The sequence below is a fragment of the Cyanistes caeruleus genome, chromosome Z, assembly GCF_971803275.1.
Source record: "Cyanistes caeruleus chromosome Z, bCyaCae1.hap1.1, whole genome shotgun sequence".
NCBI lineage: Eukaryota > Metazoa > Chordata > Aves > Passeriformes > Paridae > Cyanistes > Cyanistes caeruleus.
In genome coordinates, this window is record NC_141732.1 from 75,426,853 (window position 1) to 75,498,941 (window position 72,089).

The 72,089-nt window shown below is 37.3% G+C and overlaps 1 protein-coding gene and 2 long non-coding RNA genes across 4 annotated transcripts; 2 read left to right on the forward strand and 1 right to left on the reverse strand.

Moving 5' to 3' along the window:
- Positions 1-26,696: 26,696 nt before the first annotated feature.
- LOC111941125 (uncharacterized) lies at positions 26,697-36,726 on the reverse strand. Its single transcript, XR_002869860.2, has 3 exons — positions 36,493-36,726; positions 31,958-32,439; positions 26,697-28,320 (listed from the first exon to the last, which is right to left on the reverse strand). It is a non-coding gene; the product is annotated as an uncharacterized LOC111941125 (long non-coding RNA).
- Positions 36,727-36,740: 14 nt separating this feature from the next.
- LOC147648600 (uncharacterized) lies at positions 36,741-54,998 on the forward strand. 2 transcript variants are annotated; one of them, XM_086868281.1, is made up of 4 exons: positions 36,773-36,920; positions 37,078-37,174; positions 37,343-38,285; positions 38,788-41,317. In XM_086868281.1, exons 2-4 carry the CDS (start codon positions 37,159-37,161, stop codon positions 38,882-38,884), a joined length of 1,056 nt encoding a protein of 351 aa, XP_086724407.1. In that variant the 5' UTR covers positions 36,773-36,920; positions 37,078-37,158; the 3' UTR covers positions 38,885-41,317. The 2 variants fall into 2 exon arrangements, 1 of the variants encoding a protein (XP_086724407.1); XR_015280628.1 differs by lacking the exons at positions 37,078-37,174; positions 37,343-38,285; positions 38,788-41,317 and adding an exon at positions 52,048-54,998 and having other exon boundaries at positions 36,741-36,920.
- A 1,918-nt stretch (positions 54,999-56,916) lies between these two features.
- Positions 56,917-61,767, forward strand: LOC147648601 (uncharacterized). The gene is made up of 3 exons (XR_015280738.1): positions 56,917-57,177; positions 58,139-58,254; positions 59,004-61,767. It is a non-coding gene; the product is annotated as an uncharacterized LOC147648601 (long non-coding RNA).
- Positions 61,768-72,089: the final 10,322 nt, after the last annotated feature.

Here is a 72,089-nt window from a genome sequence, read left to right on the forward strand (position 1 = left end):
AACCCAAGGATTCTGATCAGCACATCTCCCTTGATCTGCTGCTCTCCTGTGAGCCTTTCTTGAGGCACAAAATAGCTAAGCATTTAAGAGCTGGTGGATGTCTTTTCAGTCCTTTTAGGTGTCGTGAAAGTTCCCAATCACTCTAATTCAAACCCTCAAATTAATGTCTGTCAAATTTAACTACCTTTTCATTCTTAGAATCTTTGTTCTACTGTTGCATAGCCCTGAAGCTCCTTAGAGCATACAGATTTCTAACTTATAAACACTTGGGTTTCTCTGGCACCTGAAGTGGTAATTCTGGGTGTCTGTATGCAGTCAAGCGTTAACAATATTTTAATTGCCATTCATCAGGATATTCCTTCATTACTCAGGTGTTCCAGAATGTCTTTCCTACCCTAGGATGGCATACTCCTAGAGCCATCCAAAACTTCGTCTAACTAAAATTAAGCCTTTACTTAAATGTATTTAACATAATGTGGAGAGGCTAAAGCTGTTCTGTGTCATATATCTAGAGAAAGGGATTATAAGTAAGAAAACTATGACAACATATCTCCCAAACATTAGACCACTCATCTGACAGGGCAAAACCCCTGAGACCTGAACTAAAAAAGTATTTGAATTTTACATGAAGCAGTCATGAGAAAAAACTGTTAGTGACTGAAATGTGGGCTGGAATCCATGACCCTCCTTCCCAAATGAGTGCAATAACTACCAGGAGTCTCATGCCTTATATTTTGACTCTAATGAACTATTAAAACATGCAGACAAAACTATAATTCTCCACAGTGCCCATTCTCTTCATCTTAATCTTGAGAGATAAATTCCAGTGTTCTTGCCTATCTCCCAATCTGTGTAAGTAAAGCAGCAGATGGACTGATTTCAGCTCTCCCTAGTCACTGAAAGAAGATGTTCAAACACTTTACAACATGACTGTCAGCATCTATGAGGCACTGAGAGAAGAAAAGTTTTACTGATAGAGAAAAGGGGAAGATAATCCCAGGTCTGGTTACCAGGTGATGGCAATCAGACTTTTATTTCATCTAAAAATGGACATTGATTTTTTTCCAGAATATTTCAGCTCCTACTCTGAAGAAGACTAAGCCAAAATATGTTGATTTTTTAATTCAACACATGATTATGAACTGGTTTGGCTGACCCATATATTCATGTTCTGGCAAATAAGCCGTTAATTAGAGAAATATGTGACTCTTTTCTTGCCAAATGAACTCAGTACCTGCCTCTACTCTGCTATCCATAGCGGGTGACAGAAACAAAGAAATAAACAAAGAAGTATCAGCTGCTGAATAGAAGGTCCTCTTCAGATGATGCACCTTTTCTGCTACAGTGTTATGCTTCTCCTTCAACCCCACAATCCTGATTTTTTTTCAGTTTCTATTCACCTCATTACCTAATACACCATCTTATCTTTCTATCTATCTCTTCCCTGAGAAGCTAAAAAAGTCAGAGAATATTGCCAGCCAAGAGATTTGTGTTTATAACTAAACAAATGAAGATTCCAAGGAGAGCCTGCTAGGAAACACTACAGCTCTCAGTGGTGCAATGTTTTGCTGCCTCTTCACGTGATGAGAGAAATCACATTTTGAAGAATACTTTCCACACAAGACATTTTTCTTCCTATCCTCTTCATTCGCAGCACCTGCTTCAGGAAATATATATTTTCCACATACTGCTCAAATGAACTAATCTATTTTCACTATGTGTCCTTTTTGGCAAAATATCTACAGTATTTTCTTTCATAAAGACAAATTCTGCTCTTTTGGTATTTTTCCTCTTCCTCTTTTTATTAATAAAAAAATATGATCCCTTATTTCCTCCTTGGAGAGAAAGAGAAAAAAAAAAAAAAGAAAAAATAAAGAAAGAAAAAAGAATGGCAAGAGAAGGAGCTAGGAAAAAATAAATAAAAATAAACCATATTGAAGCCTGATGAAATTAAAAACTTAGGGCTAGAACCCCAACTATCAATGAGGCTTAACTTCATTGAAAATCTGTCTGTGAATATTTAGTTGTTTAGTGTTTCTGCAATGACATTTCTGCAGAGAGCAGCATGAACAAAAAATTGCCATTTTTTTATCATCTGGACTGAAACTGCCAATACTGTGTCAGCTAGGAAAGATGAATTATTCCATTCAGCTTCTACAGAAGGTGCTTAAGCAGAGTTAGGATCATGGAAGACCAAGTTTCCTGAATAAAACTACATTTCTTACCAATGCACAAGGTATTTTGCAACAAGACTTCTACTATAACTTCTCTATCAGCATGTGCACTTATCTATCCATCTTCCTGAGCATTCTTTGGGTTTTTTTTGGTTCTTTTTCTTTTTTTTTTCCTAAGGAAAAATATCCTTCCAGGTGATGAATCTGTTTGCAGTATCCAAGCCAGATTTTAGTCCTTCTAAAAATTTATTTATTTTAAATTTAATCCCTGTCCTTTCCCCAAGTTCTATATGATTTTTTGTTCTCCTTCCTATTGATTGCTGGTGTGAATGAGAGAAGAATGCCTTAGTACTCTAACACTTCTCTGCACTTTATGATTTCAGCACTTCCATAAACTTTGTGATTTTTGTCAGACATATCTAACACAAAATTATGAAGGCCATTAGTGAAGAGGTGTATCTGAGAGGGTTTTCCTTGCTGGGGTGTTTTCAGTTTTGGTGGGGGTTTTTTTCTTAATTTTTTCTTTTGTTTGTTTTGTTGCTTGGTTTGGGTTGGGTTTGTGTTTTGTTGTTTTTTTTATTGTTGTTTATTTTTTTGTTTGTTTTACTTTGTTTTGATTGTGGGTTTTGATTTTGGATTTTTGGGGAGCAGGGTCTAGGGGGTCAGCCTCAGTTTTTGTGAACATTTAGAAATCCCCAAAATTTCAGCCTGAGAACAAAAGACCTCTAAACTTACAACTTACTAAGGTATTTTATTTTGTTTGTCACAGAAATCTGTAAATATTTGACATCTATTTTCAAAATATGATCCCTGATACATTCTGCATCAATATGGAAAAGACACCAAAAGTGAAATTCATAGTGATCTGAAAATATGTATGTAGAGGACAAAAGAGCATAATCTTTTCTTCACTCAAGGAGAAACTGCATGCCATAATTATACTAAGAACATCATCTGACATTAAAATGTCACATGTATTAATAACAAACCCAGAGAGGGAACTTCTATTAAGTGCTGGACTCATGATTTTGTCTTTTAAGGTTTAAATTGATATATACTTGGGATCATCATGCACATTTCTTTACTGTCTTGATTTCTGCTGGTATCAATATTTGATCTTGCCCACTTTTGAGAAGCAAAGACTAGGATTTCATCCTATTAAATTAAATTTAATTTCTGCTACCTTTATCATCATTTAAGTCCTTCATTTTGTTCCAAGTCTCATTTAATTTATTTGTCCTTGGATTAAAAACAGTAAGAAGATACAGATTGAAAATGTTGCTTGATTTTCTTTCTAAATAGGTGTATTCACATAAAATATTTCTGTTAAAAGGGAAGCAGGGCAGAGCAGTGATAGCCTATAAGGTAAAAAAGCCCAAAGGTATAGCTATCCATAAGGAATGGTCAATTATTGCAAGCATTGATGTGTAATTTTGTACATTTCAGTTAATTTTCTTGTGGAAAAAAACACTGGCAATGGTTAATGTCTGAGCTGGATCCTGTTTAATTCACTGCAGACACCTTTTCAGACAGCATCTGTCTTCCCCTGCAGGATGCCAGTAAAGCAGGTAGACAGTCTCACTTCTGAAGTAAAAGCAGCCCTCAGTATTTTTGGCTAATGCTTTCAATAAGACAGATCTTCTGACACTGAAATTTACCCAGATAAAAATGATATTGGAAAAGCTATGACTTTGTCCAGCACTGAAGTTAATACTGGTGCTCATGACTTTTGGTCATTAGGCCTGAGTGCCTTCAAAGAAAAAAATCCAGGAATAGATATGACAAGGGAGTTCCAAAATGCTAATGCTAATTCTCATGTTTGGTGACCAAAATGATACCATGCTTCTCAAAAATCTTTGAGGGATTTGTAGTTTGTCTTGGCTGTGGCTAGGAATGGGTATCATTATTTACAATATTTTTTTATAGAGTATGGATTGGGGTTGTTGTTTTCTCAGTCATAAGGACACAATTTTTTATGTTAATGATTTGTTCCAAGTCTGTGTAGGCTACAGTCAGGATCAATGGATGTTGACAACTTGAGGCACAGCACACATCTGATACCTTCTAAAATTCCAGTTCCATGACATGGCAGTCAAGGAACACTGAAGATGAAGAGATCATCCTCAACTTGTAAAGTTCATCAATGGAAAACTTTCCTCTTTTTCAGCACAGGGCTCAGTGAAAGCAAAATAAAAGCCATGACAAACTTCCTCTTGCTTTCAGAGCTCTTGGTGTGCTTGAGGATATGCCTTCAAATACTATTGATGATATAAATGGGCTTAATATAATTTCCTCACATGAGTCATTAAATAGTCTGGGTGAGAGTAAGGACAGCTGATATAATGAGAAATGTTTATTTTCTTTCAATTAAGAACAATGGGAGTATCTGTCATGGATCACATAAGTCTCTGAAGACAGAATTATCAGACGGACACACTACAGCACAGATAGTGGTAGCAAACTGTAAGGCACAGATAAAACCAAATTCACCTCCATACACTGATCCTTTACTCACCCAGCCTACTTCCAACTCACACTTTCTTTGTTCTAAAATGAGATGTTAGAAATGGGCAAAGACCTCTGAAGTGGTAAGGAGAGGATGTCATGATCACAGCTCTGCTGGGCAATGGGCAGTACCTTGGGTTGTTACACCCATTTCCCAGCCAAAGGCAGAATGGAACATCAGAGTTCATACTGATACAGGGCAGAACAAAGGCTTGGCAATGCAGATGCAGCTCACAGGAAGACCAAGGATGGGACTGTCTTGGATCCAGCTCAACAAAGCAGATGAAGAATTGTGCCTGGTTTGCTTGTGAAAAGGCATGAATGGCTTTAGGAAAAATTGGTTGCCCTTACTGGTTTGAAAAGGAGGAAAACCTAACACAAATCAGTGCTCTAGGAGTAAAGCAGATAATTTCCAGAAACTGTTTTTTTTTTCTTTTTTTTTACGTTTTTTAATAATGTTACTTGTTAAGGTTTGCTCAATAATGGTATAAATACTTTTGCTGCATAAAAAACAAAAAAAATTAAAAATAAAAATAAAAAAGAAAAATAATTTCAGCTAGTTTAATATTTAATGTTGATGAAAACAGAAACAGGATCACAAAAAGCAATGAGGTTTAAAATATCTTTGATTATTGGTGTCCTTTCAGTGAAAATAAATTCTGTGAACTTTCTCAAATAAAAAGATATTCAATATATTTGGCAGAGGATTATAAGCAGTGCATATCCCTCCATTATGGAATGTGAGTCATACCAGACTTGGATGTGACATGATTCAGGTCCTTCTAAATGGGCCAACATCTCCTGCAAAATTTTTGACGGTGATGTGCTGTTGTTCATTTTTTTGGAAAGAAATGAAAAGCTCATTTTAAGCAGGTTTGGGAGGAAAAGGGAACAACACAGATGCAGGGGTATTAATCTGCTGTGGATAACTTATGTATGTCAGGGTCCATATTTTAAGTAAATGTTCATGGCATCATTAAGCTTGGGCATTTACAACATGCATCAAAAATGGAAACTCTGTTCAGTCAGAGAAGGCAAAGGTTTGCAAGGCAGGGTGTAAAATGGCACTTTTCCATTGATTTCCATGGAGATGCAGAAATTTACATCAGCCTGGAGTGTGGCCCACAACTCCTCAACATAAAAAAAAAAAAAAAAAAAAAAATTCAAACTGTGAATATGGAAAAGCAGGAATCTGCCTAACTTCTTCTGACTTTGAGAAGGTTACAGACAAGGTTGACAGTGTCATTGCATACAGCGTGATTTATCTGTAGTTTCAGAAAGCCTTCAATAAAGTTCCACATGACAGGCATCTGTTTAAGTTAAAAGCTACAGGGATCCAGGATAAGACATGGAAGTGAATAAAGAAATAGTTAAAAAACAGGACACAAAGGCTACCTGCATGATGAGCTAAACTGATGCCTGGGCAAAGCCGGTAACAGCAATGGTTCCAGCATAATTGTGTTCTTTTAGTTGCAGGAGATGTTTGAAAATGTTTATTGCAAAAGGGTAAAAAATAATAAAGGAAAAAGAGAAAGAACAAAAGATAAAAAATAAAAGGAAGAAAGGGGAGGAGAAAACTACCCCCAGTCTTGCTATTGTTACACAGATTTTTGCAGCACGTGACCAAGGAGGACAGTAGAAAATAAACACTTGCAATGAAGCAAGAAAGCAGATCTCCAGCAGCTGAGTGGAATGCAGCTGCTTAAATACACCCAAGCTACAATCAGCTCCAAGTTAAGAGCTTGTTATAGTGGAGGGAGGGGGATACAATCAGGCTGGATCAGTAGGGAGAGCAGACTCCCCTTTGATCTTCTTTCAGCTTTCATGCATGTATAAAAAATGCAAATAAAATAGACCCACCATTTTCTGTAAATTAGAGTTTCCCCCCCCCCCACCTCAAATTATCCAGCCATATTTTTTCCATGTGCTTTCAAACAAATTAAAGCAGCTTGGAAAAAAAAAAAAAGGACTTAAATATATTGAATGCATAAAAGTGGGAGTTCTGCATAATCAGTCTCCAAGAGTTCTTAAATCTCTGTATATAAACTGTTTAAAAGTAAATTAAAATTATTCCTTAATGAAATACAAATCTGAAGTCACTTGAATAACTAATCATTTTATGACCCATGCAGTGAATTTTTAATGCCTGCCTCTACCTGATTATTTTAGATATGTCTGCGTTGTAAAGTAAAAGCTACATAAATCATTAATGTGTTGATACAGATCAGTGAGCTGGCTACACTCTATCTGATTCCTCAGAACATACACTGTGTGATTCACCTCACTCCTATTTTATGGAGTCCAGATTTATTCTACATTTGTTCTTGGATAAAACCTAATTTGAAGACTTTGAATGGATTCTTTATAGGATTTACAGGACTGAGATTTCCTACACCCTATAGACAAAGAGTGCACAAAAATCTGCCACAGGTAAAGATACTGCTTGTAAAACAATTAATGTATACTTGCAGAAAAGCCTTTTATCCATGGTACTCAAATTGCTTTGCAACCATTAATTAAGTCTTACAGTGCACAAAACATTTTTGAGGTAAGTAACAATTAGGATTTCTACCTACAGTCTGGTAAACAAGGACAGAGCCATTGACAGCTTGAAATAGGAATAGATTTGGGAATAAAAGTCAAGTGTACTTACTTTCAGTTATCTGCTTTAATGGTAAGAAAACAAAACAAAAGAAAACAAAACAAAGCCCATATCAATAAAAAGTACATTTTAAAAGTACAAGATGAGTCCCTGAAGTTAAGAGGGGAAAAAAAGCGAGATCTGAAAAAATATTTAAAACTCATAGACTCTTGAAATTGACGCAAATTTGTTCTTTGGATTTTTCTAAAAGGAGAAAAATCAAGCTCCGTGGAATAACAATTTACCTTTTTCCTGGATTTGTGACAGGGATTTGCCCTTTCTTCTTGGGCGCCAGGACTCCCTCGCATTCGACAGCGCCCCTTTTCCAGGGGAACTGCTGCTCCTCCCGTTTTGCTCTCCCAGCTGCCATGATCGTCTGCCTTGAACCAGGAAAGCACACCTTCTAAATCATATTTTCTTCTTTTGTTGTCTTTGATCTTTCCTTTCAGCTCTCATAAATGAGTTTTGTTTCTTGGCAAAAGTACTCCATTTGCTGAGTACAGTTAAACAGCCAGAGTTTAAGGGAAAATCTGATATTGGTATTCAGGTGCATTTTTTGCTTTTTAACAGCATGTGCCTCTGGGCTAATATAAGGAGCCCAATATAATGAATGTTTCTGATGGAATAGGGTGCTATCGAACAATCCCATTGATGTGTGGAGGAGAGTTTACGTGTGATCTTACTGCCAGATAAAGTTTTTACAAGACCAAATCCTTTGTCATTGAAATACATTCCAGTTTTACTACAACATAAATGAAAATAAGTCATTTTGCAGCGTGTGAAGATATTCCTTGTGAACGTTAAAAGATGCAGTCATACAGAAAAGGGTCACTCACATGACCCTTTGGCTTTTTCTGTACTGATAATTTAAAAATGGGGAGAGTGTTTGTAGGAGAGAAAATACCACGGATATTTTAGAATGGATGAAAGGATAAAAACTGCAATCAGGTCAAAATATATATTTACTTCTCTTCTGCCTGTGTAAATCCATAATGACTTCACTGGAGTCAACAGTGTTACCTTGGATTTTAGGAGAGTTATTGAAAGTGGAATCTGTTCCATTATATTATCAATATGGAAACCTGCAATTACCTCTCTAAAAGATAACAAAGAGCCTGTCAATCCTCTTTCTTTATCCTTGTTTGATCTGGATTGCTGATGTGCTGGATTTTTTTTTTCAGCATCTGATGTATGTTAATTTACTGAGTATGTTTGTGACTTCTCTTGATAAGGACTCATTTATTTTTTGTTTGATTCCTTGTAAACTGACCAAGGGGGGAAAAAGCCTCTTTAACCCATCTCTCACATGCATTGTACAGTCTGTTAATGGGGTATTGATATAAAAAGCAAGCCATAAAGACTTACAGACAGAAGAAGAGTCTTGAAAGTGTTTGAAGTGTACTGTTGATGGGGGAAACACACATGTACCAGGTAATCTGCTGAACTCCATAAAAGTGTCTACTGATTTAAATAAGAGAAGGAAGACATTATTTTGAAATCCAGAAGGGACAGTTAAATGGTCTGCTTTCACCTCCTGGATAAAATGAACTATAGAATTTTACCCAGTGATCCTTGCAACAGGGAAAGCATGTTCAGCTTGGATTTATAAGTGAGTGCAGTCAAGCTGAGCTGTATGTGGTGCAACCAAGGCCTTTCTCAGCAAGAGCTCTTAACAAGAGCAGTATTAATTGTTCTAGCAGTCAGTGGCTAGTGGAGCTCATTTATTCAGTAAATACCATTAAAACAAAATCTGTGCTTCAGAATTCACATACAAACAGATGAAGGTTATTTTGAGTCTTATCATAAACTGACCGAAAACTAATAATCTGAAAACATATATAGGGCACCAAAATAGCTTTCAAAGCTGTATTTTGTTTCTCTGGAATTTATTATTAATTTGTTTGTTTTGTTTTTGCTATTAGTGTATTATTAATCTTTCTTCTGGCCTAGAACATCTCAAATTCTCACAGTTCACCTCAAGATGTAGGACTCTTTCCCGTTTATTTTACTGTGGGGTGAGGTTTGGGGGTCATCTGTTACACATCTCACATGTAGATTTGCTGATGTGTGTCCAGTCTTTCTTGCTGGGAAAAGCAATGGATAAACCCTGTCTATTTGCTGCTTTTTTTTAAAGTTTTAACCATTCCTAGTCACCTCATTGAAAAGTATCTCTCCAGTAATTATGTAAGGAATCTATGGTGAGTAGGGACCAGATCAAATCCTTCAAAATTGGACAGAATGGATCCAATTCCTAATCTCCCATTAACTAGTTAATATAAATAATTAAAATAATAGTGCTTTTCTGGGTTCCAGCAGGTGCAAAGGTGGTGGGAATTAAGGAACAGAGCTAAAGCAAGCCAGAAAATTATTTTAACTGATTTTATATTTCTGTCACCTGGTCCTCTAGGGACACCATCTACAAAACTAAAATGAATTTCTTTTCGCCCAAAATGAGTAAGATCAGAAGGAGAAGAGTTTCCTTGGAGGCTTGTAACTAACAAAAACCCATCACTCTCTGGTCAAAAATTATATTTTTTAAGAATCATATTTACAGTCCTTATATGTCTTTTCCTAGTTACAATTTGCATATATTTATTTTTTTTAAAGACATTAAAAGACAGGACATTTTTAAGATACTCCCATTAATAACAGCTTCTAAATTATTTCTTCCAGAGCTATTTTGCAACATCTCCAATGAAACTACACTCCAATTTGTCTTATAACAGTACCAGTAATTTTTAAGAGGTATATTTATTAAATCTTTTTCTAGAGAATCTAAGTGTCCCCAGAGAGTTTCTATTCCCCTTCCACATGCATGTGAAGTCCCCCCAGGCATCAAGCACTTCTTCATTCAGAGTGTTTTGTAATGTTTTCTTCCTTAGTGAAGCACTGGCAAACCTGTTAAAAGCAGCATCACACGATGTTCTTTCACACAAGAAGGTGGCACAGAGGATGCTACAAAAACAGAGCTGTGAGTTTAAAGGAAAGCTTATACAAGGCAAGTCTGACAGGAATACATATTTCATGGTACTAACTGAAACTTTGAAGTGCTCGGTGTTGATGTTGCAAATTGGGTAAAATTTTATTCAATTGGGGTAGCATTTAATTCACTCCATGTAAACTGGATTATTTCTGTGAACAAGTCCAGTATGAATTTCTGCTTGAATTCAGGGGCCTTTCAAATACATCTTTATGGCAATTCCAGACATGTCTTGCTCCTAGTAATATAGCCCCTGCTTGGTGTTTTAAGGCCTTGATCCTTAAATGACAGAAGTCAGTGTAGCTCCATTGAAATAATTTTTCTTCAGCTATAGAGCTGACATCCAGTCAATAGCACTCTTGAAAGCTCCTGGTGAATATTGGTAAAGTCTTTTATCAAACTTTTTGGGATAAGTAGCTGTTGGGGAAAATTTCTAAAAGGTAAATTTCAAACCCTAATTCCCCTTGACTTTTACTGAATGTCAATGAGACTTTGAGTCATAAATTCAGAAACAATTAAATGCTGAAATAAAAGAATAGGCAGCTGGAGAAGAAAAAAGGGAAGAAAGAAAGAAAGGAAGGAAAAAAAGGAAAAAAGAAAAAAAACAAAAAAAAAAACCCCAACCACACACAGATAATCACAGCCTATACAGTTGTCCAAATCCAAAATTAAGCTACTCTTGCAGCTTTTTTATACTAGTAGTGTCAAACTGTCATGACAAAATTATCTAAAAAGGCTAAAATTATTTTTTGACGCTCTTTTAACATTTCTGATCAGTTTAAGACTTATGTTATTCCTAAGGCAGAATGTTTAAAAAAAATGAGAATTTATCTCAGCTGAGCAACCTGTTATGGTGCATTCTCAAGCTCCTGTTAATGTGCAAGGTATTGATGACTGTCTCATTAAAGACTTACTCAGGTGATTCAGTCATGGCATCTGGTTGTTCAGAAAAATCCTTCTGCCTTTCAGGTGTAATATATTCAAGCACCGAGATACTCAGGTGTCCTGACCTATTCACAACATTCCAGGTCACAGAATAATTAATCATTAGTTGGAGAAGAGATTTGCCAGTTTATGGACTAGCTGTCTGATATACATGAAAGTCCTCTCCAAAAAAGAATGGCACTGTGGTCATCCACTCATTCCTGCAGCTGCTTTGACAAACATGTTTTCATTTTAACAAAGTTTTCAGTTTAACAAAGACAAGTGGAAGGTACATCTCCAGCTGTACCTGGACTAAAACTTGGATGTATGGACAGAGAAGGGAATGAGAGGCTGGAAAGCAGAGCCAGGGAAAGAGAGCTGGGGATCCTGGTGAATGGCAAGTCAAATGACCCAGCAGTGGCAGCCAGGAGGGACATCCCTGTCCTGGGGACATCAGGCCAGCTGGGCAAGAGAGGGGATTGTCCTGCTCTGCTCTGCTCTTGAGTTCTGGGGGCAGTTTTGGGAGTAACAATACAAGGATATAAAGCTATTAGAGAGTGTCCAGAGGAGGGCAACAAGGATGATGAAGGGCCTTGAGAGGAAGCTGTGTGAGGAGAGGCTGAGGTCACTTGGTCTGTTCAGCCTGGAGGAGACTGAGGGGAAACCTCATCATAGTCTACAATTCCTTGTGAGGGCAAGAGGAGCGGCAGGCACTGATCTCTTCTCTGTGACCAGTGACAAGACCTAAGGCAAGGGGCTGGAGTGGAGCCAGGAGAGGTTTAATTTAGTTTTCAGGAAAAGGTTCTTACCCCAGTGGGTGGCTGGCCACTGGAGCAGGCTGCCCAGAGCAGTGGTCACAGCATGAAGGCTGACAGAGCTCAAGGAGTGTTTGGGCTGTGCCCTCAGGCACAGGGTGGGATTGTAGAGGCTGAGATAGCAGAGCCAAGGTATGGATGTTAACTCTGAAGCAGAGAGCACAGTGCCTGTGGAATATCAGGCCACATAACTTTCTCAGTTGCTCCTGAGAAAGTGGCTTGGGAAATCATAAGGAGGAATTAAAACAATCCTCAGAGACAGAAAACAGCCCTGCAGGTGCTGTTTGTCAGTTTCTTGTTTTCGTGCAAGAGAGGGTCGAGGGGTGGTGAGCCCCACTGACCAATGATGGTGATGTGTTAGTTCACTAACCAATAAGAGTTTTCTCTTCTGTACTTTCACGTATCAGTCTGTAAAAAAGACCTGAGGTAATAAACTGAGAAAAATTCTCCAGTTCGACTCCACAAGAGAGTCTGTGTTGTTCTTCTTGCTGTTCCCATTAGAGCAACACCAAGGTTGTATTTTGAGGATCATGTTGGGTTCCCAATTAACATCTGAAAAGAGGCCAGTGGTGAATCTGGGGCTGATAGTTGCTGCCCCACATTTTGTGAAAGAATCCCCTCTATGCTTTGTTTCCCGGTCCCAGGACAGAGCTACTGATCCAACAGATACAGACAGAGGAAGTTGAGAAGCTGCTGGTGTTCATCAGAATCCAAACAGAATGGCTGTTCTAGGAGATGGGCTAAAGGAAAAAATCATACCAATCTGATCCAGCAAGATATTTAAACTTCTACTGATTGTTTGTAAGAATTAATATATCTGCAATTACCTTTTCATAAATACATTTTTGTGTAATATAACTTCTCAAAACTATTTCAAATCACCTTGGAAAGATTTGTGTGACATTGTCACTGAAATCTACTCTAGCCTCTAGAATTTTCAGGTTTTTTGTAAAACTGAATATTTCCTTTTCCAGATAGTACTTAATATATGGAATACAGCGTAACTCACATTTGTGGCTGTAAGCAGACCTAATTCTTCATTCAAAGCTTTCATTTACCGAATTTCTAAAACAAGGTCAGATTCACTCAAGGTGAGAAAATATTATGCTAAAATCATTAGATATGAATGGCCTCTTAACAATTGTAAGCAACCAGGAGGATGAATTTCAGTCAAACCTGTAAAAATTACAAAGTCTTTATAATTTAGGCCATCTTTCTGAAGAAATTTAAATTATAATTAATTAAAATTAGTAAGGAAAAAACCACCAAAAAAATTTGAATTTTAAAGGAAACACAAATAATAATACTAATACTGAAAACTGATAATACAAAAACTGACGTTTAAGCAGTAATCCTCACCACTGAATGTGTCACACTGAGATAATTAAATATAACATCAGTTACATAACTCAATGAAAACCAAGGTATACAATGGCAACATATCCTTTCCACAGTATTGCACTTAGACAAACAGAAATTATAATCAAAAGTGTTTTGCATTTCTAGTTCTATTTATTTCTTATTATATTACTTTTTTTTAAATTTATGTAAGATATTTATGTGCCCTCACTCTTTTTTCCAAGTCTTTCAAGTAAAACAAAAGCTTTAAAGATTTCATTAAGCTCTAAACCAAGCTTCAGTGGGTGTGAATATCAAATTTTTCTGCATAGTCTCAGAAAGTGAATGTGTTGTATCAAGGAGTAGAAGTGAGAACATTTTTGCTGGTTCATTATTTTGATGGGAAAACTTGAGGAACTTATTTTCACAGTAAGGGTAGTCAGCAGAAACACATTAAAAAGAGATTGCCCTCACTGACCAGTAATAGTAACACAATCCACTTAATGAAACACTAAAAAATTAAAGAGAAAGGAAAAAACAAACAAACAAACAAAAACCGCTTAGAGCCACTTCTTAAGCAAGAATAGCTACCCCAGAAACAGAAAAATTACTTTTGTGAATAAGTGATTTTCAGTGCAAATAAGGAATTCACAGTTTGGACCAGAGACCATTTATCAGAATTATTATCTCTGAATGTTAGATGTGCTTCCTCACAATAAGTTATATATACAATGGCCCAGATGAGCAAAACAGCACAGCTGCATCTGTAGGCCTCTGCTTAAAATTCAACAACAGCAGTAAGTATTAAAATCATGAAAGACATTTGAGACTAACATACAAATACTCTGAGTTCAGCTCATTTCAGTGCTGTGCATGACACTCTTTACATTAATGACATTTTCCCACCTTCTACATACAGAAATGTTCGTCAGCTCTGCTTAGAGGTCTTGTTTCGTATTTTGTGGTATGTTTTGTCTAAAACATGTTTTGGTAAGAAATAGTAGAAGTTAATTTGATTTATATCCTCAAGGGAAATGAATGGACTGTGTATCTTTCTTCCTATCAGAGAGTAGCTGGAGCATGTCCTGCTTTTCCAGTGCAGTGACTTCAGTCTCTACTTACTGACCACGCCAGGAATGACACAGTGGGAACGATTAACTGCTGTGAGGTGGGAGTCATGGATGCTGTCCTGGTCCTTAGCTCTCCAAAATCTCACCCATGTAGAAAAAAAACAACTCCTAACTCCCTGGTCAGAAATCAGAAGTGTTTTCTGCTCCCCACTTGTTGTATACAAGCTACTGCTTAACACATAATCCTGTGTTTGGAAGGTTTATACATTTAACATTTAACACAGCTTCTTCCCAGAAGCTGGTTAATCATCAGAAGGTTTTGGCATGTACAGGAACAAATTAAGGCTGAGAAAAAAATTCCTTTGTTTGGGAAAAAGCAAAAAAATAGATATTGTTGATTCACTTTTAAGATTTCTTAATATACATTTCTTGTTGTTTTTTCAAAGTGTTCCTAGTCATGACTTCCATTAATTTGGAGAGATTGGTGGGATTTATTTTTTTTTCAAAATGTATTTCTTCAAAGTAAAATAAAATTACTGTATGCTATAGCAGAGATATTTTGTGAAAAATATTTCAGGACAAGTGTTTATCATGAATGAAAACATTTGGCAATTTTCAAAGTAGATTTTTCATGTTTCTTATTTGATCATTTTCAAAATCTGCTTAAGAAAGCTTCTAATATACAAAAAAACAAATAAAAACTCTGAAATGGGATATAGGTTTGACTCTTGTTTGAAAATCCGGGGAAAAATGGGTGGCAATTCCCTACCCATATTCCCTATTCCCATTTTAATGGTGTGCATGTGTGTAGCAATGGTCATTTATGGGGTTAAACTGCACAGATTTTTATAGCCTTCTGTTTTATCACAGAAAAAGCACATGTGTGTGAGTTGCAGATTGGAAAGGGTGGGAAATGAGAACATTCATTTCTACTCAGTAAAATATTCAGTCTTTTCAAGAAGCAGCAAGTGAATTTAATTTTACAAAAGTCAGGTCACAGTTTTGTCCACTTTTCTGCTTTTTTCCCCCATCTCACATTTTTCAGACCTTCATCCAACATTGTTCTTGAATGTACTACACAAAGCCACTTTCCAAATCTCTGGGAGACTCTTGTAAGTATTAATTTTAATCTTAATCTTAATCTTAATCCTAGTCTTAATCCTAATCTTAATCTTAATCTTAATCTATCTTAATCTAATGAAAGGTAGAAGCTAGAAGGCCTTCAGAAGTTATGTACTGGATTAGATTCATCAAAAGCACTCAAAAGAAACAATAAGAAAAAAATACTCCAAGGTCTTGCAGATAGAACAAGAAAGTTGAAACAGAAGTTCAAAACAGCAGCAGCAAATCACTGAGGTGACTTTATTTTATACAGGAAAATATTATTTATCTCTTAATTAAAAATAAAAGATTTACAGAACCCTGGTACACCAGAGATATAAATATATATTAAAAAAAATAGGTAATTTTTGGGCTAATGTTAGTAACAAATTAGAAATCCCTTCAATCTTTGAAGTGCTCTAATCCCCAAATTGTTCTAAATGCTCAGTGGTTGCTTTTATTCATCAAAAAAAAAAACCTGTCAGTTTCTGATACATGTGTTTATAGAATTAACTCACAGGAATCTCAGTCAATTCAAAAAATTATCACAATTTGGGACAATAACAAGTCTTTTGGTAGTTGAAAAGGTGAAAATTGAGAAATAAAATAAAAAGAGATTTAGATTCACCTCTAAAAGATGACTTTTAGTTCACACTACTCAGTTGTCTAAATCAAATATGTGGGGTTTGTTTCCCTCGCCTCGCTGCATAGTCAATGGAGAGACATTGGGATGTCTTAATATTGATTTTCTTACTTGTCACCTGAAATGTCATCTTAAAATTGTTTTGCTCTCAGTGTTCACCACCAAGGAGACCTACAGAAAGTGTACTCTTAATTTAAACTTCTGTTAGGTGCCTAATGTTAACTGGAGTGAATCTGGCTTCACTCCTGCAATTCACCCCTAGGAATGAATATTATTACATTACAATAAAAATAACATTACCCATCTGGTCAAGAAGGTGTTGGATGGGAAGATAATTCAAAAAGTTTGCCTTGTCTGTAGGTAAATAACCAGACATCAGGGGGTTTTTTGGTTTTTTTTTGGTTTTTTGGGTTTTGCTTGTTTGTTTGTTTGTTTGTTTTAATTGTAGTAGGTTTTGTTTGTTTGTTTATTAGGGAGGGTTTGGTTTTGTTTTTGTTTTGGCTTGAGGGGTTTTTTTTTTTTGGGAGGGGATTATTCTGCTAGAATCAAAAGAACTAAAATAAAATAAAATAATTCAGATTTCAACTCTGTCCATAGATGCAGTTTTAATATCTTCTTTATCCCCTATATCATTCTCTGAGGTGTCTTATCTTATACAATGATATTACACAAGTTTTTCTACTGTTCCTTTTTTAAAGATAGGTATAGTGAAATATCAGTCATTTGATTATACAGAACTTTCCCTGGCTTCTCTTCCAACTTTTGTCTAATATTAGACAAAACACAGGGCATGTTCAGATAGTGGCACGGCATATTATGGCAGTCTTTTACAGTGAACAAATGTTATTTCTTATTATCCAGCCAATCTTTAGATGACTTGAACTTCATAAATAAGCTTTATAAAAAAAGAAAAAAAAAAAAAAGAGAAAAAAGAAAAATGCTTTGGTGGGGATACAAATTACATGGTCCACTTTAAAATCTAATTCAAAAAAGTTCCCTGTGATTCATCCTTTCCAGCTCCAAGGCAAACAGTGATATTGGTAGCACATTCATAATTCAACATGGTTAAATGCCAAGGGCCGAACAGAGAGCACCCTCCCGGCCAGTACGAGCAGAATGACATTCATGGTTGATTCAGCTCCTCGCAGCAAGCTGTGTAATTGGAAAAGCCAAGGGAAATGACCCCAGTCTCTGTGTCCTGCTGATGTCAAAATGCATTCCTATCACTCTGACAAGTGGCCAGTTTGGAGACTTCCTTAGAATGGGAGTCAGAGCAGGAAGGCGGGAGGCGTCAGGAATAGCTCCAGCACAGGTAGGGTGTGCAGGCAGAGCAGCTGAATCTGTGCCTGGGTGTTGAAGGAGATTGAGGAAAGCAGGCTGAGAAGAGGACATCTGTTTAGAGTAATTTGGTATCTTAATTACACTGCATGATATGCACCAATGTGCTTAATGACACTTGTACTTAATAAATGTGTAGACACTGCTGTAGAGCTGATCAGTGCAATCAATAGAAATGGATAGAATATCTGAAAATGCTGACACTGTATTCAAGCCAAAAAAATATGATCTATAATTTATGTGATCTGGGAGGAAGGGGAAATTATAATCTAGGACATGAGTGAATGGGAAGTTCTGAAGCTCTCTGTCATTTGGATCATTCAGATCCCTTCAAGGGGGAGAAATGTCCTGAGTTAATGTTACCCATGATATATATTTTTCCTCTTAGATCTGTAGCATAAACATGGTTTAACTAAACAATGCCTAGTCAGCACATTAAAAAGAGGTAATATTACATACTTACTAATCATCTTTGATAATACATTGTTATTAGTAATAATTAATATAATAATATTTGTAATAATATGGTATTAATACATGCACACAATCTTGCTTAGCTGGATTTTTCCATCTGTTAAAAGAAAAAAATGAACAGCATTGAACAAATGAAGAAATTGGTTTCTATTCATTTCTTCTGAGCTATGGACTGTCACTTCCACAGTGAACTGTGGAATAAGGGTCAGCTGCATTTATACACCATTTAAACAGTTTGGATATTTTTTAGGGGAGGAGAGGATGGTTAGAAAATTATGGTTTTTAGTGTATTTCTACCACCCAGAACCAGTTCTTTCAGAATTTTGTTTTGCAAAATATCTTCTTATGTTACCCTAAAGGACACAGTTTCTTTTTACTAAACATGACTTGTTTCAGGTACAAAAAAACACTTTTTGAGGGGATATTTTGGTTACTTTGTTATAATTTTGACTTACATTTGAATATAAGGGATGAATGTAAATGAATATACATTTGAGTATGACCTAATGCTTTGTTTACTTATATCAGTTATAATGCTGATTGTAAGCACTAAATGCTTAATATATTTTAAATTACTTTCCATTATCCTTATACTTGTTTAGCTGCAGTATTTTAGTCTTTTTCATTAGTACGGAATACAATTCTGAAAAAAAAAAAAAAGAAAAAATTGTTTCACAATCTTTAAGTAAATTTCTTGTTAGAAATATTATTTCTAAATAGCTAAATTAGTAAAATTTCCCTATTGGGTCACAAAACTGCAAAAAACACATAATTCCTGACAAGTATCCAAGTATCTTTTTTTTTTTTTTCTTTTTTTTTTTCTTCTTCTGTCTCATATTAATATTTATGTGCAAATATGTATACATATACACATTACCACTGAACCTTGCCTCTCAATAATACTTCATCTGAAGTGTTTTTCTGCTCTACTGCTAGAAACACTTTGCCGGTCTCCTTCACCTCTTTCTGTGTCTGAAGTGACATTTGATAGCAATACTTGTTTAGCAATTTGTATACCAATTCTTTTTTTTTGTGTTTGTCCAGCATTAGACAGATCATTTGGTAATGAATTAATGTCACAGTTTTGTGTTTTTATCACAGATATCACACACATATTATTTTTTCTACCCAAGTTATGATGGCCTAAGAACATTGCAAATGAGATGACAGGCATTACCTGTAACATGTTACACTAAGAGATTTACCCTGCTCCAGAAAAGTGACAAAATATAAAGATGATGCTGCTCAAATCTCTGAAAAAAATGATCTGTTTTTCTTCTGCTGTACCAATAGTTCAGAAAGAGGTAAGATTTCTCTTTAGTTTTAGGAAAATTTTATTTTACTATCCAAAGGTGAAGACTTAGATCTGTCCAAGACAGACCATTCCAAAAGAGTTACAGTGAGGCTGGGGAGAGCTCTGAAGAGGTAAAGAAGTGTAATGGTTACTTATTGGTTATTAGCTTTTTGTTCTGGCTCTGATGTTTATGATTAAGATCATACTTTGAATTGACATAACTCAAGTCTAGCAAAGAAATGTATTTACAGCACCAGAACACACCCTATGAATTTTCATGTTTAAAATAAAAGACAGATTTTTGTGATCGTTAATTTTGCCAGGTAGCACATGAATCCTTGAAAACTCTGAGTCAGTAAAAAACAGTGAGGCAGGCCATGAAGTGAAGTGACAGAACTGGGCATCCTGTGAATTTGTTATACTGAAAAAATCTGCACAGTCTCGCTAGAATTTCCCAATCTTCTTTCTTAGTGTGTGCTTGTCCATGTGTCCCTGGACAGACACACACAGTGTGTGTTTTTTATCCAATGAAATATTTCTGATGGGAGCTACAATGGAGTCTAGAGAAATGTAACTTAAACCTAAACTTATGTGACTCACCCATGTATTGAGCATATAATTCCCATGGTTGCCTTTAAAAATCAAACCCTTTACTAGCTGAATATGTAATTCAGTACAAATTATTTGCTCAGCTCTACTCTTAACACTGATGCTTAGCTGGAGTTGAACAGCATTTTTCATCTTCAAAGTGCTCTTCATTCATTAACTAATTCAGTCTTCTAGATCTCACTGGTAAGATTTTTCTGAAAATAAACAGGCTCCAATTCCTTTTGGCTCCAATTCTTCTCATGACTTTCAGTTATATTCCCTCAGACTTACTTAACAACTCTTTGTTGGAAAGGTAGAATCAGAAAGGAATTATAGATGTGATTCCTTAGCCAGAGAGGCTAAGGAAGAAATACAAATGAAAGCACAGTTTGAGTAATTCAAAGAAACCGGCCTGGCAAACCAGAACGCATTCTTTCCCCCAGTAAAACTAAGCTGGGACCCTTCTCCCCAGCCTTGTAAGGAAAGGTCCGAAGTAGCCTGAGATAGTTAAATATATGCAAAAGCAGAGATTTCTATAGGTTGCACACAAATATTACTGTATATATTAGTATACTTATAAAGATTGGTTGGTGAAGGAATAGAATATTCAAATGTCTGGATTATATAAACAATTGTAAAGGAGAGCTCGCTCTCCTCTTTTTCCGGCTCTCTTACTTATGTTACTCTCTTCCTTAGCTATCCTAAGTCCTGAACTCATGTATTCATGTTCTACCCCTTTTTCTATTGTTCCCTCTGAGCCTGCTTTGGGCTTCATCTGTTGGCTCCCAGCAGGGCTCCCTCACCCACACCCTGAAATAAACTACCAACATCTAACTCGACTTTAGAGAGGTCTCTGCCGTGTTCCAGACCGCATGCACCCCGAAGAATCTCTTACACCTCTTCTTTCACATTCACTCACTCATGACTAAATCCATCCCCAAGGTAGCCCCACTGAAGTGACTTGAGGCAAGTTTCACCACAGATTTTTCTGGCCCTGCTGATGACGACATTCTTCAGATAGAGTCCTTGTAGACGTTTATCCTGCTCTCCACCCCCAGCTATCATTTGGCCAAGCTATACATATTTACTGTCTCTCTTTTCATCTTTCCTCATAAATCAGTCCCTCCAGCCTCTCAGTCATGTTGGTTGATTTTGTCTTTATTACCATCAATTTGCTCACAATTATGTAGTGCTTAATAGCTTTTCTGAATATCTTTAAGTCAAGAATGACACACGGCAGGGGAACTGCAGTGGTTGTGAAATAATTGCAAGAGCTGGTGGTGCTCTGGAGAGGGGGAAATTTTGCTGTTGCAAATTATGCTGCTTTTTTTAGTTCTAAATGGCAGGAAACGTAAGGAGAAAATTAATTCTAAATATTTTAATTTAAAGACAGATAGAAATAACCCTTTTTCTCAGAACAAAAGAATTTCATAGAAGCAGAAATATACATTTTTGATTTGCTTACTAAAATCACTTAAACATATTCTATGAAATCACTCAATAACTTTTTGGGAGTGGAAATAGAAAACATTCATTTAGCTTGAACTGTCTTTTATCAGAAACATTAGTTGTACATTTATTCTGTTCTTAATGGAAACACAGATAAATAAATTTATAAATTACATTTTAAATTACACTTGTCTACATTTCTCCAGATTCTCCTTATTTCATACAATACTTATTTGTCATCTCCTCCCACTCAGCTTTTTCCTATTATCTTTGCCTCCATTAATCCAATCAAAATACTTCTAAAACCTGATTGCTTGCCCTTTCTGACTCTTCTTCCAAACTGTTTTAGAAAACCATATTTTACTTTTCTCCCCGGCAGTTTTTTTTTTCTTATCTCCATATTTTTCCTCCCTGGCTTTTCCCTGCCCTATCTCATCCTATCTCATCTCTTCTTCCCGTGACCTCTCCATCACCTGCACCAGTGTCCTCAACTCAGGGGTCCCTCTGCCTTTTCAGGACCACAACTGAGGCAAATTAAGTCCCACCAAATTCAGGTTTCCACAGTGGGACAGTGACGTCCTAGTACCATGATATAACCAGATGAGACACATCCTCTGACTCAGTCTCTGCTCAGGTGATAATGACTTTTACTCAAAAGTAAACTATAATTATTTATTTTTCATGTGGACATCTTAAATTTTTACATCCTGTATGGAAAAGGAAGTGCAAAAAACAGCTGGGGAGGTTGAGAATCTCTTTAAGAGAAACCTAAAAATAGTGAATGAACTATAACTTAATGTTTATATTATGATATTGTTGCTTTAGATACTGTAATGCCAAATCCAGGAAGTAAATTTTAGTTTTATATTTTTCATTATGAGCATAGCTCTCTTTCTGTGTGTATATATATATGTGTGTGTATATAAGGTCCAGTGTGATGTGGGGTACACTGAAATGTAAAAAAAGGTATGAATTTCAGGATTGATTTGCTATAAAAAGAATGTCAGCTGAGTTTAAAAATATGTTTCTCCAAAGAAAACCAAGAAGGCTGGCAGGTCTATCATATTGATAAATATGACGCATGAACAATGTTTCACATACATACTGAAGTATTTCCCTGAAACTGAAGCCATATGCTTAGTCTACAATCTCTCCTCATCTGTAATCTTGAATTGTCTGAAAAGTGCTTTAATTATTTGAGAAGCAGTGTGTTTGCAAAGGCAACTGCTAAGTTATTATGCATGAGAAAATTCAGTCATGACTCAACTTGTTTGGGTTGCTAATAACATTTGAGTTGAAAAACCCACCAGGGTCAATTTGAAAACCTAAGTAGAAACTCATATTAATGTTATTATTAATATTATTAAACAGAAGTTGAAAGGCAAAGTGGAAAGTATTTTGCATACATGTAAAAAAGATGTTCCTCTGCAATGTTTTATATTGACAGATATGTCTATAAAGTTGGTACACAGGGGAACAGTAGTAGGAGGAACTTTAATTGAATCTGAGCTGCTGCAAACTTCTGAAGAATTTGAAGAAAAGTAATTTCAGTCAATTAAATCTGAAGCAATTGAATCGAGTGCAACAAGCAGGATTTAAACCCAGTGACACTGGAGATCTAGAACTTCGCTTAGGACCTTGAATTTACACAGAGTTTTCTTCATTTTGAAGGTGTTCATACATACAAACACCAACACTATTACCAAAATGTTTCAAAGGTTTGACTGATTTAAGGGGTGGTGTTCAAAACAAGACTTACTTCTACATGCCACATACTATTATTAGCTCAGGAAGTTTCTATGTTGCTAAAAGCACATGAAGAAGACATTAAAAAGCAATAATTTCCCTGCTTGGTATACATTTTCCTTGAGCACCAACTGTTTGTCACATCCAGAAATGAGACAATGGGCCAATTTGTTACATGACATTGATCAGGAAGTGACCTCCAAAAGCCATTTTTAGTAACCACAACAGTGGGCTGATCTTTCCTTCAAGTGCAAGTGGTCTTGCTCCACAGGTGTAAGAAATCAGGAAAGGAAGGCAAGAGAAAAGCATGGATGAGTCAACTCCTTCTAACTCTAAAGAGCAAGAAAGAAATGCATAGGTCATGAAAGCAGGAACAGGAATCCTGGGAAGAGTATAAGAATGCTGCCAGCTGCATAAGGATGGAGTCAGGAAGGTCAAGATGCAGCTGGATGTTTTCCAAGCAAGGAAAGACTAGTAAGAAGTGGTTCTACAGGTACATCAGCCAGATTGAGAAAATCAAAGAAAGAGGACGTTACCTAATGAGCAAGTCTTCCAAACTGGTAAAAATGTGTGAGAAGAAGGCTGTGGTACTCAGTAGAGTTTTGTTTTAGTCTTCAGTGACAGTCTCCTTCTCACACCTCTTAACTGGATGAACCACAAAAGAGGGACCGGAGGAGAAAAGTCCCTCCCACTGTAAGAGAAGATCATGTTCATGACCACCTGAGGAACCTGAATGTACATAAGTTAATGGGATACAATGAGATGAATCCTAGAGTCCTGACCGAATTTTCTCATTTGCCAAGCTAATTTTAAGTTGTCAAGCCAACTGCCTGCAATGTCTGAACATCATGGCAGCCAAATGAAACCCAATGTGGCTGGAAAAAAGGAAACACTGTACCCATCTTTAAAGAAAGTAGAGAGGAGGGAACTACCAGCACATCATTCTCACCTTTGTGCCTGGCATGGTTGTGGAACACGCCCTCCTAGAAGCTGAGCTAAGGCACACGGTGAATAGAGAGGTGACGTGAGACAACCAGAATGGCTTCACCAAGACCAAGTCCTGCCTGACCAAGCAAGTGATCTTCTGTGATGGAGTGACTGTAGAAGACAGAAGAGCTAAGGATGTCATCTATCCGGAGCTCTGTAAGGCCTTTGACATTGTCCCCACCAAAATCCTTCTCTCTAAATTAGAGAGGTGTGTTTTGATGAGTGGACTGCTCAGTGGTTTAGGAACTGGTTGGTCAGTGGACTCCACAGGTCAGTAGCTCGACAACCAGAAGGAGACCAGTGACAGTGATGTCCTTCTGGGGCTCATATCGGCACCGATATTTCTAATGGCTGTGACAGGTACAGTGGGATGGAGTGCACCCTCATGAAGCTTGCAGATGACACCAAGCTGAGTGGTGCTGATGTGTCCTGATGTGACCTGGTTTTAACCATAGTTTGGCTGAGGCAAATGGAAAATGAGGGGAGCAAGCCAGTGTATTCACTAATCGGCCATGACTGATAACCACAGAGGGCTTGGAGAGAGGAGAGGCTGGCTCTGGAAGAAACATTTACTACTTTGATTTGTTGGCCAAGCAGACACCAATGAAACTAGTGGCTGCAACTCAGAAATTAAAAGAGAAAGAAAGAAATGGAAAGGAGGGTAGGCCTCCAAGACTGATTACTGCTGCATAAGCATTTTGTCATAAGCAAAAAAGGAAGGCAGACCAGATAGGGGCTTCTAACAGTGACAGAGATAAAGAGGCTAAAGTTTAAAAGCACAGAAGTTTAACTGCCAGTATTTATTTATAGCTTCACACATACAAAGGCACTGCTATTTCAGGGAAACAGCACTATTTTTTATATGTGTCAGTTTTGAATAGTCCAGACACAGTAAAAGTAAAATAAAGTGAACCGCATGTGTTAAGGAACAAATTTAAATAGCAATGGCTCTGAGAATAAAGTGTACATTAAAATAAGGGAAGAGGCTATAGCTCATTTAATTTGCAGAATAAATCTCTGACAAAGATCCCTGTCTCGTGCACAGAGATTATATTAGGAGTTGAGAAAAAGATATAAGCCACAGTCTTATATGTGTGTCAGTGTGTATGTGTGTATAAATACTGCCAATACTGCCACTTATCTATCCACTAACTATCTATCCATCAGCAATGCATGTACATTCATAAACATTAATGTTTATTTTATTCATTAATACACAGAGACTTACCAATTAGCCGTATCAATACTTTATTTGGCAATAAATTCTTTGAGGCAAGGGTTTTCCTCATTTTTATACATTGCATATATATAGCATAGAGAGATAATTGGTTCCATAATGATAAAACTATTGTGCTTCCTTGCCACCTTATTTTTTACTGACATTATCAGAGCTGTTCAATAAATGCCAGCTATTCACTCTCTGATACATCACTTTTACTCATCATGTGCCACATGATTTATAGAGAAAAAAAAAGTGGATCATATTAAAAGTATTTCAAAGTTTACTGGAATTTCAATGGAATGTGTTTTCATTGTCTCTGTGTCTAGATATAGTTTTTGAGCCGGTGAACAAATAATTTTTCAGGATGAACTTAAATGTAGGATGCAATACTTCTACTTATTTATTACTATTTAGTACTTTGTGCTAAACAATGCACTTTCACTCATGATGATGAAAGAAAAGTATCTCAAAGACCCATCCCTATGTTTTTCCTGGTTAACATACATGTTATTTAAAAAATGCTGAATTGTAGACTTCTCTACTGATCATAGAAGCATAAAAAGGAAGCTGCTTTATGACAGATTTTTCACTTGGGCTTCCTTCCTTTGCCATGTCTCTGTCAAGGCAAAGTTTAAGAATTTCACTCTTTATACCTCTCAGTCATGGAAATTGCTTTTTTTTGAGATATCACATAGAAAAAAACCCTCAGTTTTTGTAGTCTGCTGCTGCAGTTGCCCTTAGGAAGATCAAGCCCTAAACTGTTTCTTCCTCAGAGCCAAGACACATCTCTACTGACAAGAGATGGGCCACAGCCTTGCTGGTTGCCCCACAGCAGATATCTAGTGGGGAAGAGAAGGCAGCTGGGCACCATGCCATAAAGGAGGCGCATCCAGCACATTACAGAGCATCAAAATTGCCTCTGAGAGAATTAGTAATTAGCACAGAGGTCTTCTCAAATTAGTGTACTTTAACTCCCAGGACTAACAGTGCAAGTGGGCTACTGGACTTTGGCTTGGCATCATCTAGTTCCCATGAATAGAGAAAGTGAGATATGAGGTTTTTTCCCTATCAGCCATCTTTAGAAGGAGGTTGGAAAATTTAAATATGGAATAAAATTACAATCTGAGCTCTGATTTAAAGACAATATATGCTGCCTTTCCTCTAAGCCAACTGTTTATGAACTCAGAGTTTCCACTGCAAGTAGTAAACTGCCTCAGAACCATCTTGGAGAAGCTTGCCCTATGTTTTCCTCTTCTCCCATATAAGAGCTATTGCTGAAAAATTTAATATAAACCTCTGGTCTTGATATTTATCTTCCTTTTTAATTTATTTTATTTTCCTACTTATTACAGGTTTCTTTATAAAGCTGTAACATTATCTTCTGAGAAACCAAAACAGTCATGATTCTCTCATTTGAAAAACATTTATTTATCTTATTTATCTTAGAAATAGGAAAAAAAGGCTTCTTGGTAATCACTGATTTCTGTATCTTCTTTATTTTCTCTCAATTTCTTATTTTTTTTTTTAAACACCAGTTGTTTTCATTATTTCAAAGAATACAAAAGCAAAAACAAACTTTAAAAAGTCATATCAGTTTATACTCTGCATTGTCTTTATCCTCCTCTTTTCACTGTCTCCTCCTAATGACTTTCTGACACACACAAAAAGAGGCTAAATTCCTAAGATTTTAATGAACAGTTGGTTTTTCCTTATCTAGTAATTGGTCCTTTTGATTTCAGTGGCCTTGCTCATAAAATAAGATACAACTAGGTATTATCAAGGATATATTAATCACTAACAATTATCTAAATGACTAAGGATCTTGATTTTACATAAAAAAGATTAGACTGTTTTAAGATTATGTGCTTATGAAGAAGCCAACAACATTGTAAGAACTCCCAAATCTAATCTATTTAAATCTTTCCCTTAGTACTGAAGGGGACTAATCAGAGTCTTTTTACCTTCTTAGTGAGAATAAGTGAACATTATTTGGCTATTCCCCCATTTTTCATTAGACAATATTATATGGGTAGTAATTTTGCTATATATATGAAGCATAACTTCTTTCTCCCTGGAACAGGCAGAAAGAAATTAAATCACACCTATTCAGAGAGGCTTCAACATTTCTGGGATAATTCTGCAGTACTTCACTGTGCTTCTGACTTTCACTTTGCTTAGGGCTCATTCCAAAATCAATCAGTAGCCTTTTATGTGTTTATATAGCATTGTATTGGCACATCTAAGTATACAACAGCAGCTCTTTCTCCCCATAGTGACTTCCAGCATCTTGCTGCAAAAGATATTTTTGGGACGAGATTTTGCCTGCCAGTAATTCTAGGGTGACTTTGTAAAGGTCAAAGAAATTACTCTCAGTTTGTTTAGTCAAAAACTGACACACCCACATGGGGGCGAATAAAATCCACATGGGTTACACTGGCATTACAGTGGTGATTTTGTTTGTTTATTTATTTGTTTGTTTGTTTATATATAAATATGTGTGTGTATGTGTGTGTATTTATCTCCTCCAAAACACTCTTAGACTCTCACTGCAGCCCCTGTCATAATTGAAGGGAGAAGACAGTTATCTCATGACCTGAAGGCATTAGCCAAATTATCATGGATCAGACATCCGCAAAATACAAAATGAGGTTTCATTTGACATAGACATTTACATCAAACATATACAGAATAATTATTTCCACTGGAGCATTGATGAATCAACCAATGGCAATTTAATGAGAATACTGTCTGTCCTTGTAAGTTATATTCCCCTTCAGTTGCAAAGGTGCTAGCCAAGCGCATTGTATCACTCAGTCTTGTCAGAGTAGATGTTCTGTCACTGATTAAAGAGCTGGATGTCCTCTTTAGTCACAAAAACATTTCATGGAATAACCTTGTTTCTGTCTTAATGGATTCTTGCAATGTAATGAAAGGCTCCAAACTGGACTTGAAGAAACCCTCAGAGAGACAGAGAGTGTCACTTCTCACTTAGTCACCGCTGGCAATTGCTGCCACTCTGCCCATAGCACACCTGAGAAGAGATGTACAAGTCATTTAAAAGGCACATTCCGTCAAATGCACAATGGGTAAGAAAAGCATCAGAGGAGTTTTTGCTTCCTTCCCCCTCCCCAGCCTCCACAACTTTCAGATTTCTCAGATTTGTCACAGCCAAACGAGAGGGTCAGGAATAAGAACGAATATTTGATACCACTGTGTGAGCTGAGTTTGACATGCTGATGGCACCTTGGTAATCTCTGCCAGGAAAATGATTTCCCAGGGTTTGCAGGGAAAAAAGCTGGGGGAGAGAAAGGAGAACTGACAGTGCAGTTTCACTCCACATCTGCTGCCAATTTTAAGGAGTCACTAATTCACAAACTATATGGTAAGCACATTTAACTGTTCTAGAATTTTTCTCATGCTTCATGAAAACAGAGATAATAACTGGTAAACCAACTGTAAAATTAAAAGAACTAGATGTTGCCAATAAAGACCATCATTTCAGGAAAATAAATTTGTTTCTTGGAAGCTGATCTCTAACGTATGCTTTAGGTGCCCACAAGAAAAGCAATTCAACTGGAGAGTAAATTGATCTTGCTCCACTGGTTTATATGAACAGAGCAAAAAATATACACCAAGAGGTTATCACTTAATAACTCTTTGTTTCCCTAATATTGAATCAATAGCAGGATCTCTTGGAGTCATCAAATCTCGAAGTGCAATGTAAAAACATATTCAAGGACACACAGTCATACACAAACACACACACACACGCACGCACATGCGCCACTGAAGAAATAAACATTTCCAAAGCAAAATGTTCCATCACACTTAAGACAATATTGGTCTTTGGAAGATAAGAAACAGCAGCTTAATATCTTCTCACAGAAACTCATGGTCCAAAGCATCTGCTGGTATAATTCTTATTTCTGCAAGGGGAATGGTTGTATACACAGTTATTACTGTGTTTTAAAGCACACTGTGAGCAAGATGATCTCATCTCCATGGTATCCAGAGACAGGACACATGGGAACGATTCAAAGCTGGAGCAGGGAGGTTCAGACTGGATATAAGAAAGCTTTTCCTTGCCAAGGAGGTGGTCAAATACCAGGACAGGCTTCCTAAAGAGGCAGGAAATTCCCAAGCTTGGTAGTGATTGAGATCAATTTACTTTCACTTGGTCAGGCCTGAATTTGACAGACATCGTTGTAGGTTCCTTCTGACTGAAACAGTCATCCTTTTCTTCCCATTCCACTCCAGTCATAGAGATAAGCATTTAAAAATGCTGAAGGTTTTGTTGTCAGGCCTCAAATTATGTCTGTTTTACTGATAATCCTCATTTTTTTGTCTTACAGTGTTTTCATATGTAAAATCTGGAATGAGATCTCTTGCCAAGATCTTTTCCCTTAAAAATGAAGGGACAAATTACTGGGGTAGTCATTGGCTAAACTGCAGTTCACAGAAACACTCTTGTCATGAAATTTTCTCAGGCTCCATCAAGGTAGCAGATGGGTTCAGGACTTAAAATATTGTATATAGGTTTTCTTTACTGTAAGTAAAGTGAAATAGAAAGGTCTAGGGAAATTATCACATGATTTCAATGACTGTGTAATAATTAGGTAAATAGCCTCTGAAATGATCTTGTTTCTTGCAAAATACACCCAAGATGCTTAGCACAAAAAGAGCTATCTACATTAAAGAAATGCATCTTATGAATGATTGACATAAGCCACAGACTTGCTCATACCCATATGTCTCATTAAAATGGGTTTAGATACAGTTTATATCAACAATGGTACACGGGAAAGAAATTAATCTAGAAGACAATTAAATTATTTTAGCTCCCTAACTTGAAATATTGACCTTATTGGGAAAGAGCCTCACATGTAAATTGAGAAATAGCTCAGAATAAACTGCAAAGTATTCAAATTCCTTCTTTCCCATGAAAACACACCCCAAAAATCTCTTCTGGGATCCCCTGTATCCCCTATCCTTATCCCATACATATAAAGAAAAACATTAATAAGCTCTTGTAGCGCCCATGGTACCAGTGCTAGCAATATTGGGAAAAACAGTCAAGACCTAACTATGCAAATGAATAATGTCTTTCTGTGCTGATGAAATGAGGAAAAGCACATCCATGTGAGATGTAGATGCCATGATGTTGGTTACTGTTTGCATACAATAGGTCCTAAAGCAATGGTTCAGTTTAATGTTTCTAATAATAACAACCATAGTGCTAGTAGCACTGTCATACCTGTGGTTAAATTTCCACTCCTGGTGAGTGGAAAAAAAGAAAAGAAGAAAAAAAGTTATATTCCAGGGACATGAATTAATTGGAAAGCTGTATTTCCAATACAGTGGATATTAAGCTTTACCATTGACACCAGAGCTGTGAAATATAGCTGACTCAAGGGGTAGGAAAATAGAGGAATATGTTTTCCTGACAACTGACACATGGCCTGCTGTCTCCTGAAAGAGCTGCTGGCCATCCACTCTGCTTCCTGACACCCACAGGCTGCCCTGAGTCTCAACAATGGGTGAATTTCAGCAAAGTTTGACTGCTCAAACACAGTGTGCTTCAGCCAGGGAACGGGACAGGAGTCGCAGACGATTGATTCATCTCTCCGGGTTCCTAATATCCCCTGGTTTGGGAATATATATCAAGGCCTTTATTTCATTTAGTACATAAGGAAGTAAAGGCCTGCAACCCATTTCCATTAAATTAAAGCAATCTCTTTTTCTTTCTGCTTTTTTTTTTTTTTTTTTTTTCCTTTCAAATCTTTAAATAAGATTCAGCATTAGACCTGGTCCATAGTGGTGAAAAAAGATGTCAATTCTAGATTTTCATCAGAAATAGTTGTTTCATTTGTTCAGAATTTATTTCATATCTGAGGAATAAAATGAATAACTGATAATGAAAGAAGGGATACAATTTATTTTATGGGTTATATATGCTGGGAACTGTAAATATCAGTAAATCAATCCCCTCTGTCTGCCATTACAATTAACACTCATTTTAGAGAAGAAGAAACTGAAGCCAAAAGTCAGTTTTCAAGAGATCTACACAGGAGCAGATATGATCTGAGATTTTGGTGTCCTTATCACCATAATTCCTCATGAAAAATAAAGATTTGCTTAATTTGTCTGCTTAAAGGGTGCACTGAATGGACTTTATTTGTGCATATGCATGTGTGTAAGAAGCTTCTAGAGTCTCAGAAAGAGGATGATGCTTCCCAGTCAGGAATGGCATCATCAGCCAGCTTAAAAGGTATGTGATAAACACATTTATCCACTAGAGGATGCCTGGGCAAACTCTTCTGGGTAGAAAACAGGTTGTTATGCTGAAAACTTCAGCTACAGATGCTGAAAAGCACAAGCTTGTGATGACAGCCATAATTTGCTAGCTTCATCTCCACTATCAGGACCACTGATAAAGCAGGGAATGGACAGCTCTATGTGCACCGTCAACAATTTAACAGGCACATCCTGGCACAGCTGGTGCAAGGAACACAGGGAGTTTGGGGACATGGATCTGAAAAATCTAACAGAAATGGGTTGAGACTTGCTTTAAAGTTATACATGTGCTTTACTGAAGTAAAAAGTTTAGGCAGAAGCTGTCTGCACATAAAGCAGCTCCATCTCTTTTCCACAAGTTCCCTGCTCCTCACCTGGTTCTGAAGCACGGTGTAAATGGCTTTGCTTCAGCACGAGTGGGGCTGCAGGAGGCAGCAGGAGCTGCCTTCTCAGGAGACTGAAGCATGGACAACTGGTTTTCGTAGGATTTAAGGTTATGCTTTCAGAAAACTCTGTAGAACTGATCTGTACAGAGTGGCTTGATGTGACCCCGTGGCTCTGGCTCTCTCTGAGGAATGGGAGTTCACCGTAGGTTTGGCTCATCAGGATTAAGAAATAAGGCACAGAATTCCTACCAAGTTGTCATTCTGCTGCTTTGTCAAGGTCCATGCTTGAAGTCAGAACTAGAAAAAGCTGAAACACTGCTCAGAAATTCTTCCCAACTGTAATAGCTCTCTGCATTTAGAATATTCTCACTTTAAACAACTGCAGTTCAATACACATGACAGCCACTGCTAATTGACTCAGCCTTTGCAGACAATGTATTTGCTCATCCTCTGCTGCTACCAAGAAGTTGCTGTAAGAGAAAATAAAAAAGAAAACAACCTCTGAGCTTAAAATCCCAAGTTGCAACATATACTTTAAAGAAATATGCACAATAGTTTTTATTGTTTGTGTCCAGTCCGTTTATTTCCAAATGTTTAACACGATGAAGTTCAACAGATAGAACAGCTAATAGTACTAGGTATTGAATTTACAATTGAACACAAAGTGGATGAGTCTATTATAAAGCTTGTCCAGGGAATGCATTTATGAGGCATCCTCTAATCAGCAGAGAGAGGGGGCATGTTTGTCCTTTCTTTGTTGCTTGTGAGTTAGTGTTAGTCCGAAAGACTGGCTTGTATCCAGGAAACAGTAGATGAGGGTGGATGGAATTTTTTCCCATGCCTCGTACTTGAAATAGGTCAGTATGCAAAACTTAATTATAAAGAAAGATAACCAGAACTGTTCCTTTCACAATTAAAATAATTATAAATACAAGCTCAGAAGACTCCCCTTGCATCTGAGTATATCTTTCCTGACTCTGACTCAGTGGTACAAGTTTTAAATGGGGTTTTTGCAAGCACTACTAATGTTGAAAAGTTTCAGAGAGCTTTAAATATTTGATTTATTGAGTTGTTTTAATGCAGGTTAATTCAGCTTGTACCTAGCTTCTCTGGATACTCTGGAGGACCTGTGGGTTTGTTTTACATTATGGAAAGGAAACATTTATCTTGTGATATTGATATTATCATGTTAAGTTGCAATATTCAATTATTCTTAGCAGCATTAGAAAGGGCTGATCCAACAAAACAAGATGAATGCTTCCATTTTGTTTCAAAGCAAAGTTCATGAAAATAAAAAGTCATGGTCCCTACTTGATTAAATTTTCTCTGCTCTTTCTGGACATCCTATTCTCAAATGAAAATGCAGATAATGGGCTATTTTGCTCTTTTTCTGTCTAGATTGGCAAATCATTATCTGTATCCTCTCATCCATTCACCACACAGAAAAACTATGTCTTAATACTATTAGAATTTCAACAACTATAAAATGCTGATATATATGCAATCTTTTTATCCATAGATCTTAGAGGCATTCATAAAGAATATTAACATTATTATTTTCTCTTGTCACATACAAAAAAGCTGTGACATTCCTTTAGCAAATCAGAAACTGAGGCAGAAAGCATCTTCCAAGGATATCAAACAAGTTTAGATTTTCAAGTATATTTTTGATAAACCATGGCCAAAACCAGAGAGAAGTAACCATGTAGTGCTCATAGTACATAGTGACCACAAGTGTAACAGAATATTATCTATAATTTTAGCTAGAAATTAGAAATTGTCAAGAAATTTTAATACAAATGAGCATTATTTCTTTAAGCTTCTAGATTAATCTTCCTATGTTATTAAAAGTATGATATACAATATTATAATTATTTTTTTAAATAATGGTTTTATCTTATGTGTTGCCTTGCAGTGAAAACATTTCATCCATGTATCAATATTTTAAGAATGCAAGTTTGGTCAGGATGAAGCAAGAATATCATCAAGAATAATACAGAATAAAGTAGAATTGCTACTAGAATTGATGAACACAATGAGTACACTTTTTCCTAAATGAATTAAATATATCTCTACATCTTATATTTTCAGAATTCCTTAGTTTCTTGCCGATACTCCCCTCCTAGCACAGTACTGCTTGTTTTCTGGTTTTGGCTTGTGTTCTAGGACCCTTTTGACTGCTGTAAAACTAGCATCTTGTTGTCCAGCTCAGTAAATAAGTAAGAATTTCCTGGGATTTCCACAAGGAAGCAGAAGTGGAGAGGGAGATTTGGATTTCACCACTACACTAAGGTCCTCAAAACATCCTCTTTTACTGGCCTATAACTCAGAGCATACTGCTGCTCAGTTCTTTACCCTCAGTTCTTAAGATTCTAGGTGTAGGTACTTCAAGACACAGTGAGTTTCCTGTAGAAACAGATACTCTATAAAAATTATATTTTATTTAAGTACTTGTGTATAAACTGCAGAGACTGAGGTATCACTATAGTCAGTTCAAGACAGAGTGAAGTAGGTTAATGATTTGGATTCAAATGGCAGGTTTTGTGCAAAAAAAAGAAGGCTGGGGAGTATAAAGTGTATTCTTGGTTACCTTTTCATTTATGCTGGATCATTTTCTGTTCTTTATGTATCTATTTGTTTATACTTATGTGTTCTTGTCATGGGAAAAAAAAAAAGCAGAATAAAAAAACAATTCAAACAAACTCCTTCCTGTGCTGTGACTTCCGTGATGTTCTGAGTACTGTAACACAACCAGATTTTTCCAGAATCCTTCCTTTAATTAGTGGACAAGCCACATATATGCAATATGCTAAAGCTTCTTATTTACAAGAGTCTATTTCTGCAATTAGAAATCTTAAATTTGACTTATAGAATAGTTAAAAGAAAATAATTAATAGGACTACCTGAATGGTTTCTTGCATAAAACATTGGGAAGTTTGCCCATATTTCTATTAAACTGCAATTCTGAAATCAATGCCATGTCCAGTTTGATTTTTAGAAGTCTAGATATACTTTCCAAGATTATATAGATGCTTTAAGCCAAAATTTCACAACAAGGGTCACTCTCACCTTACTCAATGACATCTGTGTAAAAAATCAGTAGCTTATCTCATTTTTATTCCTCCACCCCTCTCAGTGGGAATCCCAGGTCAAGGATGTATGTACATATTTTGTACTAGAATAATCACGTCCAACATAACTTATAACTGATACATAACTTAGCTCTCTCCTTGCCACCTCACTGGACAACGAATTTTGCTTTCTTATTAGATGTACATTGTGCAGTGATAGCAACAAAATGGATGAAGAGTGTGCTGAGACCACCCTCAACAACCTCAGCGATGGCTGTGAAATAAAACACCCTGGACATGCTTTAAAGGAGTTAAAGCAAGGACCCAGCACAATGTGTTCTTCTGGGTTTTGCCATGTTTTTGTTGCTGCTTGCCCAGCATGCCCTTCAGTCCTTCTCCTCCTAAAACTCCTGGAGCCTTCAAGTGCTTCCTTAAGATTGCTGTTGTGCTCAGGGTGAGAGAACAGAAACACCTCCTAAGAATATGACTGATCCTCCGTCAGCTGCTGCACTCATTACATGCTCAGAGAGATTCACAGAGAGACAGACAGACAGACCAAATCTGACTGCCATGTTATGGACTTGATATGTGAAAATAAAGATGAGTGACAATCCAGGGTTAATTCTCTCAGTTCCCATTTGTGCAAAAAGGAATTTTTAAGAGAGGGTTTTTTTGTTGTTTTTTTTTTTCTAAATTTTTTTATGATTTAACTGTTTGACTTCAATTGAAAATAGATAGCTTGGAAGTTATTTGTTTCTGAAGTAAATGGAAGTGAGGAAAAGCATCTGACACAGCTCAGTTAATTTATTGATTAAGACCATAAGAGACCATAACCAATATAAAACTTAAAATATGTTACCAATAATTCATGTATCATGGTTCTGAACCAGTTAAAAAGGAGGCCAGCTCAGCATGACTTTTCAAGCTGCCTTCATATTCTATTTCTTTAAAACATATAGTTTTATAGAATTTAATAACCCCCCCATCTGCTTATCTTTAGAGCAAATGTACCAAAAAATATCAACGTGTACCAGACACATAAATTATTATTATTGGCATCCATTTAACAGTTTTGAAAACAGAAACATAAAAGCAACAGAAAACCATCTAAGCCTAGTACAAGGAAGAAAGACTTCATATTTATATAACAGAACCAAAGGCTATATGAAGTTTAATAAGTCTCTTGATGTGAGTTTTGGAAGTCCATTTCAGAGCTTAATATGCTACAGAATGTACCTTCATACACATATTTTGAAATATCCCCTTGAAAATATGTTACTGGTTAAAATAAACTGGTTATAAAGATATAAAATTGGTTAAGGGATGATTCTCTAATTTTTTCTTTCTTTTTTTTTTTATTTTCCCATCTCTTAATTCATTAGTTATCATGATACAACATGGAGCTTTCCAACATTTTTTGTGTCTGCAGGACACCACAAATCACACACTTACCTACAACTTTTCAACTGATGTTCATGACCGCTGTGATTTCCAGACAGTGCTCTGTCCAAACTCTGGATATGTCATAAACTGTGCCTAGCACTGCAGAAAAGGTAGCATATTCTGTCTTCTCTTGATGAAGTTCATTAGGATTCAATCCTTATATTGTAGCCTTCATTTCTCTAAGGCTGGTAGTATTACAGCCCAGGAAAGGAGCAAGTCAGCTGGTATTAATGACATTAACCCAACAAGTAAGAGAGCACAGCTGAAGATTTGAGGTGTGGTAGATCTCTGGGTGTTTTTCCCTGTGAGGAATCATCCATTTCTGTAGAATGGTCCCTTATATATTTTGAAAAGCATAGCTGGTCCAAGTTCTCTTCAAGGAAGAATGTGAAAAAGTTTTTTTTTCCTCAATGACTTACTGGTTTATTCCCATTATGGTAAGTGCAAAATTTCAGTAATTCCCAACTTCTACTTCTGTCTTATCACTGTTGTAGAAAAATACCATGTGTCCATTTATAAAAAAAAAAAAAAAGTGTTTCTTGCTGCTGCCATTGCAAGAATAACTAGTATCATTCTAAAATTTGATTTAAATAGATTTCATTTCTGGTGTGGATAGCAAACATGAGCATTATTTTGTGAAACAAAAGATAGATTACAGTTTTGTTGAAAATTGAGATGAAAGAGAAGGGAAGTGCGGGGGGAAGTGGGGGAGGAAGGGAGGAAGGGAGGAAGGGAGGAAGGGAGGAAGGGAGGAAGGAAGTGGCGGAAGGAAGGAAGTGGCGGAAGGAAGTGGCGGAAGGAAGTGGCGGAAGGAAGTGGCGGAAGGAAGTGGCGGAAGGAAGTGGCGGAAGGAAGGAAGGAAGTGGCGGAAGGAAGTGGCGGAAGGAAGTGGCGGAAGGAAGTGGCGGAAGGAAGTGGCGGAAGGAAGTGGCGGAAGGAAGGACGGAAGGAAGGAAGGAAGGAAGGAAGGAAGGAAGGAAGGAAGGAAGGAAGGAAGGAAGGAAGGAAGGAAGGAAGGAAGGAAGGAAGGAAGGAAGGAAGGAAGGAAGGAAGGAAGGAAGGAAGGAAGGAAGGAAGGAAGGAAGGAAGGAAGGAAGGAAGGAAGGAAGGAAGGAAGTGGCGGAAGGAAGGAAGGAAGTGGCGGAAGGAAGGAAGTGGCGGAAGGAAGGAAGGAAGTGGCGGAAGGAAGGAAGGAAGTGGCGGAAGGAAGGAAGGAAGTGGCGGAAGGAAGGAAGTGGCGGAAGGAAGGAAGGAAGGAAGTGGCGGAAGGAAGGAAGGAAGGAAGTGGCGGAAGGAAGGAAGTGGCGGAAGGAAGGAAGGAAGGAAGGAAGGAAGGAAGGAAGGAAGGAAGGAAGGAAGGAAGTGGCGGAAGGAAGGAAGGAAGTGGCGGAAGGAAGGAAGGAAGTGGCGGAAGGAAGGAAGGAAGTGGCGGAAGGAAGGAAGGAAGTGGCGGAAGGAAGGAAGGAAGTGGCGGAAGGAAGGAAGGAAGTGGCGGAAGGAAGGAAGGAAGTGGCGGAAGGAAGGAAGTGGCGGAAGGAAGGAAGGAAGGAAGGAAGGAAGGAAGGAAGGAAGGAAGGAAGGAAGGAAGGAAGGAAGGAAGGAAGGAAGGAAGGAAGGAAGGAAGGAAGGAAGGAAGGAAGGAAGGAAGGAAGGAAGGAAGGAAGGAAGGAAGGAAGGAAGGAAGGAAGGAAGGAAGGAAGTGGCGGAAGGAAGTGGCGGAAGGAAGTGGCGGAAGGAAGGAAGGAAGGAAGTGGCGGAAGTGGCGGAAGGAAGTGGCGGAAGGAAGTGGCGGAAGGAAGGAAGTGGCGGAAGGAAGTGGCGGAAGGAAGGAAGTGGCGGAAGGAAGGAAGTGGCGGAAGGAAGTGGCGGAAGGAAGTGGCGGAAGGAAGGAAGTGGCGGAAGGAAGTGGCGGAAGGAAGGAAGTGGCGGAAGGAAGGAAGGGGCGGAAGGAAGGAAGGAAGGAAGGAAGGAAGGAAGGAAGGAAGGAAGGAAGGAAGGAAGGAAGGAAGGAAGGAAGGAAGGAAGGAAGGAAGGAAGGAAGGAAGGAAGGAAGGAAGGAAGGAAGGAAGGAAGGAAGGAAGGAAGGAAGTGGCGGAAGGAAGGAAGGAAGTGGCGGAAGGAAGGAAGGAAGTGGCGGAAGGAAGGAAGTGGCGGAAGGAAGGAAGTGGCGGAAGGAAGGAAGGAAGGAAGGAAGTGGCGGAAGGAAGGAAGGAAGTGGCGGAAGGAAGGAAGGAAGGAAGGAAGGAAGGAAGGAAGGAAGGAAGGAAGGAAGGAAGGAAGGAAGGAAGGAAGGAAGGAAGGAAGGAAGGAAGGAAGGAAGGAAGGAAGGAAGGAAGGAAGGAAGGAAGGAAGGAAGGAAGGAAGGAAGGAAGGAAGGAAGGAAGTTCATGTCCTTATGTAACCTTACAAAAGCCAATCTTTTTCCACAAGATAGATACAAAACGTCCAGCCAATGCCCCTAATTCCCTCTAAGTATACCAGCACTCCACAGACAGAACCCCCAAATCTAGTTTCAATAAACCCTTTATGATGGCCAGTATATTGAGGATAAAAGCCCAAGTTTACTAACAAGCAAGTACCTCTATTCCAATTTAAAATATTTCAACTGAGAGTGTTCTAGCCATGATCTTAACATGCAAGGCACACACAAAGTTGACAAAGTAAATTATTGAAGACAATGTCCCACTGTAATTAAAACAGTGTAAAGGCAGAACGCAGAAAGTCTCCCACCCACCATTCACCCTTCCCATCCTAATGCAAGTAGAAATACATGCTTTGTAGACCACAAATACCCAGGCTGATTAATTACATGGCTATGCAATATTACTCATGCATTCCTCCTGAAATGTCAAAAGGATTAGGAGTGCCACATCTTTCCTCCCCAACTCTAATCTAAAGGAGCCCTGCTGAAATGAAAACAGTGCAATTACTTTCGTACACTGTCAATTTTACAATAGGGGGAAAAAAGAGCTTTACTAACAGCAAATAATTATACCACCACTTAATGATTGATTTAACATAGAAAACCCATCTAATTCCTTTTGTCATTACAATCTACAGTACTAACACTCTAACAATGCTTCCTTAGTAGTTTGGCATTACATTAGCATTAAGAATAATGCTAATATAAAACCTAGCTTAACTTTTTATATTGTTAATCTGCATCAGTGCACCATACTCCTGGTGTATTATGAGGCCTATTAGTGTAGCAAACATTTGGAGCAATACAATCCAGTCTAGCAGCATCATTTCAAGAAAGGGACTCATGCAGAATTCTGTGCATTTGAAAAATTAGCCTCCTACATGACAATCAGACTAAGGGGTGATCAACTTTCCTTTTCGCTGCAAACAGTGGCCGATGAACTAAGTTATACTGCATAACACAATTCTATGCTTTCAAGCCCTAGATACCTCCAAACTGATCTCATTCAGATGATTGCTGCCCCATCTTAAAGCTTCGAGATGGAGATGGACTTATTTCTGATATTATTTATAGGATCAGGACTGCATTGGGATGGGAAAGTCTTTTATAATTATATGAGAGCCTCATTTCATGCTAGAGGAGTTTGGAAGAATTGTTTATTTCTATTTAAATACACAGCACTTACGTAATTGCTGGATGAATTCAGTAATAAGCAGAATAATTGCTGGTTGAATTCAGTAAAAAGCAGTACTAGTCTTGTAGATCTAACTATACATAAAAATAAAATAGAGGTCTGGTATGAGCAAAGAAAGGAAAAGTAGCATTCTTGCCTTAATATTGTAGATTTCATTGTATTTCAAGTGCTCTATTAATTCTGTAGGCAGAAAACTTTTCAGAACTTCTGAATTGCTTCTGAACAAAAAATAAATCTGAAAAGGTCAAGGATGTTTTATAACATTCAGGTCTGGGCCAGAAGAGGTTAATTTCTGAATGTCTTTTAAAATAAGGACATATTCGATATCTGGTTTAACAGAAAGTACAGGTAGAATTGGTCATGTATTTATCTGATATCAAAATTCAGGAAACTTGATTGTCTTGCCCATTCACATATTTGATGTAGTGTCAGTGAGGGTTTTAGCTTTCCATTCACCTCTAATAAGAATGAAATGAACATAACAAGCATTGCAATAGGGTGAAAGAACTGCAGTATGAAATTGTACCCTTGAATGTCCCATCAGAGAGGGCTGTAAATTCTGTACTTTCCATTTCTCGGTCAGAAAACACGTGGACTAAGAATGAAAGTGTGAAATCATTAGAGTTTATATCTCATCCTGTCTGTAAGCTTTGGCCTATTTCTTTAGAAGTGTCACTACTTCCTGTTTAACATATCGACCTGCCTATTTGGCATTTGACAGCAGTATTGAATTTTTGCTGAATTTTATGCTTCAGGAAGGACATAAAGTAACAGGTTTTCCCCTGGGCTCCCCCCTCCACAGCCTCAAATTTACTATGAACTTCAGAAACACTTTGTAATCTTATGTAAATATGTTATTTCTTCTTTTCTGTTGGAAGCAGACTTCTTTTCCAGGAGGGGCAATGAGGCAGTGGAGGGGTGGTAAGGGTTCCCTTGACTCTAGAGAAGTCGCTTCAAAACAGTACAAAGCAGAAGTAAATTAATGCCCCTTTTACCTTTTCTCCCAACATTTTATTGGCTAGTTTGGTTGGATCCCAGCACATGAAGTTGTCTTAGATGATCTCTCTATATACTCTCCTATCTTTTTCCTCTTTCATACTTTCACAAAGCCCATGGCTGGAATTGCCAATTTGTTGGCAAAGAGTCTGAAAAGTAATTATTGCAACACTGAAAAAAAAAAATAAATCTGTGGTTTTTGTTTCTGTTTTGTTGTGTTTTTTTGTTGTTTTTTTTTTTCCCAATTCAAAACCAAACTTTGGAAAACCTTTTGTTTCCAGTAGAGAGTTATAGATGAAATTCAGATGTTCCCCCCAAAAGAGTATCATGACACTTATCATTAAAATGATGAAATACTGTGGAATTTGCAGTGGTCATGTCACCATCTGAATACTGCATAGAGGCTAATAGGAAAACATAGACATAGTGGATTCTGCAAAGTCACCAAACCAAGGGAAAAATTAGTTAACAAGGAAATCTGAGGCAAAAAAACCTCAAAAAACTGACTTGTAATTATACTAAAATTCAGGTGTGCAGAGTTTTGCTTCTGTAGCACAGACTCTCAGCATCTTCTCCTCACTTGTGTCTGAGAACCAGAGTGAGGCATGAGGGTCTGGTGGGTTCTTTGAAAGATGGCCAGGATGAGAAGACTTGGACAGGTGAAGAGAGAGTGTGTGTGTGTGTGTGTGTGTGTGTTTTGAAGGGATATAGAAATATCTTTAATATACCTATGGATAACTTGGGGGAAAAAAAAAAAAAAAAGTGCTAGGTGCTGAAATGGACCATAATTCTGATTCTCCTCACTGGCTGCATGACAGAGAAGGTTGTTGAGAGAAGATGTGTCTTAAAGGCTTCTTCAGAGTCTCAAAAGACCATTGTTTATAGGCTACAGATCCAATTCTTCCCCCTCCTCCTTCCCTGATCCGCAGCTTTTAGACATAGTAATTCTAGGTTCCACTTCACAGGAGACAATTAGATTTACCAATATTTAATTTTAAAGCACAGAGTGTTCATGACTGCAATAACTTCAGTGAAGGGACGGGGACACCCAGAGCTCATAATTCAACTAGAATTTAGCATTCTAAAACTTCTCTGTTGCTGAACCCATTCTTTCTAACCTTTCATTTTTCCTCTTTGTCACTTTGCTCTGCCAGCATTCAGCATTACTATTTTTCTCAATTACTCTCAAACTTTCATCCACCATACTATGAATCCCTTTAAACCTTCTTTCCTTTTTTTATTTTCTTATATAACAGGTATGAAAAAAACTTATGTTTTCCTATTTTGTTCTTTCTTTCCTTTACCTTTCTTTTTTTTTTAATTTTTTTTTTCTTTATTGCATAGATTTATCAGAGAGGAAAAAGAGTGATGAAGTTCTTTACTAGTGAGTAGGAATAACTGAAAACACCATGATTACAACAGAAGGGATGAGGTTCAACATCTAATTAGTTACTTAGCTCAGACACAGGCAATATTAATACTTTACACAAAGGAAATCCCACTCCACAAAACTGTTTATCTGTCTTTTAAGGAATAAGTCCACTTATTTCACTTTCACTCATTTCTGCCAGACTTGATGACACATTTTGGTTTTAGTCTGTTAAGACTCCTTTAGCCATCTCTAAAGTGATATTTTCAATATCAAGGTCTTATCAGAAATTATTATTTTGCTTTTGGCCAAAACAGACTTCCTAAAGCTATGGAGAAAATCTGAATTACATCATGGCCTAGTGTGTCAGTAATATTTTATTTTAAACTGTACTTGTGGACATTTCTGGAGTCTCTTTATCAGAACAAAAGAAATATGAACTATCCTTCTGTGACTTAATTTTTCCTCTTGAATGTTCTGTTAGATAAGGAGTCAAGACTGAAGTGCACTGATCCACGGAAGTGGACATGAATATGATTAAATGGGATTTAGGGATCAAAGAAGCTTATAATAAAAGCTTAACATATAGGACAGCAGGAGAAGGTGGAAACCAAGCACGTATGTGGAGGGCAGAACACTGAAGATGTGTTTTCAAGGAGAAGTCTTAAGCACAGACAAGAGCAACTGGAAAATTATTTGGTCTCCCAGCACCTAGCACTTTGGTCTCCTAGCACTTCAGCTGAAAATTCTGGGCCAATTCTTAACTCTCTGGGTTTTTCAAGGCCATTTGAGGTGCTATTTAATAAAAGGTCTGATCCCATTTCACAATCTGAAGCCACCAAAGGGGATCATAGGCATTCCCTTCTTTCACACAGTGTTTCTCTGGGTAATATCAGATGTACTGTTTCTGACACTTTGATTAGCCAGGTAAATTTCTCATTTTGAAATTGTTATTAATGGTTGGATGACTTTGTACAGCATTGGTGTTCTGAACTTCCTTACTGAGTAGTTAAGTACACTTTACAGATGACACAAAGAGAATGGAAGGAATGGGGTGATAGAACGGGAATGTAAAGTAGAATAAAATAGTTTCTGAAACAGTGGGTGAGGCTCTCTCAGTCAGTATTACCAAAACACAGCTTTAAAAGTCAGGGAGTTGACTAGAGTCAACTCAAAGTCTGGTAGGCCAGTAAGAATCTGCCAAAACCTAAGAAAAACCATCTGGCTCTCACTCGGAATACAATTCTTGTGTAACTTACTGATTTCATTTCCACACAGATTTGAAAATGTGGACTACTTCCATCATTATTATCTGGTCCAGTAGGCCAGATAATCTTGATAAAATTCACCCTCTTTTAAGTCACATATTAATCAAATGAGAGCCTGCTCAGGTGACCCATATTAGCTTTATTAGACTAGTCCTTTCACAGACTTAAGTCAAGCATCAAGAACAGTATAATTCCTCACAAGGTCCAAGCCTATCCAAAGGGATGTCATGAAGTACAATGCAATGACTCCATTCATTTCCAAAATCTTTATGAACAGATTCACCAGGGAGCTAAAGACTGCTCCATAAAATGAACATATTCCTATGCCTTCCAGCATGGTCCCAGCTGTTCACAGTCTCTCCCGCTGACACCAGGACTTCATCAATCTTTGATCTCATCTCCAGCTGCATGTTTAAGGATCTCATCCTAGAGAACAAGCACAATGCTAAAACAGTTCCTCAACTACTGCTGTAAGAAGTGGTAAAGAAGGAAATATGTAAGAGTCTGCTTCAGCTGACACAGCCCAAGTTCCTCATTACAAAAAAGGTTTCAGATCACTAACTACTCCAAATTTTATTTAAACTCTGTCTTTAAGACACTATTTTTCATATGGAGGCTACCAATTTTCAGTAGAGTTAACATTATGTTTATACAATATAAACTAGGACTGCACAGGTCCATCCACACCAGTAAATTAAATGATCCCCAGGAGTGGCCCTTGTCATTGCAGCTGTTGTTTTAAATTCTGCTTAGGGAGGGATGCATGGGAAATGACAGATGACCTCAGGCAATGTCCTGCAAGGATGAATCCAACTCTTTACAAGTAGAGATTTGACTTTTCCAGTGTCCAGGCATATCCTTTAATTTACTGGTGTGAGCAGACAGAACAGAACTCACCAGGCTTACCAGTAAATGGGAGAAACAGCTATAATGACTAAATCATGTTCAATTTTCCCTCCAAAGGTACTTACTTTTCTCTGGTAGAGACTTTTAAATTAGGTCCATACAATGGGCAGTGTAATTAACCTTCTCTGCATAGTATTTTCCTAACAAAAATGGCAAAACCACTGGTAGTGAAACTGAAGAAGGGCTTGAGAAACCGATACTATCACAAAGCAATAAATAAGTGTCAATTTTAAAGATAAATATACAAAAAAAGAATGACTAGTTAAGGTCTGGAATGTTTTAAGTCTTACATAATGTTTATAAGGGCACTAATGAAAGGTGGAACAAACAGTAATTATTATTATTGTTATTGCTATTAATATTGAAAGTGGTAATAATATTAATAGTATTAATATTATTAGTAGTATTATTCAGTAACACCAGAGTTCTACCACATCCTCAAGAAAGGCTATCAAAAGTTTGAATAAGCTTTGATGAAAATTACTCATAATTCTCTGACAAAGTTGATGCAGTGATGTGTTACTAAAGCTGAATGATTTTTCTCAGGTTTTTTTAAAGCTCATTAGTAATTAATTTTTTCTTCTTTAAAGAAGATGAGGTCTTCTTTGCATAAAAATGAACCATGGGCAATTTCTAACAGAATGAATAAGTCTTTTTCTTAGCATGCTTCAATAAATAGCCTGGGCTAAGATATTGAAAAGAGACTTGATTGAAAGGGCATTTCAGTGGCTGTGGTTAGTTAATTTCTCATGTGATTTTAGGTTAATTATTTGTTGGGGAGGAAGAGAATTTCATTCATTTTCTTAGGTAAAATTAGGGGCCAAAAAATGGCACTGGGGCCAATAAAGTCTAATGTTTAACCTCAGGGATAACCAGGACAGCAGTTAGGTTGTAGGCTCTGGTACTTATGTATTATGTTTTGGCAAGCTCATTAGCCACACAAAAAGTTTGCCTGAGATATTAGAGGAGTAAAAGGAAAAGTCTGGAAGCAGGATAATACATGAACTTCTCTCATGCCTCAAATGAGGATATTTCATGTGCAGATACCTGCGGGGCAGTTCTTAACAAATTAAATGACAACAGCTGCCATTTTCAGTTGTCCTATTTAGTCAAAGAAATACATTAACATATATATATATATATAAAAATATATGATGTCAGCTTTCAACAGATTGTCAAAAACATGAAAGAGTAAGGAAGTTCTCTGTCAAGAATGTATCAGTGCTTGGAATAAAAAAGAAACAAAAAAAAACCCCAAAATACAGAATTTGTGACAGTTTTGTTAGTCCAACATAGAAAAGCTGGGATAGCCACACCAAAATATTTCTATCCCAAAACATGAACTTTTTACTTATATCCCTTCTTACTCCAACAACTTTCCTACTAGTCAAGAGCACCTAAAGGACTTGATGGACTAAATGTGTCCTGATATTCAGGAAGATGTGGTGATATTGACAAATGCTCACTGCAGTCCAGAATGAGGGAGAACCACCCAACTCATTTTCATCTATGACCTACTGGTATAGTAAGCATTAATTTGAATGAAGGTCTTGGAAATGCAGGAGCTTGCTCATTACTTTCTGTTCTCTGTCACATCTATTCTGTGACCTACTGCCTCTGTTCCTCTGTTTTACTCTCAGACCAGCTGCTGTTAACCATTATATTTTTTTCCTTTACCGTTTTTTCACTCTAAGCTATAATAGGCAGTTATTCTGAATTCTGTATGATCTAAGGAGGTCTTGGGAAAGAGAGAGAGACACACACACGTATGTGTGTAGTGTTGAGGGAGATTACAGAGAAGAAAATAAAGTAATATCTGCATTCCTTCGTAAGCCTTAAATTTGATTTGATGCAGAATTATCAAGCAAAGTTATCTGACCTGTGTTATGCAGGAGGAGTTACACAAGGTCCCATTTGGACTTAAGATCTATGAATCTATAACAGCAATAGAAAGTACATGTAAGGTGACCTTCTCAGATTCACAGTAAGCTTCAGTCAAGAATGTCTTATCTGACTATCCATGCAACAAAAAAGGGTTATAACCAACAATCTCAAAAATACTTTAGTATATTTCAAAGGCAAACACGGTCATTTGCAATGGTTCATCCATTTTCAGGAAGCATTTGAGTTTTTCAGTTTGTTTTTTTCTGTTGGGATTTTGTTGTTGGTTTGTTTTTTTTTTTTTCTTTGGTTTTTGTGGTTTTTTTTGTTTTTTTTTTTTTTTTTTTGTACTGCATATTGGGTTAACAGGGATAATTTTTAAAATCTGCTGGGAATGATAATATTTAGTTCCTAGGTAAGGGGTCTTGTCAAGAAGTGTCCAGAAAAGCATCTGCTTTTTCTGTGCCCAGGGAACACCAGTACATAAGGAGACAATTGCTTAGACACCATTCCCTTCCCTTTTCTCTCTTGATTAGTGGTAGCTGTAATTTATTTGGAAGAGCACAAGTAATGGCTAGACCGAGCAATGTGTCCTTCAGATGTAACCTTAGTAGATACTTAATTCTTACCATTTGTTGACCAAAGCAGAGTGGGTCAAATGCCCTTTTCTGGTCTGTGATGGCAGAAAAAAAGAGTGTGTAGAGTTCCAATAGTAAGAACCATGATGAATTGTGACAGAGCAGCCTGAGGTCTCTGGATGAAAGAGGAAAGGGTTTCTGGAGGCAGCATGAGGAAGAACTACACTGCAGGGAGGCAGAAGGAGAAGAATTATGTCTTTTATTTCCTAACTCCAGAACATGAAGTGTAGGTGAGAGAACAAGACGTAGGGAGACCCCATCCACTGTGGGATTTTTTTTCCCCTTCCCCATGGACAGTGTCTCTGAGGCAGATAAGTCTCCAGGACTGACTGTACTTTCCACGCACAGTCATATCTCTCTATAGTGGTGCTATTTTAATTTCCAGTCCCACTCTATCTCCATTTCCACCCCCGTTTCCTGTTAATACATGACAGTGCAGTGCTTCTCATGACAAGAAGAGTAAATGAAGGGCAGACCTGGAAACTTCAAGTCCCTTTTCTCATGTTCTCCCTGCCAACATACAGTGATAATGCTGTCTCTATCATCTGTCCTCGAGCAGTAGGATATATGTGTTTGCAGAAGGCAATGAGCTAGGGTTAGGCACCTCATTCAGATAAGATATCCCATGTATCTTCATCAGGAGGTGTGCAGAAGAAGCTCTACAGCTGACCAAAGATTTCAGATGGAACTCAAAGAAACAATTACACTTTAATCCATATTTTTCCCTAGAATTCCTGTTCCACACATGTACTACTTTGGTTCAAGGTCTCAGTGAACAATGAGGCATCTAGCTCTGCTGTCTTAAAAAAAACCCAATCAATCAATACAAAACTCAAAAAGCCAACAGCCAACCAAAACAAAACCAAAAACCACACAACCAAAAGTGGAGACAGTTTATTTCATAGTCGAGTGTCGGGAAACAGTGAAAACATGAGTTAGTCCATCTCAACTGGCCAGGGACCAGAGTTAACTTCCTATAATAGGTCACTAGGTCAATAAAAGAATATTCTTTACCTCCATCTCTGTTTGTCTTGCTCAAGGCCATGAGCTTGGTGCCTTTATCAATCTGCCTTTCTCTCTTAGTTGTTTTGCTTGCAGTTAAAGTTGCCTATTCTGTTTTTCAACATAAAAGACAGTTCCTGGCATGAACAGGAAATTATGCTCTATAGTGGGATGATGTATTATAGGAATGTATTTTAGAATTCTGCAGCATAACACAGTATTCCTACTATACTTTTTATATCTTTAAATCTGAACTTTAGCCAGACTGTCAGTGACCCAAACACAACAGAAACAGAATGCATGATTATCCCACATTAGTACCCCTTAATCCTTCCCTTTTCTTTTTTTTCTTTTTTTTTTTTTTTTACCACTCTCAAGAAAGCCACTTAATAAGACACAACATCAATAAATAAGTTAGGGATCGTGTGGGGCTGGAAAACATAATTTGTAATCAAAAATATGTTTTATCCTGGGTACAGAAAAGGAGAAAGTATCAAGGGTCTCCTAAGACAGTCGACCTGGAATTCTGACACATCTGATGTCCTGGTAACATGTGAGGAATGCTCCAGATTGTGTGCAGGGTTATAGAGACAGCCTGACAGCCTGTTTCCTTCCATTGTTTCTCAAAAGGAAGAATTTATTGTCTTATCTCCTCAGGAAAGCTCTTAGTCTAGAAAGGACTCAAAACCAAACATAAGTGGGCTGATGATTTTGGAGCCAGATTCTTGATCCACACTTTCAAACATACATTCCTGATGCATAACTTATTCTGCAATCAGAAATGCTTTTCTAATTTTAACTAAGGAAATTCAAAGGTTACTTATTTCACCACTCCCACAGAAAACTGAATCCCAGCAAAAAACAGAATGGGGCCCGATCATACACTCACATATGACATGTTCTCAGTATCTTTTTTAATGGATTGTAATGACTGTGAAGTCTTTTTATTCTAATAATTAAATTAATTTATATGAAGAAGGAAAATCGAAATGTAGTAGAGGAATCAGGACGTGGAAATGGAATCTGTAATTCTGTACCAGGCTAAAAATAAGACCAACAAAAATGAAGCAGTTACTTCTTAGGTCAAAGGTTCCCTGAACCAGAATCCTCCACAGCAACATCCATTCTCCAAAAGAGAGCAGTAGAAGACATTTAGTGAGTAAGATGGACCAAAAAACTACTGAGTGTATTTTTTGCTGATCTACTACCCCAGCTCCTGGCAGTTCGTGATGCTGGCACTTTCTGAAGGGAAACTAACATCCTTTCCACAGCACTTAATAACCTCCCTTGGACCATTCCTTCTGGACTTTTCTACTGCCTTTCTTAATCCACTTGAATCCTCAGAAACATCCTGTGGTGATGAGAAACCCTGTTTAATTGTGCACTGCATGAAAATTACCTTCAAAGGTTCCAAACCTTTTTGTCCAAGCATCTCTTGGATGCACCCTGATTTTTGTGTTTTAAAGACTAATGACAGAGTGATTCTTTTCCCTTTCTCATCTTGTGCCCGACTGTACAGGCCTCTGTGAGACACCTGACACCATGACCGTTTTCTCAAGCTTCAGTGCTTGACTGATGAGTCCTTCCTCATCCAAAATACATCCTCAAACACAGATCATTATTTGCAACCTTCTACTTTTCTTTTCCTGCATCTGATCTGTTGCCTTTTTGGAAGATTTGAGAACTGCAAGGAATATTTAAAATAGGTCTGTACCTTATGCTCCTTCCAGGGCAGCTACTTTACATCTCTGTTAGCCCAGTTTCACACCGGAGCCCCTAAATAAATGAGAGTATACTAGTACAGAAATCTGGCATTTAAACACCCTCATTCTCATCTATGGGCCCAGAATACACTCATTATTCATTTGTGAGGGGATGTTTTGGCCCTGTGAGCAGTGGAACAAACCCTCAAGATAAGTAACATCTGAGGCAGCTGCTTGAGTGGATCCATCATTATCACTCGAATACGCTCTGTGGGTAAACAGAGGCCTTCAGTCCCTGGGGCTGCTAATCTGACACCTTTCATGGAGCACTAAAAGAATTCACTTAAAATTAAAAACAATGCACAGCTGTTTCAATGGATAAGTCATGCCATTTGCATGAGGATAATGGATAATCAATATACAATGGTGACACAAATTAAACGTGGATTAAATAGTCATTGTTCCACAGCTATGCTCTATGTGATTTTCCCAGATACCGTGTGATAGTCCTGTATTTTTTATTACTGCTTCGAGAAAAATGCATTTTCTTCTCTTGGAAGATGGTTTTTCTTTATCAGTCACACTGTTACAAAACAAACAAATGAAAGTGCTAATTTTCCCTGTTTATCTACCACATCAAAGTTCACTTTTTGAAGACTGATAGAGATTACAGAGGGGAACTATTTCTTTTTATTGCAGTCCTCAGATATTCTTGGTGCAAGAGATTCTGGGAATGGGCCAATAACGATAGGGCATGGTAAACTTAAATAATTCTGAAAGTTTTCTTGTTTCTGGTACATATTTTCTGTGGTTGATATGGAGATATAGACTCTTACCCTAAGAATAGGATATAAGGCAGACATCATAAGGATGAATCATTTCCTGGAGATGTCTGTCTCCCTCCAGTCAGTACTAAGCAGCCAAGGCAAACTGTTTAGTTTAGGAGTCCAAGTTTTTGGTGGCTACAGTACTGTGAGATGAATCTTACTCCTCTTTGTTTTTTAAGAGTTGTCTGGCAACATTCAGATTTAAAATATGCTATTCCTGTTTTCAGTTTACTCATACAATAATAATTAAATACAATAATAATTAAACATTTCAACATCATTCATGTATTTAAACCCACATTTATCCAACATTAGGACACAAAGTTATTTTTAATGTAGAAGTGTGACCTGAGTGATTTATGAGAATTTATGAGAACTTATTTCAGGAAGAAAGAGTAGACCCATGAAATCTTAAGCTTCGACCATTCTTCTCTTTAACATCTAGTTGGAATTTAGTCACAGAACCCCAATATCTGCCTTTGAGAGAATTATGTTGTGGTATCCAAAATTTGACCCAAGCCTCGGTGACAGAGAACATCTGAAAGAGGCAGAGGGAGGAAGTTATGCACTAGAACAAAGGTTGTATTTAGGCTCTGAATATAGCTCTTAATCATTTCAGATAAGTCGATCAAAACCCATAATTCATAACAAAAAGTAATAATGAACTTCTGTCTAACATACACTACTTAACTAACCTAAATTCAAATCACTGACCTAGAAGTATTAAACTCCCTTTCCTATTACTAATCAGATGGAAGAAACACCAACTGCTCATAGAAATGACTTTTTTTTTTTTTTTTTTTTTAATTTCATTTGTTTCCCCAAGATAAATTAGGTTCTTTTCATTCTGTGTGATATTTTTTCACAGGCAGACCTGATGCCAAAAATCCCACTACTTCGTTTTGTCAAAACGTTTGTGAAGAGACAGAAAGGTGGAGAGTGCTAAAAATCAGAACTATTTTAGTCAGAGTTATAATCGTAAGAAATTTTCATCCATGTAATAAAATCCTTTATATTGGAAAAGAAAATACTGGAATATCCCATTATGCAGAACCATGTCATTTCCTTTCAAAACTGAGTATTTCTGAGGAAGGAAAAGTAAAGAATGTAATTTTTTTCTTTTTTTAAATTCTTTTTTATGGTAGAACTTTTAGCTTACTGCATGTTCTTCATCCAGGTTGAAAAACGTTCTGCTCATCCTTGCTACACATGAGTACTTAAACATCAGCATTTTCAATAAAAGGGCAGCCAGAGACTGAGACAGACCTCAGACAGACTTGACAGTAGATTTTAGAAGCTGTTTTGTTTTGTATTAAAACTGCTTTCTTTATTTTTATTTTTTTTTTTGTGGTGTCAGTAGCGAAATTTGCGCTGGCCTCATGGAGAGCAGAGGAAGACCTGCATTGCATACTTCCAGACAGCTCACCTCACGTCCTGAAAATCTGCCCTTGCCTGGCTCTCCTGTTTGCCTGTTTGATCTGTGCAGTAATGGGAATGCTGCTGCACTGCTGCCAGCCATCTGAGATGCTCGCCATTCCCAAAGAATTTTGCTCTCAAGCTGGCTGCAGACTGACGTTGCCTTTTTGTAATATATTTATCTGGGTGTTTGCTGGCAGGGATGCAGAGAAATGGCAGTTATATAAGTGAGAAAACCTGTTTTAAAAGTGAAAATAATGTCGACAATCTGGAAGATTTAAATGAGTCAGACATTAGGATACACATTTAAACCCAAACCTGACATTTGAATCCAGCAAAAACTTGCACATGCATTTAATCCTTTGGAAATCAGTGAAGAAATAAATGTTCATGTGACTTAAACTTTTCACAGGTGTGAGACTGTGCAGGACTGCTCCCTCAAGTAGGAATATTAAAATCTCTAAAAGGGAAGCAGTAAGTGGAGGTTCTTAGTGAGGGTCACCTCCTAATAGCTGCAAAACCAATTGAATGAAGCAAAAGTCATAGCTCATACCATCAGCTAAGAAAAACTACATTGTAATAAATTATTAGTGGCCAAATAGCCAGAATTAATGCCAAACATCAGTTAGAACTTCAGAGTAAAAATCAATGCCCATCTATTATTATATAGTTTAATATAAACAAAACCAAAACAAAACCAACCAGCCAAACAAGCAACCAGCAAAAACCCCCAGAATTAAAATTTTATTTATTTTTAATGTTGTCTGGCTGCAGCAACAGATAATTAGAAATATTTAATGCAGGAAAATATCTGCAAGTTAAAAATTTTTAAAGCTTAAATCTTAGCATTTGGCAGTACAGAAATGATATGTTAGGCGTTTTGCACTCTCTCTCAGTATGATAGCAACTAAAGTGGCTTAAAATTGGATTCATTTATAAAGCTGGACACCATTAATATCACCCCCTGCATGACAGTAATTCGTTTCACTCTGGTTTGTCTGCACAGCGGTAGGGGCTCTGGTCCTTGTATTCAGATCACAGTCCTAATTAAGTATTCATTATAGAACACATATTTTTTCATTTTAGAAAGAATATCAAACATTCATGCCTGGTATTAAACTTGTTTACCATTGGACTATTGTTTTATTAATAAACACTGCCATACATGTCAGTGCTAACTTCAGGGTCAAAAAGAGAGATGAGTTGAAACTCAACATTACATATAAATTTCTTGGGACCTTTTGGGAAAAAGCTGCAACTTTTACATCAGTTTCAGCCCCTGTGATTTCAGGGGGAGTGATAAAACTTTTTGAGTTCCTTTACTCCACTTCCTCTTTGTGCACCCAGAATCTCATGAAGAAAAGCAGATCAGATATTTCTGGTGTCAAATAAAAGTCAGTGGCAGATATTTAGGTTTAGTTTGATTTTATTGTTGAGCTCAAAAACACGAAGGTACATCTATAATGCAGTTGGTAATTCTCCAAAAATCAAACAGTCTGAGGAAAATATTTTGATTTTGAGTCAGAAGAATAATAATTTCTGAGAACTATAGAATAAGCAATGGAAACCCATCCTGCTCAAGTCAGATTGCACCTACAGAGTCACAGGTGACATCAATCTGTTCAAACTGCTTCCAGCACACCTGGAGGGCTTATCTTTCTTATGGCCTTATTTTACAAGTACACCTGAATTGTGAGTCTGCTCCTTGAAAAGGTACACAGTCTTGCTGGACAAAAACTTTCCTAAAGTAGAAGAGAGAAGCCGATTACAACTAATATTACCTGACCATGGAAATGTACAAAGTGTATTCATAGTTCTCTGCTGAGGGAGGATCCAGATACTGCTGTATAAATACAGACTTAAAATGTGACTAAAGTGCAATTAAATGTCTGAGACATTGTGAAAAGGGGTACTCTTAGATGCCAGAATCCAGAACCTTACTTCCTTATTCTACTTTAGCTAAATTCCTTGTGAATTTGCCTCCAGGAGGCAAGAGGCGGTGGTCTCATGTTTCACTCATTCTGTTGACCTGTCAGTTCTGAATGGACTGGAACCTATCAAGGTTAACATATATTTTCAGTGTTGTGTCACCACTTCCTGCATTTGTGGTCCAAAAATAGCTTTAAAATACAATATAGACGGCAAATAACTGCACAGCAATTGCTGGATTTCAGGTATGTTAAAGAACGAGTAGACTAATCCCAGTATTTTCATGTTCATCATTTCCACATATAGGCACTCCCAAAAATCTGACAGGATAAATGTGAAGTAGTTTTTTATAGAGAAAGAATAATCAGGAATAATGGAATAAATTCATAATCTGAACAAAAATTCTTCTACTTGGCAGCTTTCTTTTCAAATAGAAAAACATATATTTGTGCTCTTCAGAGAAAACAAAAATGTCAAAAATCCCCCTCAAAAATCCCCAATCAACAAGCCAAAACCCAACCAAACTCAAACCAAGCAAAAACCACAAAACAAAACATAAAAATACCCCATCCAAAACAAAAAACACCCCTCCAAAAAACTGTAAAACCAAGACAACTTTGAAGTCTTTGGGAGTTGTTTGGGATCTTTTTCCTGCACCTAAAAGAAGGTAATAAGAAGAGAAAATAGAAGCTTTATAGGATGATACAAACAAGTATTAAGTGTTGGTTTTTTTTCTGAGACAACAATGCTGAGAGTCCTAGAAGTCTGACTGTGGAAGTATTTTGAGATCTTCTGCTTGAATTATTTAAATACTATTTGGACAATTAGCAAAAAACAAGAGAGAAGAGAGAAAATATAATGTACAGTTTTCTCTGGAAGAAGTTGTGTTTTGCCGAAAAAGTAATTAAAGAAATATTTTTGGATGAAAGTATAATCTAAAGATAAAATACTACTTTGAAATGTTCCACTAGGTTGAAAGTTCCATTTACCACCTAGGAGGCAATTTTGATGACTGAACTGTTTTCATGAGTGCTCCACAACAGACTTCAGCTAAAAAGAAACACATTAGCAGAGACCTACCCTTTGTATTGTTCAAACTAACATAGTCCACCGTGAATTAAACAGGCTGGGGAGCACACATGAGCAGCCTCATCAGGCAGAGGGACATTAATTAGTGTCTAGTGGTCAGAAAACGAGGAATTAGCCTCTTCATCTGGATCATAGGTGTCCACACCGAAACTGCAGTCAGACTCTGTGGGAGACACTTATTTTGATGATATCCATCGTGTAGGAACCTCTAACTCGGCTATCACAGCATCCCTTCATCATCATGAGGATTCCTTCTACCCTGAAATATATATATATAAAGCAGACTGCAAACTGCTTCATGACAGCTCCTGCCATTGTCTGAGGAGTAAAAGGGAGTCCAAGCTGGTGTGTTCAAAGGAAGATGGTGCTGTAATACAGTTAGGTGAGATAAACCCAATAGGATGTTTTTCAGTTCCATGGAGTGACAACAAGAAAGCACATACACATCTTGCAACCTCTTAATGTAACTCAAAGACTGGGCTCAGCAGTAGGTTAACTTTCTTACAGCCAGAAAGACAAATTGGTAGTACCAACGTCTTTATTTTGTCTATTATTGAGTGCAATACACAGAACATCACAGAATCGAAGAGTTGTAGAGAAGTTTGTGTGGGAATGAACCTTAAACACCCCTAGTTCCAGCCCTTCTGCCATAAGCAGGGACACCTTCACTAGTCCATGTTGGTCAATGTGACATCCAACTTGGCCTTGAACACCTCCAGGTTTGGGGTAGCCACAGCTTCCCTGGACAACCTTTTCAAGTACTTCACAAACTTCTTTTCTGGTACACACAAACAGGAAGAGTTTCTTCCTAATACCCAATTTAAAATAACTCTCCTTCAATCTGAAGCCATTCCCTTTTGTCCTGTCACTACAAGTGATTTGAAAACTGTCCCTCTGTATTTTTCTAGGTTCCCTTCAGGTACTGGAAGGTTCCAATTAGGCCACACTAGAGCCTTCTTTATTCCACACAAAACAATCCCAATTCTCTCAACCTTTCCTTATACCAAAGGTGCTCCATCCCTCTGATCATGGTGGCCTCTCTGGACAGGTCCCTGTGCAGGGACCCCAGCTCTGGATGCTCCAGCTGGGTCTCAGCAGAGCAGAACAGAGCAGAGGGGCAGAATCCTCTCCCTCCCCTGCTGCCCACGGGGCTCTGGATGCAGCCCAGGACATGTTTGGCTCTCTGGGCTGGGAGTGCCACGGCTGGGGCATGTCCAGCTCTCACCCACCAGCACCCCCAGGTCCTTCTGGGCAGGGCTGCTTCATCTGTTCATGCCCAGCCTGCACTGACACCAGGTGCATCCCTCAACCCCAATCCAAATGCAGAGTCTTGCATCAAGAGATTCCCATGGATCCATTTCCTGAGCTTGTTCTGGTTCCTCTGTGCTGTATCGTCTTGTTAATTTTGCTCCCCATGTTGTTATGTTAATGATTTGTTCCCCTCTCCCCTTTGTTTTTGTTGCTAGTTTAACCCAAGTTAATTGGTTTAAATTAAAGTTAACCTCCTACCCCAACTGTCAATCCACCTTTGTACCTGCCTCTTGTTCTTGAATGTTCTTTGTTCTCTGGACCCTGTCTGTCACTCAGCTAGTCCTCCCAACTTCTAGAAAGTTCAGGGAGGGTGGTCAAGTGATAGGACAGAGACAGAGGAGGTTCCTCCCTGAACCTTCCTCATTGATCCTTTCCAATGTTCCTCTGATCCCTTCACACTCCCCCCGTTGTTTCCCATTGGTTTGAGATTTGTCCCCTCCCCTGGTTCCTCCCCCAATTTAAGTCGCTGTTCATCCCTGCTTTGGGCTCTCCTCGAGCAGCTTCCCTAAGGTCAGAGGTCACTGTGGGGACTCAATAAACCTTGGACTTTGCCCTTGAAGAGGTCCTGACTCCTGCCTCCTCTATTGTTGCTGTGGTCTCTTCCATCAAGCCGCTCCTCTGATTCCCAGGATTCGGAGGGGTGTCCCTCCGCAGGTCGACAGTGTTGAGCTGGCCCAGGTGGGTGGAGGGGCAACTCCAAAAGGGACACTGCGACACCTCTGGATGGCATCCTGTCGCTCAGGTGTGTCAACAGCACCACTCAGCTTGGTGTCAGCCTTGTGGAGGGTGCACTTGATCCCTTTGTCTGTGTGGTTAAGGAAGATAGTGAATACCAGTTGTTCCAATGCCACTTGTCACTGATGTCCATCGGGCCTCTGGAGCATTGGCAATGATGCCCTGGATGCAACCATACAACCAATCCCTCATCTCTATAAAAATCCACCAAATCCATCACTCTCCAGTACAGAGAGAATGCTTTGGGAGACTTTGTCAAAGGCTGTGCTTCTTGTTACAAAGTGCAGGGTGAGCGGAGTACCCCTGTACAGCAGGGTCTGAATTAAAGATGGAGAAGCAATGCAATAATGGCATTGAGAGAACTCTGAGTTTGGGTGAGGACACTGATGTTTTTGTTCTTCCTTGGGAAAATACGGTTCATGAATAGGGCAAGCTGCTTTATTGTGCCCACAGAGAATATCAGGGTATTAAACTTTTTGTTGATAATAGAGAATTAACTAATTTCGTTTTTCAGTTTTCTCATGTGTACAAGGGAACTGAAATTTTGAATGATTCTGTGGTTCCCATTAGAGCTCCATGTTTTTTCTATTTTCATTTCTTCTTTTCTATTTTTGAAACTTTTTTTTTTAACCTTTATTTATTTAATAACTCATTTGTTTGACAGTGAAAATATAAACCAAAAAAGCACTTCTAAGAAGTCCAGTTCCAGGGTAGTATTAGTTATTCCAAACTTAAGTTAAAGCTGGGAAATTTTGAACTCAGTCAAGAAAAATAAAAATGCCAAATATTTTCTTGCTTTTCAAGAGAGAGTCACAGGATGTCATAGCCACCAGGTACAAATATCAGCAATACAAGGTGGCATATTGCATTCTATAACCAAATAACACTTAAATAATATATGTTTTTTTAGGAATTAATGCTTTTTCTGACTTACATGGGATTCAAACTTGTGTATATTTCATCTGCAGGGAAAAGCCCAGGAGCTGAGCACTGTATATTCTAAAATTGCTATCCTTCAGTGTTAAGAGACATAGACAGCTATTGCATAATCAAGAAAGCACAATTATCATTAATAATGCTTCAGGTAAGATATTTAGAAATACGATACTTACATTCCTGTCTTTATTCTCATTCTAGAAGAGAAAATTTCTGTCCAAAATTTTTAAAATCACATATTTCTGTTTTTTTTATTAACCTTCTTTATGAAAGGAGCAGGCAGTTTATAATTCAGTTTAATAGAAGTACTGAAAATGTTTAAATGTCTTTCTAGGGTACTTTGGCATACTTGGACAATATCAGGTTTTGGTAGGTTTTTTTTTTGTTTTATTGGTTGGTCTGGATTTATTTTTTTTCTTTTTTTTTTCCAAGTAGCCACTGTTTATGTACTATGATTTCACATTTATTTCAACTCAAAAAAATAAGCTTTTTAAACTACTCTAATAGAAATAAATATAAAAAGTGCATCTGCCCATACTTGTCCATTATTGTCAGAAGACTTTGTGATAATAAACATAAATGTCCAGGTCATAAGTATATATGTTTACATAGAATTTTGTATTTCTACCAATAAAATGTTCCGGGAAAGATAACAGAACTGCATTTTTTGGCTTACAGTGTTTCTATTTGTTTTGATACATTATATCATAATGTGCCATACGTAAACATTCAAAACAAAACACTTGAGAAATTAAAAAGCATTTTTGAAATTGCCACATCATGATGCTTCAAGCCTACTGAAATGTAGGCATTATTTCCAATTTTTTAGAAACAAAAAATCAACGAAATAGACATAGAAGTATTCAGAACTTGTCTTAACTCTATTCTGTCTGGCAGAAAACCTGCAGAAGTCAGAAGGAATACCTTCTAACTACTGTTCAGAAAGCATTTCTCAGTAGTAACAGTGAGCATGGCAAAAGCAAGACATGACCTGTATTATCTGCTCTCTTCTGTCAAGATCAGATGGAGTGAAGTCCTGTGACATTTCCAGAAGCAGCTGCCTGTGATCCAGGCAAGAGTTGGATGTGGAATGGATTGACCTTCTAGAAAGCATTTATTGGTGTAGCTGTTTTATTCCTTTTATAGAAATACTGTCAGATACCTACCCCACCCATTATGGAGAAAGTTGCTCGGCATCAACAGTTAAAAATGACGAAATTCTACCTATATGGGATCTGCAGAAAACAGAGAAAAAGCAAAACAAAACAAAAAGGATCTATAAACTTGCATTAAAAATGTGCCTTTTCAGTTCAAAGGGTTCCTCAGATGATGTGTTTCAGAACTCTGGTTCTTCCTGGGACAGTCCTAATTGTGGAACAGCGTTTGTGCATCACCCAGTTGAGGTCTGAGCTTCTCAGACCAGAAGAGGAGTTCTTTCCAGCTGTGATGACTATGTTTTGGTCTCCCTTGCCATGGGAAGAACACCCATGGGTAGCATTGCTTTCCCCAAGCTGTTTTTAATGTCTCTCCTCACTTTCCAGGTTTTTGTGGTGATATGCCATGCTCTGACTACTCTCTCCTAGCTCAAGTGAACGCTCAAGCACAAAATATGCCACTGAGATCTGCTGTGATAGGAGAGGCTCCTGCACAGTGGCAGAAGAGGAGAATTTTTTGTCCTTCATCTGTGCCTTTAAACACAGGAGTGAGAAGGAAATTTTCCAGGCTATTCATTTATAACAGGCAGAATGAGCTAGAAAAATGTCCTAGTTATTGCAAACCTGTGAGAAAAGGATGTGGTTTGAATATGACTGAATAAAAATGAGGGCACACAAACTCAGTGAAGAGAAGAGATGTTACAGTGCTTAACAATAATGGTTACAGTCTCATTTTCTGACAAACTGGAATAGAATATAATCACAATGTGAGCTCCATAATTAAAGCAAAGATAGCAGTGACATTTTTATTGTATATTTCAACTGCTGAGTAAGTTCCTTTTTTTCTATTTTACTTTTTTATTTTTTTAACTCATAGAGAAACTATTCATTTTTGCAGGCAGGAACAACCCAGCTAGTGGAACTCTTAATTGCATGCAGGTTTGTGCCAAGAAAAACTCCAAACCAGTGAGTCTGTTTTGTTAAGAAGCTATGGTGAAACTCTGAGGTTTGGTTTTGAAATGTAAATGAATGGTAACAAGAAAACAAAACAAAACAAAAATATTTCAAAATGCTCTCAAATAAAACCAGTCCCATGTTCTGCTTAGGGTCTGCATCCAGTTTAATTTTTAACAAAAATGCATTGCATTTTACAATATTACTGAAAGAAAAGCCAAATGCCAAAATGTGATAATGTTGGAGTGAATACTAAAAGGAGAATTAATATGGAGACATCTTTTAACCAGAAGTCAAATTAAGAATATCTAACTCAAACATCTCCTTTTAGATGCAAAAATATTCTTTGGCTATTTTATTCATTTATTCCAGTGCCTAGCTTTCTAAAAATTGAATTTATTCTCCTACTCTGATATTAGTTTGTATTCTGCCATCAGTCATGAAAATATTTAGGTTACTATTGTCAGAAATTTTATTCCGAACTTGAAGACTTTCAGTATATTCTATGCATCACATTTCTTTACTGCCAACCGTACTTCTTTTACTTGCTTTTCTCAGTTCACTTTGCCACAGGACTATTTTTACAGTTGTCCCTCCTCTGGGGTCTTTCTATTTGAAATAAATGAGATTTTGGCCTAAAAACAACCTTCCTTTCAAATACCCACAAACATATACACAAAACACATGGTCAATGTCTCTGAAAACTACAACTTCCTTCCAGTCTCAGATGAGGTCAGACATCTTAAATGAGAGAAGGAAGAAGGATAAGCAAAGATAAATTAAACACCCTGCATGATTTTATATGGAAAAGATGCAGCAGAAGTACAAAAAAGCCTGGACTTGTAAATATCAAGCTCTTGTAACAATGATCCATGTAAAATTTTCACTGACTGGTCACACATAATTGAAACTTGATGAAGAGATCTTCAGGTTTTCTAAGCTCTAGTGGATTGGAAACATCCTGAAAATACCTACAATACCATTCGTTGTGATGTATTCTGGCCTTAGTTTAGTGTCTTTTTGGAATCAGTAATCACTTGCAAGTTAAAAAAGACAATGAATACAAATAAAGGTTGATATTGTCAGCTCAACAGACAGTGAAGACAAGTAAATTACTCTGCCAAGAAATCTAAAAAACTTTTTGAGTTTCAAAAGTATCTTCAGAATTTGGCTTCTTTTTGTCTGTTTTCTTTCTTTGTTGATTTGGGATTTTTTTTACTTTTTGTGGTTTTTAGATTTTTTTGTTTGTTTTTGATTGAGGTCTTACTGTAGGAGATTTTTTTACTTGTTTGCTTGAGTTTTTTTGTTTGTTTTTTTTTGTTTGTTTTGGCTTAAGTTTTGGTTTTGTGGTATTTCAGCAATTCTTAATGTATGGCAACAGGTTTTTCCTTTCTTAAAACCCCTTGAAAAACTAAAAAGAATAAATCTATCACATGAATTGATTTACTGCTCAGAAAGCTCATGCTTTTAAAGATGTCTTTATCATAGGAAAATTAATTTCTCAAGCTACTTAACACACTTCTAGTAAAAGCTTTCTACCCCAGCGAGTGCAAGGAGCAACAGTACACAAACAGACACAATAGAAAGTTGGTCAAGCTGTGTTTTGTTTACTATTTCTAAAGAACAACTTTATGTTGCAGCAGGAAAATATAGGTGCAAACTTCCTAGAGCTGTCCAAACTATAATTCCATTTTCTCCTCTCCCAGTTGCTTAAAGATTGACGTGATGGTGCAAGAACAAATGCTTGCACCAAGTCTTAGTTTGTTTTTTTTTTTTTTGAGTAAGTAAATAAGAATCTCCTAAATGTTATGGCCTCTTCTATGACACAGGAGTATGTTGACACCATAGCTGAGTGATATGTTCCAAGTTTTAAATGATTAAATGTCTTTTTATATATATGTATATATATATATATATATATATATATATATATATATATATATATATATGAAATGTATTCCAAACTTAAGCCCTTCATCTTCTTTCCCAGACTATATCAGATGATCTCACAGGACAAATGCTATCCAGATTCATAGTATCACAGGTCAAAGAGAACATCTGGAGGTCAGCTGGTCCAGGGTTCAAGGTAGCCTCACTAAATCAGAGCAGACAGAGCTATGAAGAGTCATGGCTGGGAAGTGTCCGAGGGCAAAGCTCCAGGACATCTCTGGGTGACATATTACAGCAGTTCTCCCGTAGTCTGAGGAGAAAGATTTTCCTAATATCCAGTCTGAATATCCCAAATCACAGTTTATTATCCTCCCGCTTAGCCGCTGTTGAAAGAAAAAAAAAAAAAAGGAAAAAAAGTCCTTTTCACTTCCTGTGAAGAAGCTGCAAGGTGCAGTTAGGTCAGCTCTTATGTCTTAACCAGGAAAGTTGTGAAACAGAGGAGTGAATGGCAATTCAGAACAAATAACACTTCAGATAAAAAGTTTAAAACATCAGTATTTGAAAGAATTATGCCACAGCTGTAAGCATGAAAGATCAATGATCTTCATGGATTCATGTTGAACCCTCATGACTCTTCTGTCTGCCATCTGAGTAAACTGTTGCTTTTCCTCAAAGATGCATCACAAAACCTCAGGAGACCAAATCTCCTACAAAACTTCTTCTAGCTGAGATGGAACCAGCTTAAATACAAACCATGGCAGCTTCAGGAACAGTTTCTGTACAGATAATGAATATAATTTAATTTGTAACTAAGTTTTTGCCAGGCAAGGAGTTGACACTTTCTGGATTCACAGTTGAACTTTGGTGATGTTGCTTTCAAGATCAGTGAATATTTTTCTTGAAAAGAGACTGGCTCCTTCAGTAGATTTCACAGAATCATGGAAGAGTTGGAAGAGAGCCACAAGGATCACCAAGGTGATCCTTGTCTGAGGTTGTCTGAGGTCCATGTGTGTGCAGTCAGGACCTTGCTACTGGGAGAAAGGGACTGGTTGTAAATTCTGTTTAAATTTTTAAATCACAACTGTCACCTGTGGAATTCACATTGCTACTCATCATATCCCAGCCTCAGCTTAAATCTGCATCACAGTTTAATCAGAACAGTTTTTGAACAGTTATTAGGAGTCAGAAGAAAACAACTGTTGTTGGTTAGTGAAGAACTCATCTCCACAATGTCAACAACATGTTTTGTATAATGGTTTTAAAATACGGCCAATGCCTTTTTGGTCTATGTTAAGCCCTATAAAATTAATAAAGTATGTTTCCACTGCTGTTAAATTAGTGGTGCAGTTTGCCTAATAAAATATGTTTTGCTGTCCTGGTTTTATGGGCAAAGTAATAAACTACTGCTTCTAAAAGCAGCTTGATACAGTACAAAAAGCCTTTTCAAGTTTCTACTTAGATTCTAGTCAAAAATAATAAGGCACAGATTATTTTTAGATTAAAGACCATATGTTAGACAATAGACATTTTGAAAAACACTGTAGTTTTCATAATTATGTTCAGGTGCTATTTTCATATTCTACCCTAGAATCGTAAGGTATTCATTTGTCGTTTACAGGTGTAAAGAAGGAATATTGATGCATATAATGTGCCAAAAAATGCAGAGAGCTGTTAATCTGCTGTGCCAGTTCTTATTGCCCTCCTCTCCCCACTCCTGCAACAGAACAAGAGACTATTTCCCTTTTTTCCTCTTGCTTATGTTTTCTGATGCATTTTTCCACCTGTGTATCTAAGGACAAAAAAAAAAAAAAAAAAAAAAAAGTGGAGGAAAAAAGTAACTAACTTCTGCTTTCTGCTCTTTTCCCAAAAAATAACTAAATCCATCAGTTAAAAAGAAAAAGCCAAACAAGATCTCCATAAAGAAGGAATAACAAAGAACAAATAACAAAGAATCTGCATTTACCTGGGACATTAATGTTTTTTTTAACAAAGTGAACTCAAAAAGTGAATAATTCAAACAATATGGTGTCTAAACTTTGACAGACCCTGAACTTGGACTTGGTAGAGACTATATAGGTCACTAGCTCTAAATCTTTCATAGCTCTTGGTTGTTCTCCTAAAAATTCATTCAGGTGCTGAATGAAACAAACAAGGGTGGACCTAACTAAACATCCTCAAGCTGGGGTCATTCTTGGTGTTCACCATCTTACACCTTTTCCTGCTTCCCAGGGAGGAGTTTATCACCTTCAGTGTTGTGTGTTTAAGATAAGTAATATAAATAATTTCTTAAACAAATCACTCTCATATGTCTACTCAAGTTTCTTACAGAACTAACTTCATTTAGATTGGAGATGCTTAAGCAAATATATGCATATATATAGGCAGATGCTCCTTTTAATGCTTCTATGCATTTAATGCCTAAAATTGGCCTCTATTAAATCCTGTTGCAGTCTCCTAGGGGATTTAAACACCCTTATGTGCAATTCTTTATTGATTCATTTGCAGTTAATCAACAATTAAGGCTAGTTTTGTGAAAGTATTAAAGAGGATTTTTGCTTATTTGCTTGGTTGTTTTTTCTAGGTAACACTGTTTCAGCCAATCAATTGGAACATTTTGATCTTTCTCCAAATTTTCCTTGAAATTTTGGATCATCATTTCAAATTTCTTGTAGAAATTTTAAAAGACTGAGAAAAGAAGTACATCTTAACTTGTAAGAGGTTTGTATCCTTTATGACACAAGGGATCACCTGCCAAAATAAAAATGCTGTGTGGCAATAAGAAAAAAAGTTAAAAATAACGACTTTCAGTCCAGGATGAAAAAGGACAGGACAAGGAAACCTATGAGATCTTTCTTTGACTGTCTGTTTAATTTTGTATATTTTTTCTCATTCAGCATTTTGTGCAGATGATAAATTAAATTTGCCTTGAATTGGTTTGGTGATTTAAGAGGCTTTCCTTAAGGTATGAGGTGGCTGTACATGGGCTTTTCCTAGGTTTCACAGCTGAGAAACAACCTTTTATATGGTGATAAAATCAAAAGTGTTCCCTGGCCACCAGAATATAGAGTACCTTGTTGCAATGATTTCTGAATTTTTATGACCACTTAAATAGTAGACCCTTGTCTTTCACCAGAAAGCCCTTTCAGCCTATTGTGCAAGACTTCTCTGAAATAGGGAAGACAGGATAACAAAATTTTTTTGAAAAAGCGAGGTTTTGAACTTAGTTTAACACTGGCTATTATGTTTTAATCATTAGATTATCAAATAGAATATAACCAATATTTGCAGACATCTTGCAAGTTTTTAATGTGGGTTAGGTGATGAACTAGATTTATGTGACTTTTGGCAGCCCAAAAACAAACATTTAGCTCCATAACAGATCTAGCTGATGAGGTAAAAGGTGAATCTTTAGGCTACTGCAAGAGGTTAAGGAACCAGTGTTCTTTTTTCAAGGATTTCTGTGTTGTCTAAAATAAATAGTATTTAAAAGCATTTTATTCACATTAACAATATAATACTAAATTCCATTTTTTTAAAATCATGAGGCTTATATTTGTTCAAAATAATGAGTTCAAGACATTCACTCTAATGTTGATAATGTTTAAGAATACTGTTTCTTCAGGTGTAGCATCCATGGAGTGCTGAGATGTAGCCACTGTCTGTGCCAGAAATTCTGTAAGAGCAGGACATCAAAGTTCATCAGGTCTGACTTTGCAAATAGCCTTTCTGTGGTGCTGAATCTAGCACTGGATGATACCCAAAAAGCATCAATATGAATATGAACCTAAGTTTTTCCTTCAAAAAAAATCCCTTTTTCAGGCAGGTTTGCAGAATACTTACCAAGATGGGAATGAGTTGAAAATGCTCAATTAAATATCAGGGAATTGTTGCAACTCCACTCACTACCTGAATGATGTGTTTGAATTGCATATTTTTTTGACACTTAAAAGCAGAGGTTAAAGGTCTTTTCCTGAAGATGGAGTGTCAGTTTTCCTGAGGAATATTCAGAGGAAGTCTGTATTACTTCTCAATCTAGACCTTGAGAAAGGAAGAAAATGTATGAAATTTGAATTGCTCACTTTTCAAAAAGAATTACATAGTTTCCAGAGGGACCTTGCAAGTATCTTTTACTGTTTCCTTCCTTTACGAATTTTATTTCCAATTTTATGAAGAAGTATCTTATTCTGACCTTAGTTGGACTAAAATTTAGACTAAACATTTTAAATAATAAAGAGTTCTCTGAAGTTGTTTTTTAAAAAACATTGAGAACTTCTTTTCCTAGGGATCAGTGAGCTGTGAAACTCTTTATGAAACTGTGTCTTGAGACCTTTGTGTTCTTTTGTATGTGTTAATGAAGTGTTATGTGGAAAAAAGAAGGAAATGAGATGAAAATTAGGACCTGAAAATACTTACATGTATTATAAACACTAACAAGATGTTTATAGATCTGTATTGCTGGGTTCAGTTATGTGTAGAAAAGTTAAGCTGACATTTGTTTTATGTTGTCCATATGAAACTTAGATCCTCCAAGAAGATTTTCATTGATTTAATTTTCGTTGCACTTTACCATCAGCTGTATAATTAGAACAATTGTGTATAGCTCCAAATAACTCCTGCAACAAAGCAAGAGAAGAAACACATTTTGCTCTGTCTAAAGCTTCTCTTCTCAGTTATGTTTGCCAAAAGGTAAACCTTACTTCTATAAGGTGATCTCAGCATCTTTAAGAGGAAATTCCAATTACCAGGCAGTGAATAAGCAGTAGCTGGAATAAAGGAAGAGGTGGCTAAGTGAGAAAGATAACATACTCCTTCTTCACTCTTGAATAAAACAGATCAAACAGTGGGAGATTCATTCTTGCTTTTGAATAAAGGCACTGGACTAATTTCATTTAAGTTGGGGATTACAGTTTCCAGATTTTTCTGGTATTTTACTCCATTTCAGTGCGTGGTGGGAACTGGAGACATGGAGTGGGGGCTGGTGAGCAGGTGTCAGGTATGGCAGTCGTATTCCCCACCTTCAAAAGAGCAGAACAGGTCTGTGAGCAGCGGTGTTTTTATACTGCAGGCAGAGTGTTAGGACCCTCTCTTTATGCTTATGATATCACTTTATCATATTTAGTGGTGTGGAAGTTCTGTGTGCATGACTCCAAGGCTTGAGAATGCTGGGAATGATGAGGAGGAGGAAGTCACACTGAAGCAATGCCTGAACGTCGTCAAGAACCACCCATATGTGGCTTCAGAAATGTGCTTTACTTGCCTCCCATGAAATGGAGGGTTCTAACCCACAGAAACACTTCAAATGCTAAAATAAGTGAGTTGCATCTCTGAACTGCTGAGAATACTGTATTTTTTAACTCAAATTAATGACAGCTCTTGGCTTTTGGCAAATAAACCACTTAAAATTCTAAATTAGTGGATTTTGAAGATTGCTTTCAAGAATCCCTTAAAATAAACAAAAAAATAACAGAAAAACAGTCAAAATTCTTTATGATTCTGTTAATTGCTGTCTGTGTCTTGGTGAAAAATTCTTAGATACCTCCAAATTTCACAAAACAACATGAATTTTAGACTAAATTGTAGTATGTCCGACATTTTGTACATAGCAAGCTTACTATTCATGTTCTCATTCCTGCCTTTAATAAAAGTGGTTCAGTTGTCAAATTAATGAGCAATATTTCACCACATGACTTAGATGAACACTACACAACATGAATAGCAAATTATCAAAGTGTACTGTTCATATGCAAAACCAAAATGAAAAAAAAAAGCATCTAATTACTCATTGTAATAATTATAATTATAAGACTGACTTGGATGCATGATTGATTTGTGACTTGTTCTCACACACAAAATCTTTCAATCATAACACAGACACTCAAGTATGCAGATTTTATATGACTGTATAGATTAAATATAGAGATGAATGAAGAAAATATGAAAAATCATCAGAATGTGTCAAATATTTCATTAAATTACATTACTTTTTCAGTGTCACTCTTGAATAAAAACAATTTGAACCATCTTTTCCTCAGAAAATCTTCCAGTCAGTAAAGAAACATCCAGAAAAGGGCAGAAGCAGACATGTTTCAGCTGCATTGCCAAACATACTGCACTTTCCTTTTTTCAAGGAAAACCAATAACAAGCACCATGCAACATAAAAGTGATCATGCTAATGAGATGATGTCATGCTCATTGTAAGATCATTATCCCAAGAACTATGTTAATACATTCAATAAGCCTCCTGTGAACAGTGTGTGGTGGCCGCCCTCTTGGTTGGTACAGCAGCAATTTAAACAGGGACAGCCAGAGATAAACACCTAATTTGTCACTTGGTGACCTGGGGTTTCACCGCTGGGGATGTAACACAGCGAGGTCGACGGAGAGTGGGGCATGCAGGGAGGCCTGAATGAGCACTGGGCCTGTCCTTTGGAGCAAGAACTTCCAACATTTTAAAAGACAGCAAGCATCAGGAGAGAAAAAAAAAAAAATAAAAAAAAAAAAGGAAAAAACAAAAAAAACAACAAAAAAAAAGAAGAAGAAGGTAAAAGAAGAAAGTGAAAAGTGGGAAGGCGCGGGAAGGGAAGGGAAGGGAAGGGAAAGGGAAAAGGAAAGGGAAAGGGAAAGGAAAAGGGAAAGGGAAAGGAAAAGGAAAAGGAAAAGGAAAAGGAAAAGGAAAAGGAAAAGGAAAAGGAAAAGGAAAAGGAAAAGGAAAAGGAAAAGGAAAAGGAAAAGGAAAAGGAAAAGGAGAAAAATCACCAAGTAAACTCATGCAGCTTTTCTGACAGTTTGTTTTAAAAGATTTTTTTTGCCCCTTTTTAATATTTAGTAAATGATACAATCACACTTAGTCTTAAACAATGAAATATGCTTACATGAAAATACTGTGGGGTTCATTTAAAAAAAATATGTTAAAATACATTTGGGTTGCAATTTCTTTTCTATTTCTTTCAACAAGCCTTGAGAAAAGTGTCTCAAGAAAGAAACCACTTTTTTTCTGAAAATAACCATAATCCATAATTAAAGAAAGTTATTTATTTAAAAATAACTTGAATTGGTCTCTCTGTAAAACAATCTTTAGTGACCTATTAGTCTGACAAAAATTTGGTGTTGAAAAAATACTTACATATTTTCTGAATCTCAATTTCAGTAATCATGCAAGTAATCAATATTTGTTTCTTCTCTCCAGTCAATCTGTGCCCTGAGTACTTTGCTAGGTATTATAGACAGGAAAGTCTTACCCTTAAAATCTTAATAGGAGGACAAATAAATATATTAGTACCCATGGCTGCAGGAGTTTTTTTTTTTAGATATGTTTCCCAGTTTTGCAATAAAAAAAGCCAATATATTTCTCTGCCCATCAGTGTTTGAATACAATAGAATCTGCCTGTATTTGAATCAAAGTAAATGAGAATTAAACTGGGCTTTTAGTTCTTCCGTTCAGCTTTAAAACTGACAAGCCTACAGAACATACATGATGATTTTCTTTTATAACTGAATAGTAATCTCTTCCAACACTTTATACATGAAATTTTACCTAGCTGTTGGAGCAGAAATTTATTAAGAGGGGAAATGAATAAAAACAACAACATCACCAAAACCTTTCTTCACCTCCCCATAGTTAATGGGATTATTTCCATTGCACCTATGCATTAACCTTGCACTTTCCTTTCCCATATTTTTGTGCTATTTTGTATATTCATGTTGTGTGGAAGCAAAACGTTTAGTCTCACAGGCAAAGAGAATGGAGAACAGGATAATCTCAGTATTTTTTGTACTCTGCCCCTTCAGGCCTAAGAGTGGAGGACACTAATAGAAGAAAGAAAAAACCACTCCATCAATAACTGAAAGTGATATTATGCAGTGCCCCTGCCTCAACCCCTCCCTTTGGCATGGACTGTGCCATGGAGAAAGCATGCTGAGCTAGACTTAGAACTGCAGATCTGTTGTCCCAGAGGCAGGCCTGCCTCTTCTTCCTCTTTATGCAGGGCTTTTATCCTGCTGACTGGTCTGAAATTCTTCTCTATGCCACCAGCCTGCAAACAGGAGCAAATTCCTTCCTAACACTGCTGAGTAAGATGGCATGTGAAAGCAGATATCAAAGTTTAGGTGCCTAACTTCATTCTTAGTTATCTGATGCTACATCTAACTGAGCTGCCCAGGTTAAAAGTGTAATTGTCTTCACCCAGTAAGGTGAGAGAAATCACTCTAGGAGGTCATCATCCTGCACACATTCAGAACAGCTTACAGGATACAGTAAGCAGCCCTTTGGAAGTGATTGTCTTTCATTCCCAAAATTAGAGATGGTCACTACACCAGCCACAGCTTAAGTTTCTAACTCTGTGGAAACCACTTGTGTGAGATTAAGCGGGTAAATTCTGCATGAACAAGAAAACCGGGTTCTATACACTGGGGAGGCTGTATTATGAAATTATTAAAATGCTGTATAAAAATATTAACAGAAAAAGAGAATGGCCACATATGTGGGTGAAATGGGAAGACAGGGAATTGCATCATCCACAGCAATGGAAACAACAGCAGCTTAATTATCTGTATTAACTAGACATGAAAGTAGCAAGGAAAATAAAATTAAAAAGTAAAAACAAGAGGTTACATAAAAGCTTTGTAAACTGGAAGAGCTTAGGAATCTTATCCAATGGAAAAAAACCCAAACAAACAAACTGTGAAAGTAAATAATGAACCTAACCTAAAATATTCTTCTCATTTGAATCTAAATTACATATTTATGAGTGAGCAAAGATGAAATATTTTACCAACATTAGTCCACTTTGATGCATTTTTTCAATATTTTTTTCTGTAAGACTCTTTTAGAATTTTTGTCCTCTCATCACCCTCAGCTTTCATTTTAGTTTTCAAACTATGGGTCTGTATATTGGGTTTGTATGGCCAGGTTTTGGTACCAGGGTGGCCAAAGGGTAGCTTCTGGGAGAAGCTGCTGGAAGCTTCCTCTATGTCCAGCAGGGCCAAAGCCAGGCAGCTCCAGGATGGACCCTGGCCAAAACCAAGCCAATCACGATTGATAGCAATGCCTCTGTGATAACATATTTAAGAAGGAATAAAAGATATTGTGCAGAGGTACTTGTGGTCAGAGAAGAGTGGAGTGACAGTGTGTGCAAGGAGCAGCCCTGCAGACAGGCAGGGCAGGGCAGAAGGAGGGGCAGGAGCTGCTCCAGGCTCTGGAGCTCAGATTCCCCTGCAGCCCCTGGAGCAGCCCATGGTGAGGCAGCTGTGCCCCTGCAGCACAGGGAGGGCACGGGGGAGCAGAGATCCAAGTCAGCCCCTGCAGGAGCCCAGGCTGGAGCAGGGGGATGCCCAAAGGAGGCTGGGACCCCATGGGAAGCCTGTGCTGGAGCAGGCTCCTGGCAGGACCTGTGGACTTGTAGAGAAAGGAATCCAGGATGGGGCAGCCTGTTCCTGAAGAACTGCAGCCATGGAAGACTGAGCCATGCTAGAGAAGTTTGTGGAGAATTGTAGCCATGGGATGGATTCATATCAGAGCAGTTCATGCAGTAGCCTCCTGTGGGAAGTATCCCTCCTTGGAGCAAGGGAAGGACTCCTCTCCCTGAGCAGCAGCAGGAACAAATGTGATGAACTGACCATAACCCCCATTCCCATCTCCCTGTGGTGCTGGGGGGGAGGAGGTAGAGCCTGCAGAAGAGCAGGGGGGTGGAGGAAGATGTTTTTAAGATTAATTTTATTTCTTATTATTTACTTTTATTTTGTTGGTAATAAATTCAATTAATATACCCCAGTTGAATACATTTTGCTTGTAATTGTATTTGATGAGTAATTTCTCTATGTCCTTAACTCATAAGACTTTTTATATTTTCTCTCCTCTGTCCAGATGTGGAGGAGATTGAGAGAGCAGCTTTGGTGTCTGACATCCAGCCAGGGTCAACCCACTACTCTCTGGTTTTGATTAACAACAAAACAAAAGCACAAATATTTCCTACTTGGTCGAAATCA

Coding starts and splice junctions, on each gene's coding strand:
- LOC147648600 (XM_086868281.1), top strand. Junction 38,286..38,787: donor GAAGTGGCGGAAGGAAGGAA/GTGGCGGAAGGA, acceptor GAAGGAAGGAAG/GAAGGAAGGAAGGAAGGAAG.